This window comes from Juglans microcarpa x Juglans regia, chromosome 7D (genome assembly GCF_004785595.1).
Source record: "Juglans microcarpa x Juglans regia isolate MS1-56 chromosome 7D, Jm3101_v1.0, whole genome shotgun sequence".
NCBI lineage: Eukaryota > Viridiplantae > Streptophyta > Magnoliopsida > Fagales > Juglandaceae > Juglans > Juglans microcarpa x Juglans regia.
The window spans coordinates 7,536,317-7,608,405 of NC_054606.1; the positions used below are offsets into that span (position 1 = coordinate 7,536,317).

At 40.9% G+C, this 72,089-nt stretch overlaps 4 protein-coding genes and 1 pseudogene across 4 annotated transcripts in view; 2 read left to right on the plus strand and 3 right to left on the minus strand.

The window, feature by feature from the left end:
• The first annotated feature begins 688 nt into the window (after nt 1–688).
• On the plus strand, nt 689–1,699 carry LOC121239104 (18.5 kDa class I heat shock protein-like). The gene has a single exon (XM_041136240.1). It carries the CDS (start codon nt 931–933, stop codon nt 1,405–1,407), a length of 477 nt encoding a protein of 158 aa, XP_040992174.1. The 5' UTR covers nt 689–930; the 3' UTR covers nt 1,408–1,699.
• Nucleotides 1,700–21,726: 20,027 nt separating this feature from the next.
• On the plus strand, nt 21,727–22,379 carry LOC121239105 (18.2 kDa class I heat shock protein-like). Its single transcript, XM_041136241.1, has one exon. It carries the CDS (start codon nt 21,727–21,729, stop codon nt 22,186–22,188), a length of 462 nt encoding a protein of 153 aa, XP_040992175.1. The 3' UTR covers nt 22,189–22,379.
• An 87-nt stretch (nt 22,380–22,466) lies between these two features.
• On the minus strand, nt 22,467–29,433 carry LOC121238087 (UDP-glycosyltransferase 76E2-like). The gene is given in 4 exon segments (XM_041134945.1): nt 22,467–22,748; nt 27,800–28,388; nt 28,391–28,549; nt 28,944–29,433. Coding segments are annotated over 4 exon segments (1,386 nt in total). The 3' UTR covers nt 22,467–22,600.
• Nucleotides 29,434–37,234: 7,801 nt separating this feature from the next.
• On the minus strand, nt 37,235–40,268 carry LOC121238088 (annotated as a pseudogene).
• Nucleotides 40,269–69,404: 29,136 nt separating this feature from the next.
• LOC121238089 (cation/H(+) antiporter 4-like) overlaps nt 69,405–72,089 on the minus strand; it is a 3,913-nt gene continuing 1,228 nt past the window's right edge. The window contains exons 3-4 of the mRNA XM_041134946.1: nt 70,914–71,915; nt 69,405–70,529 (exon numbers count right to left, since the gene is read on the minus strand). Of these exons, the coding sequence (XP_040990880.1) occupies nt 69,405–70,529; nt 70,914–71,915 (2,127 nt within the window). The remainder of the gene's footprint in view (nt 70,530–70,913; nt 71,916–72,089) is intronic.

The window sequence follows — 72,089 nt, forward strand, 5'->3', positions numbered from 1 at the left end:
GAGGGGCTAGACGCTTTGAGCTGGTTAGACCCAAGCTGCGACGCAATGTGGCTCAAACTTGCGCTTTAGGGATGAGCCGAAGAGAATATTTGAAGCGAAGTTGTTGTAAGATAGGGAATAAAGCTGTACATATGAGAAACTCGAAATCCTATCAGTGCATCGGAGCGGTAGATTTGAAGCAAAATTCAGGAAAATGTGCTCAAAATGCAAACCCACGAGATTTTTCTAGGTTGGAGAGAGAGAGATGAGAATAAATTTGAAAAGAAGAGATGGAGATTGTAATGTTCTTTTGTTTTCCTTTTTTTTTTTCTCTTAATAATATAACTTCTGACGACAGAGGGCCAATAGAAGCATTGGAATTTTTTTTTTTTAATATAATCAATTTTGCATATTCTTTATGCATTTCACTTTTATGATTAATTAAAATAGTTATTTTATATTAAAAAAAAATACAATCAATTATATTAATAGAATATACAAAAAAATATGTAAAAGTAGCACATAAAATTTTTAATAAATTTATGCTAAACTTTGTGGACCCAAGTTGTCGTTATATACACTGACCAAATTGCGCCACTGATTCATGGAGTTGGGCCCTCCACAATTAGGTTTCCATACCTTTGGACCGGAAGTGGTATCCCATTTTTGGGCCATTATTAGGTCCACAGGTAATGTTGGGAAGAATGCTAGAAACTTCGTCCATCAAAGTGCCGAACCAATTGCAATATCAACAACGAGATAAGGTCCGAGAAAGTCCTAGAATGTCCCTTCCAAGTACTATAAGTATGGGAGTCTGTCCTACAGCTTTTCATAGTGGAGTTATCTGAAAAGCATCTTCTCTGTTAAAATACTCAGCAACCAATCTCTGTTTCGCCTCGATTTAATACCTCACATCCAAGTCCACTCAGCACCAAAGCAAGCAAAGTAACCATGTCGCTTATTCCAAGCTTTTTTGGTGGCCGACGAGACTCCGATCCCTTCGCTCTCGACCTTTGGGACCCATTCAGGGACTTTCCTTTCCCTTCTCCATTTTCCACCCCTTTCTCCGAGTTTTCTCGCCAAAATTCTGCGTTTGCCAACACCAGGATCGACTGGAAGGAGACCCCAGAAGCCCACGTGTTCAAGGCCGATCTCCCGGGACTTAAGAAGGAGGAAGTGAAGGTAGAGGTTGAAGACGATAGAGTTCTTCAGGTAAGCGGGGAGAGGAACGTGGAGAAGGAAGACAAGAACGACACCTGGCATAGGGTGGAACGTAGCAGCGGCAAGTTCCTGCGGAGGTTCAGGCTGCCGGAGAACGCAAAAATGGATCAGATTAAGGCTTCCATGGAGAATGGGGTTTTGACTGTGTCTGTCCCGAAAGAGGAAGTCACGAAACCAGAAGTCAAGGCCATAGAAATTTCTGGCTAAATCTAATTAGCCAAAGCAAGATAGTGTCATCTCTCCGATGCGACAGGTGGATCTACATAGAAGCTAGCAGTATATGTTGCGTTTTTGAAGTATCTGTGTCGAGTTTGTATGTGAAGGTTTGAATTTTTAAGAATGTTTTCGAGTCCATGATTTGTGTTTGGAAGGTTTGTTTCTGAGTGGTTCGCGTCATTGTACGTGGAGTTGTTTGGAGTGTACGCGTAGTACCTAATATTGTACTATTATTACAACTGCAAGCTAGTGCAAGTGGTCCTGTAAATCTTCTTTATTTAAATCGCTGTTCAGTATTAAAATTCGACACGATTACCGGTGCATCAGATCCTGCTAATCCCACAATCACGATCGAGTTAAACCAACAAAAATGAAAATGTAAAACTTCATTTGCATACTCGAGCTTTATTTGCTTACAATATAATTTTTATCATTATTTTAGTTGGAATCTGTTGGGAAGAATTTTGAAATGTTTTTTAAAAGAATATCTAAAATAGTAAGAATAAATAAGAAAGAAAATTTGGTGTTGAGGAATGTTGTGATAGATGTTTTATTTTTTAGAGTTGATTTTATTGTCTCTAATTTTGAACATGTATTAAGTTTTTTAACAGTAGACAATAATGTTGGTTTTGGTTAATCTCTTTATCCATGCACGTAAACGAAGATCTTCGAATTTCTTATAAATTTGTTAAAATCTAAAGAAAGAAAGATAAATAGAAAGAGGAAGGAAGTGTTTTTTTAATTTTTATAAAGAATTTAGAGTAAATGAATTTATGAGTGGAGTTTTTAATTTATAGAGAATGAAATAATATTTATGAAAAGTTATATGGAATAAAATGGTATTTGTGAAAAGTTATAATTTATTTAAATAAAATGGTATTGATGAAAAGTATATAAATGAAATGATATTTGTGAAAAATTATAATTTATATAAATGAAATGATATTTATAAAAAGTCATAATTAAAATGAAGAAGTATTTTTGAGAAGTTATAATTTTTTAAATATTAAAAAATATATTGAAAATGATTTTAATTTATTAAAGGATATAATCTTTTATTTGGTTAGTAAGCAGTTAAGATTTCTATTCTTAAGAGGTATATATTAGTTCGAATTATCATGACATTTTTTTATTTAAATATAGTTAATTGAATCGATAAATTGAATAATAGTAATAATTTATATTATTTTTTTATTTACATTAAATATTTTAATAATTTCTAAGTGAACCTACTTCTCGAGTCTTTCTCCTTCGGACTTGAAATTTTGAAATTGTGATTTTAGATCATGTACGTACAATTAGTATGTAAATACTTTAGAATCTGGGTACCTGGTTATTCAATTCTGGAAAGGGAACTTGCAGGTGCATAAATTGTTTTAGATGAGGCTAAAGTGGAAGAACTGATTGATGGCAATACAAAATGGTGGAATGTAAGGAAAATCAGAGCTCTATCTAAATCCAAATGTAGCAAATGTGATCTTCAAGACTAATCCGAGACTAAGTGATATTGAGGATAAATAGATTTGGGACTAGGAGAAGAGTGGTAAATTCAATGTTAAAAGTACTTACAGATTCTTAATTTAGAGCTACCAAAAGTGAGAACATGGGGGAATCCTCGAATGCTAGGATCCAACATTCATTGTGGTCTACTCTATCATGGAAGTTAAAGATTCCTAACAAAGTAAAAATATTTGCATGTAGGGATGACCTTCCAACTTCGAAAAATCTAAGAAGAAGACAAATTGATGTGGGTGATAAATGCTTTTTTTGCAAAGACAAGATGGAGGATTTACCACACGCCCTTCTGCACTGTCCCAGCATTCAAGACCATTGGTTCAGGTATGTCCCTCTTCTACAAGAGGTGGATCAGAACATGCCAGTGAAGGAAGTGTTCATGTGAGTTAAGGAATAAGGCACTATAGAGGAGCTGACTAGGTTTATCATACTTGCATGGGGATTTTGGTTTAGAAGAAATGAAAAGGCACATGAAAAAGTATGTATGAAACATATCAGGTGATTAATTTTGTTATCTCTATGCAAAAAGTCCCTAAGGTCATGAGGTCTGTCCAAGGTGTTCAGAAGTAGCCAAGCTATAGGTGGGTACCCCCACCAGCAGATTTTCTAAAATTAAACATAGATGGTGCAATGTTTTATGATCGAAGTAAGGCTGGCGTGGGGATCATTCTAAGAGATACAAAAAGGGAGGTGGTGCTGACAGCTAGTAAAGGGGGAAGAGGAGGTTTCAAATTAGATCCTTGCTATATATTCTGTGGTCTACAACTATGTGCAAATATGGGGATTGGAAAGCTTAAAATTGAAAGTGTTTGCTTGATGATGATTTCTGAACTTCAAGACAGCAGCAGTCTCTTATACCCCACAATGAGTCTTAGTGCAAGAAACAAAAAAACTTATGCAGCTGTCGAGTTTGCGGATTGGCTTAAGGAATGTTTGTCCATCGTGAGGTATCACATGGGCAAGGGGAAAGAGATCTAGGTGTGACGGCGAGAGGGAGAGAATTCGAGAGATCGAGCGGCAACTGGCAAAATAATGAGGTGAAACATATATATAGAAAGGAAAGAGAGACAAGGGAAATTCGTGTACGGCAAGAGAATGTTTATTTCAAAATTTAACCTAAAGTAAAATCACGTCTTTTTATTAAAAAAATTGGTTTTTTAATATATATCTATTCTATAATAATAAGTAAGAATATCTGTGAACAGTATTTTTGTCTTCGTCAGTGTATGTAGTTTGTGTGTCGTGTTGTGTCTTTTCTATCCTTCTGTTTTGTTCTTTTGTGTCTGTTTAAGTGAGGGCATTTTGATCTTTTGGTGCAGGTGCGTCAAAAGGTCGGCTGATGGTCAGTTTTATCTTTTTGTTTTCTCTTTCAGTCTCTTCTCTTTAGTGTGCATTTTCTCTTTCATGTGCATCTTCTCTTTCCGAAACCAAACTCCTTTCTCTCTTCGTCTTATCTCTTATCTGCATCTTCTCTTTTCTCTTTGTCTTCATCTCTGCGTCTTCTCTCTTCAGGTTTGTTTTGTACATTGTTGGTTTTCTTTTTCTTTTTTTCTTTTTTTTTTTCAAGCTGTTGAACCTGGTTTGAGGATTCTAGATGGATTTTTGGTCTCCAGATTTCTGAACAAAATAGGTGGGGTTTTTTTTTTCCTTTGCCTTTAGTGGTCTTTCTTTGTTTGCATGTTGTGGATTTTTTGTTTTTGTTTGTTGGCTTTCTTTCTTTCGATTTGCAAATTTGGGTAAGATTATTTTTTTTTTGTTTGCATGTTCTGGGCTTTCATGTTGTGGATTTTTTCTTTTCGTTTTCATGTTGTGGTAAATCCAAGCTCGGTTTTTTTCTTTCCTTCTTTGATGTCGATGTTCTAGTTTTCAAATTTGTCATCTTCGATTTTTATTGATCGACTGGGATAAAGCTTTTTTTTTTTGTGTGATTTGCGGATCTGTAAACAAATAGAATTTTTTCTTTTGTATGTTGTTTGTTTGTATGTTGTGGATTTGCATGTTGTGGGTTTTCTATTTTTTGTTTTCTTTATTTGCACATTTGTGAAAAAATATATTTTTTCTTTGTTTAATGTGTTTATTTTTCTTTTCATTTAGTCAATTTTTTTATCAACTAGGTTGTAACTTTTTCTGGTTGTGTGATTTACAGATTTGTGGAGAAATATATTGACTACTTTGAAATTTTTTTTTGGTTGTGTGGTTTTCAAATTTGTGACAAAATATAATTTTTTTCCATGCATTGTTGTTTTCTTCTTTCATTTTTTCATGGGTGATACAAAATTTGTGATTTCAAGATTTGTGTGTTCTCACTTCTTTTGGGCATTTTATTTTCTTTGGTTGTGTGATTTCAAAATTTGTGAAAAGCTAGGTTTTTTTTTTTTTTTTTTTTTTTTTTTTTTTTTTTTTTTTCATGTTGTGTTGTTTTTTTCTTTGATTTCGTTGAAGCTTTTATTTATTTTTTCTTTTGATCAACTTTGTTGTAGGTTTTTCTCTCTTTTTTTTTTTTTATTATTTTTCTCTTTTTATAGAAGCACATTTCTAGAAAATTTACAGGCTATAATTTTATATTTTCATCTTCGTTGGGTTAACTAATAGGAGATGTAACTTGTGTTAGTGTGTCTGTTTCAGCCTTGTGTGTGTTAGGAGATGTAATTGGTGTCAGTCCGTTTGTCTCAGTTGCGTGTGTCTTTTGATATCTTCGTATTTTTTTTTTTTGTTTTTTTCTTATTTCCTCTCTCATCTAAAATTTTGAATTTATGTTTCCGGGGATTTAGGGCTTTTTTCTTGGGTAGATGTCAAATTTTTTATCGTTTACGATTTATCTCTTCTTCTCAATTCTTCTCTTCATCTTCTCTCTTCTCTGCATCCTCTTTGCGGCTTCTCTCTTCTCTTCATTTTCTCTCCTCTGGTTTTTTTTTCGAAGTGTTTTTCTTTTTTCTTTTTTAATTTTTTTTCTGCTTTCATCTCGTTTAGGCTAATTTTTTTCAAGGGTTGTAGTTTGTTCTTGAAGAGAATAACAGAGTAACAGTGCACAACAAGTATTCGATGCAATGCCACTATGAGTACTCGGTTTCCAAAGAAACTTCTTTATATCATATATTTTCACACCAATGACCAAATGTCTGATACAGTTTATATAGGCATTTCCCAAGCCTACGGTTTACTCAAATGTTAAAATAGAAATTACATTTATGCACCCATTATGTTACAAAGGAATCATTTTAAAGGTTGCTTTTGTTATGTAGTGCGGCTGTGCCATTGTCAGAGGAATATTGCATTGAGGCAGCACCAGCGTTGCTTGCTCTATTATCCCCCCACGATTCAAGCGGCACAGGAAAAATAGTAAGGCTTGAATGTAAGAGTGCAAACCTATTTGATGAAAGTGGTTTGGTAAGAATATCCGCAAGTTGATCATGACTGGAAACAAAAGATACATTGAGTGTCTTTGCAGCTACACGGTCCCTCACAAAGTGATAGTCAAGATCGACATGTTTAGTACGTGAATGTAGAACTGGATTTACAGAGAGGTAAGTGGCCCCAAGGTTGTCACACATTAAGCTTGGTGGTTCAGTTATAAATATGCCCAATTCTTTTAAAACTGATTGTAACCATAAGAGCTCACATGCGGTATTGGCTACAGATTCATATTCAGCCTCAGTGGAAAAACGAGTAATGGTGGGCTGCTTTTTGGAGCCCCAAGAGATCAAGTGTGAACCAAAAAATATGAAAATCCACTTGTTGACTTCCTATCATCGGGGCAGCCAGTCCAGTCAGCATCAGAGAATGCAGTGAGTTTAGATGAAGAAAGAGAGGAAAATTGTAAGCCAAAGGAAGCTGTTGCACGAAGATACCGAAGTATTCGTTTGATAGCTTGCCAATGGGAAAGTTGAGGAGTATGCATAAACTGACACACTTTATTTACAGTAAAAGAGATGTTAGGTCTAGTGAATGATAAATACTGAAGACTGCCAACCACACTACGATAAAGTTGGGGGTCTTCAAAGAAGGACCCATCTAGAGCTGTAAGTTTAGTCGTAGTAGCCATAGGAGTAGACACAGGTTTTGAGTTATGCATATTGGTCCATAATAGCAGTTCTGAAATATAGCGGGACTGAGACATAAACAGACCAGAGGAAGACCGAGACACTTGAATGCCAAGAAAATAGTGTAACATACCAAGGTCTTTAACTGGAAAAGTAGTGCGAAGGGCAGAAATAAAATCTGTGATTAGTGTTGATTCAGAGGCAGTAACTATAATGTCATCTACATAAACTAACACATAAACACAAGCAGAACCATAAGTGTAGATAAATAATGAGGAATAAGAGATTGAAGCATGAAAACCAAGACAGATCAATTCGAGCTTAGTTTAGAAAACGAAGCCCGAGGGGTTTGTTTAAGCCCATAGATGGATTTTCTGAGTTTACAAACAAAGTGAGGAAAGTTAGGATTAACAAACCCAAGTGGTTGTTGCATAAAGACGTCCTCCTCTAGATCTCCGTGAAGAAACACGTTCTGAACATCAAGCTGATGCAGCGGCCATTAACGAGAAACTGCAAGAGAAATTAACAAACGAATGGTGATGAATTTTACGACGGGACTAAAGGTCTCATAGTAGTCAAGACCTGCTTGCTGATGGAACCCTTTAGCAACAAAACGAGCTTTTCGTCGCTCAAGGGTGCCATCAGTGAACCTCTTGGTCTTGAGTACCCATTTTGAGCCAAGAACATTCTGACTGGGATGAGGGGAAACAAGTATCCAAGTGTTGTTGTGAAGAAGGGCCTCAAATTCACTGGCCATGGCAGCACGCCATGCAGGAAATTTGGAGGCCTTTGTGTATGATGAGGGTTCTTGGGAATGCTGTGAGCTTCGGTGAGAAGAGACGTGGGTTTGGGTAAGGGCCATGGAACGGTTCCATCCGAGCGGATGAGGGGTCGAGTTGTCTAAGTTTTGGGCCGAGTGAGCATATGGTGGGTAGTTGAAGAGGGAGTAGAGGTTATGGCATCTGTGAGAGACAGCGGAGGAGAAATTATAGTGGACGGTGGAGAGTGTTGATCTGGTGTGAGAGGAGCTTGCAAGTGAAGGGGTGAGGACTCTGTAGGAGAAGAAGGAGTGTTGGGGTTCGGGTGAGAAGGAGATGGCGCTGAGTTAAGAGAGATATGCGTATCAGAGGAGTGGGAGTTAGGGTTGGGTGATGAGGGGTGTAGAGGTCATTGGGTATTGGGTTGAGTGTCATGGGCTAAGTTAGTTGTCATGGGCTGGGAAGAATGCGGTGTAGTGGACTGAGGAGAATTTAGTACAACAGGTAGCTGGGAAGCGTTTGATGTAATGGGTTGTGAGGATGAGGGGAGGCCCAGGTGAGAAGGAATGGAGGAGTTTCGTGAGAGAGGGAGAGGGAGTTACAGGTAAGGCTGTGGATCGAGAAGATGATGAGTTCTCACTAAAAGGAAAGCGTGTCTCATAAAAAAGGACATCACGAGAGATGTAAATTTTGTCGGATGGTACGTGGAGACAATTGTAACCTTTGTGATCTGGTGTATATCCTAGAAAAACACAAAGTTGAGACTGCATATCCATTTTGTGACGATTAAAAGGACGTAAATTGGGCCAACAAGCAGAGCCAAAATTACGTAGGAAAGAGTAATCAGGAGTTAATTTGAACAAGGTTTGAAAAGGAGAGGTGTTTTGTAAAATTGGAGTGGGCATTCTATTAATGAGAAAAACTGCTGTTTGAAAAGCATTAGTCCAATATTTTGTTGGAACAGAGGACTGAGCCATGAGGGATAGTCCTGTTTCAACAATATGACGATGACGTCGTTCAATACTGCCATTTTGAGTGTGAGAGTATGGGCAAGTAATGCGATAGAAAATTTCAAAATTTTGGGAAGGGGATGAAATTCACCCTCCCAATCTGTTTGAATGGCAAGAATTTTGGATGAGAAATTATTATGTACATATTTTAAAAAGGCTAAAAAAAATAGATGAGACATCAAATTTGGCATGTAATGGAAAAAACCAAATATACTTGCTAAAATCATTAACAATAGATAGATAAAATCTAAAACCAAGAGATGACAGCACAAGAGCTGGTCTCCATACATCTAAAAATAAAAGTTAAAAAGGAGAATGGGATCTAGATGGAGACGGGGGATGGGGAAGAGCATGAGATTTGGCTTGGAGGCATGATGGACAAGTTTGTATGTTGGTTTTAGTGGTGGTGGGAAGATTAAATTGCTTAATGGTAAATGAAGTAGTCCGTGGAGAATGGTGGCCTAAACAAGCATGTCATATTTGTGGAGTGGTTCGAACACCAATGAGTGCATGTGGGGAAGAAGAGGTGGAAGTCATGGCCACAACATCAGGTGCAAGAACATACAGACTATCCTTAACAGTTCTCCGAAGAAGTATCGCCTGAGTGCGCAAATCCTTCACAAGAAAACCAGATGAATTAAATTCAAAGAAAATAGAATTATCTATACAAAATTGATGAACAGAAAGTAAATTGCGAGAAATTAATGGAACATGAAATAAGTGACGAAGTAGAAATTTGCCGGAAGGAGTTTGAAGAATGCCAGTGCTAGAGTTCTGAATGGGAATAGAGGATCCGTATCTAATGCTAACATGATCCATGCCCTGAAAGGGAGAGGATTCCAGATTTAATTGAGAGAAATTAGGAGTAAAATGATTTGTAGCTGCTGTGTCAGGAAACCAACTATTGGGATTGACTGAACCATTAGGAAAAGCTGTGTATTTAGCAGAGAAAGAGGAAGGAGGAGGATTCTGGTAGGCATGATAAAAACGACGATAATAAGCCATGGCTGTGTGACCTATTTTAAGACATAGTTGACATGTAGGGTGATTTGAGGAATTAGAAGTGAAAACATTTGTGGGAACCGACTGATTTGGGTGTCCTCCACCCCGACCTCTCCGAAAGCCATGACCACGACCTCGGTTAGGTGGGAAGGGCTGAGCAGGGGGTCGAAGAGGCATTAGTGGAAAGGGAGGAGCCAGAAAGAATCGACTGGGTTTGATGGCTGAGACGAGATTCATGATTTGAGAGGAAGACATAGGGTTGGGCCGAGTGGTGATGGAGGTTACCAGTGACTCATAATCGGACCCAAAACCAGCGAGGAGATAGATATTGAACTCAGAGGGTGAAAGAGGGTGGCCAGCAGCAATAAGCGAAGCGGAGAGGGCTGTGGCTTTATAGAAGTATTCAGTTATGCTCTCCGAGCCTTTCTTGAGAGTAGTAGGGGATTATTGTGTTTGCATAATGTGAGCTTGTATTTGAGCAGAGAAGAGCCCTTCAAGAGTTGTCCAGACCTCATAAGAGGTGGAGCAACCCAGAACTTGGGCAAGAACCTTATCGGTGAGAGAGGAGTTGATTGCGGAGATGAGAAGCTGATCTTGGAAAACCCACTTATCATGCTCTGGGTTGGCTTTTTCGTTAATGGTGGGAGGAGGCTTAGGACAGGTCCCATCGACAAAACCGTAGAGTTGGTTGCCTTTGAGAAAAGGAAGGATTTGAGCATTCCAAAGAAGGTAGTTATCGGATGTAAGCTTGATGGTGATAAGATGAGCTGCGGAGGAGATGATAGTGGGACTCAGGGTGGGGATTTTATTCTGGGCCATGAGGATTGAGCAAAGAAGAGGATGTGAGTCCTAGATAGCTACTGATACCATGAAGAGAATAACAGAGTAACAATGCACAACAGGTATTCGATGCAATGCCACTATGAGTATTCGGTTTCCAGAGAAACTTCTTTATATCATATATATTCACACCAATGACCAAAGGTTTGATACAATTTATATAGGCATTTCCCAAGCCTACGTTTTACTCAAATGTTAAAATAGAAATTACATTTATGTACCCATTCTCTTACAAAGGAATCATTCTAAAGGTTGCTTCTATTATGTAGTGCGGCTGTGCCATTGTCAGAGGAATATTGCATTGAGGCAGCACCAGCGTTGCTTGCTCTATTAGTTCTCTTCCTCTTCTCTCTTCTATGCGTCTTCTTTGTTGATTTGGTTTTTTTGTGTTCATTTTCTCTCTTCAGCTTTGGAGATTTGTAGAAAAATAGATTTTTTTTCTTTGTTTGCATGTTGTGGATTTTTTGTATTTTGTTTTCGTTTGTTGGTTTGTTCTCTTTTGATTGGCAGATGTGTAAAAATAATTTTTTTCCTTTGTTTCCATGTTCTAGATTTGCATGTTGTGGATTTTTTCATTTTCATTTTCATGTTGTTGTAAATCCAAGCTCAGTTTGTTTTTCCTTCATTGATGTCAATGTTCCAATCTTCACATTTGTCATTTTCAATTTTAGTTCATCAACTAGATTAAAGGTTTTTTTGGTTGTGTGATTTTTGGATTTGTCCTAGAATAGAATTTTTTTTCATCCAGTGTTCTTTTTTTTTTTTGTTTTCATTTCGTCACATTTTTTCTTATTTTGTGTTGATCATCTGGGTAATAGCTATTTTTGGTTTCATGGCTTGCATTTTTGTGAATATATAGATCCATTGGTGCTTTTTTTTTTTTTTTTTTTGTTGTGGGTGATACAAAATCTATGATTTCAAGATTTGTGTGTTCTCTCTTCTTTTGGGATTTTTTTTTCTTTTTTGTTGTTATTGTTGTGTGATTTCAAGATTTGTGAAAAGCTAGACTTTTTTTTTTTCCATGTTTTGTTGTTTTTTTTATTTTCTTTGATGAGAGTTGTAACTTGTGTCAGTTGTGAGTCTCGTGTGTGATGGGAGATGTAAATTGTGTCAGTTGTGTGTGCCTTTACTTTTATGTTTATATTTAGAGTAATGATATATATAAAACACATTGCATAACAATACTATAAAATAAGAATATTTTTATAAAAGAAAGTTACTTTTATAAGATGTTTTACAAAAATACCCCTATTTTAAAACATATTTGTGTAAAATGTTATGAAAAATATTGTGCGTAAATCATTTTTCTTATATTTAAAGGTTGTTTAGTTTGTAAATGTATTTTTTTTTGTATTTCAATAATTTATATATTTACGTCAGATTAATGACATATTTGAATCGAATTTACAGTTTCAATTTGCTGGAAAAATATATGAATTTGATTAATTTGTTTTCCATATCATCACATTATTGTCTTATTTTCATGTTATGATGTTCTGGTGGTGTTTCTTGCAAGGAATTTTGTGTTATTTGTTTGTAGCTTTAATTATCTCAAATTGATAACATATTTGAGGCAAATTTAGGCCCAATTTGGTTTGCCAGATGAGATGAAACTATCTCATTTGGTCTATACGAATGAGATAGTTTTGTCTATTTAAACGGTTAATTTCACATCTCTATTTTATCTCTAAGATTTCAAACTCATTTCATTAATTTCTGACATAAATAGTAAAAAGAATGTCACACAATAAAAAAAAAAATAGCTTTTGTGATTAAAATAGAATAATCAATAAGTCATTATTAGAATAATATATTTTCACAAAGAAATTGATAATGTTGTGAGTATTGAATATAAGTGCATTTTGGGATTTTCTTAGAAAATTCAAAATTAACAAATTATTTAAAACAAATCTACAACATAATTCATATACTTATTTATTTCAATAATCAAAATTATCATAATTTATAATTAGAATAAAAGAATGACAAATTTCTTATATACAGAAAAATAAATAGATAAAGTATCTTTTAAAAAAGAGAAATTATAAATTTCGGCCAGCAACTTTCCAATATATTTTGTGATTTAAATTACTTTTTAGAATAATAATATGTTTTAAAAAAGAGAAATATTTTTTTGAAATTATAGAATAATTTCAACCAACAACTTCTGAATATATTTTGGGATTTAAATTTATATATGATAGATTTGTTAATTACTCGTAAATATTATTTTTTATTAATAAATTCATAACTATTACTCAATCATTGGTGGGACTCACCCCTTTATGAAAGAGTGTTTCTGCAACCACACATGGGGGATCCCAACTGGGATCCCGCCCAGTGTGTTTTCTTTTTATTTTTTTTAATTTTTTTTAATCATTTTTAAATATTTTTTTAAGAAAAAAAATCATAACATCAATAAAAAAATACTTACTTAATTATTAAGTAAGAAAAAAAAGCTTGTCGGGATACTAGTTGGGAATACTCAGTCATGGTTTTAAAATTTTTCTTTATTAAATTCTAAAAAGTCAAAATTATTGCATCTCATCTCATTATCTAAAAATATATTTTTTTTATAAACTATCTCATCTTGTCTTAACTTAAAAAATCTTACTGTTATTTAAAATATCTCATCTCATTTCATCTCATTTGAAATGTGTATCCAAATCGGGCTTATAGTTTGAGTTATATTGGTTGCATGATGTCCAGTTTTTTTCCTTTGTATGTTGTCATAAATGTTGTAAGATTGGGTCTTGACTTTTTTGGTTTTAAATCATCCGATTTTTATTTTATTTTTCATTTTTGGTTCTCACAAGAGGTTTGGGCTATTTGCTTTGTGGTTTGGAATTTTTGCTTTGAGGTCTGTATCAATGTGATGTACCTCAAATTGATGACATATTTTAAGTAAATTTATAGTTTGAACTGTACCATACATACATTTTTTAAGTTTCTATTTCTTAATTTTGCTTAAGTATGTTATGATGCAAGATTTTTTGGGTTTGGGCTTTTTGGTTCCTGGTTGTCATTTCTGAACTTTCTCAATCGGTACAAATATGTAGTTGGTTATATAATTTTATATTTGTGTTTTGTATTGATATTCCCATTTTTTACTTGTTTCTACTTATGATTTGGTAATGATTTTTGGTTATTCATCTAGTAAGATTTCCTAAGCGCTGCTACAGTTACTGCTGTATCTTCCCGTTTTCGGTTCCCACTTGACGTGGAATATGTTGTTTTTTTTTTCTTTCCTTTTAATGCGTCATTTACTTCTTCTTGCCTGGATGAAAAAATACCCCCCAAACCCCTCCCCGACAGATCTCGTCCAGCACAAGAGACCCATTTCCAGCGTTCTTTGTTGCATCTCTCCTCCGTCCGACCTTATATTTCTTTCCTTCTCTCCTTTATTATTTTTGGATTTTGCATGGTCTGTTTGGATGTGTAGAAAATGGAGAAAAAAAACTTTGAACCGAAGCAATCATAAATAGATACAGCAGAGTGCATTCCTTTCTCGTTATTTGCAACACTTCAGACTTCACTTATAGCAGCAAACAAGGCTGGCTCCATTCCACCCAACAAAAAGAAAAAGACCTAAAAAAGCAGGGAAGTGGTGGGTCTGACTCCATTATACCTCTGTTCTTTATCTTCACTCGATCATGTTTGTCTATTGAGTTTTTCATGCTTTGTTGATGATCAGCTTTGTTCAATGGGATTGGAGAATATTTATATTATCCTAGAATTAGAATCAAGCAGTACTTAATCATGTAAAACCGAAGGATTTCAAAGAGAATTATGAAGAAGATTGATGGCATCGAATTAAGTTCTTTTAACATTAGCAAAATTATTGATTAGATCATAATCTTAAATTAGCTTTTTAAGTCCTAATCACAACTTTGTTGATGATACTTACTCATGAACTAGTTGGTGGAAACTGTGTTTTCGAGATGCAGGGAGAGGGGAGGGAGAAGAAGGCAACATGAAGGTGGGTTTTATGAACTGTGTTTTCAAGATGCAGGGAGAGGGGAGGGAGAAGAAGGTAGAGATCAGTTTTCGGAAAAAAGGGATATGCAGTCATGGCATTTTTTATTCTATTAAGTCAGCCATCTGGATCAATGTTTTGAATACCGTACCGGACACCGTACCGGTCAAGGCACTGGAACGAAATATTTCGGTACCGGTACCGTTTCGGGGTAGCGTTTCGGGATAATATTTCGGGATAGTCGATCTATAAATAAATTATATATATAAATATATATATAAATTATATTCTAAAATAATAGTCTATATATAAATAAATTATATACAAATACATATATATATAAATTATAAATAGTCTAGTCTGAATTGAGGGTTAAAAAATAAGTTTGTAGTTTGAAAAAACGAAAAAAAAAAAAAAAAAAACAGGCCGAAATATCGGCCGGTACCGGCCGAAATATAGGCCGGTACAGGCCGAAATTTAGACCGGTATGACCGGTACCGGCCGGTACGGCCGATATTTTGGCCGGTACGGAACAGGTATAGTACCTGTACCGGCCGGATGGCCGAAACGAAAAATTTCGGCCGTACCGGCCGGTACGGTACGAAATTTAAAACTGTGATCTGGATGCCACATTAAGCAAGAAGTGCAAGCGGGAAGCTCTAGCGGTGGGGCTAGCATTTTTCTTTTTTTAGTTTAGTTTTTGCAGCAGGTATGAGCTGTTGGGTTTGAGGTTTGTATTTGATCTGGAATTTGTGAACATTGGTGTTGGTGCATCTGTTTTAGTCTTATGTATGTGTGATGAGAGATGTAACTTGTGTCAGTCAGTCAGTGTCAGTTGTGTGTATCTTTTAATATCTATTTTTTTTTATCTTTTATTTCCTCTCTTTTTGTATTTTTGAATTTATGTTTATGAGCATTTATTTTTTATTTTATTTTTTATTTTTTTACCGTTGCGTAGATGTCAAATTTTTATTATTATTTACATTTTATCTGTCCGAGTCGTTTATTCTTTACTTTTCATATATGATTACGGTTATCCTTGTTTGTTTATGTTTATAGGCTGTTTAGTTTGTAAATATAAAGTTTTTTTTTTGAATAATTTATATATTAACGTCAGATTAATGATATATTTGAATCAAGTTTAAAATTTCAATTTTATATTTGTATTTTTACTATAAAATTAATTTTCTTGGTATAAATAAATTTTTCTAAAGTCTATTATATAAAATGTACATTATATTAATGACATGTTTGTAGCAAATTTACAGTTTGAATTATACCATGTATAAATTTTTTAAGTTTTTTATTTTCAATTTTGCTTCATTTAACTTCGTTCCACATGCTCACAGTTCTTTTTTTTTTTTTGGATGTCATCACGTTGCTATGTTTTTTTTCTCTTTTAATTGAATGCATGTCGTTGGTTTGGTTCTTTTAAGGAATTTAGGCGATCCCATTCTTTCGGTTTGATTTCTCAAAATTGAAAGAACGGGATCAAAGTCCAATTTTGGTGATGTTTTGGTGGCTTTTATTAATATTATTATTATTATTATTTTAATTTAATTAAAATGATTTCCTCCTTTGTTTCTTCCAAGGAATTTGGGTTTTTCAGTTTCAGATTGGTATTTTTGAACTATCTCAATCTGTATAAATATGTAGTTGCTTAAATGATTTTATATTCGTGTTCTATATTGATATTCCCATTTTTTACTTGTTTGAGCTTATGATTTTGTAATGATTTTTGGTTATTCATCTAATAAGATCCTGATTTGTCTAAGTTTGGTTGTTGCAGCAGGTTTGGGCTGTTTGGTTTGAGGTTTGTATTTGTGGACTTTGTAAACTCTGTATCAACCTTCAGTAATTTTTGCTTATAATTTTATATTTCTATTCTGTAATGATCTCTAGTTATTATCTATCAAGATTTTTGCTTATTAATTTATTAACATATATAATTTTAAAAAGTAAAATCTTTGTTTCGTTTTGTTATAATTGAATAATTTATTTATTGAGCTGAAATTAATAACATATTTGAAGCAAATTTACAGTTTGAATTTTAGTATATATAAATTTTTATGTTTCTAATTTTTAATTTTACACAATGTTATATTACTAAAATTTCATTTTCTCTTGATAGAATTATTATTATTATTATTTTTTTTCAGTCCGTGTTCTAACTTTAATAAATTCAAATTAATATCATCAATGTTTTCTAATTTTAAGATGGGCTTTTAATTTTTTTTTTTTTTTGCTGTCTGTGTTATAGCTTTAATTTTTTAGAATATGTAGTTATCAATTTATTTATAATCCGGACTAATGAAAAGTTTGAATGGTACTAGGGTTTTTTTTTTTCCTTTTAGTTTAAAAAATCTGAGGTCTTTTTGATGTTGTGCAACATTTTATCTTTTTAAATTTTGAAATATGTGAATATTGAATTGAATTATTTCAGTTTAGTATGAATCTGCAGACTGCAGTTGTTTGTTTAAAATTTAAAGGATATTTAGAGTTTGAATTGTACTATAATTTTTTAATTTTTAATTTTTTTTTATTACTTTAAAGAACAGGATTTATTGGTTTTGTGATGCACATATTGCTATTTAATTTTATTCATAAGAATATTAATATTACATACTGATATTCATAAGAATCAAATATTTATGAACCAAATAAGGTAAATCTTGAAACAAAATTAATTTTCTTTCTAACTAATAGTATAATACAACGTAGTGAGGACAAAGTGCGTAGCATGAAAAGTTCACGCATAAATTAAATTACTGTGCAAAACGGTCATTTTCAAAGAAAGCATAAATTAACTATGCTGTGTCTTACTTATACTATTTCGATATTGGGGTAATTTATTTTAGGTATTATTTTCTTTTGAAATTCTCATTCTTTACCGAGTCTAAATATTTAATGTTTATCTGCTCAATTCTTTGATCTTGTATGTATTTCTTACACTGTTGTGTTTCATAATTGTATTTTTCATCTTTATCTTTTTTTTTTTTTTTATAATTATATTTCTTATATATAATTTTTTTTAATTCAATTTAATTTACTTCTCAATATAAACACTTACATATTATCTCTTAGTAACCATACAAGTTTATCAATATGTTTGTTAATTTAGATTTTTAATCAATATTGGTTCTCATTATAAACAATTACACATTATGCTTTGGCAAACATAAAATTGCTCTTATTTGCAAAAATATCATAAATCAAAAATATTTTTATAATAAGATGTTTCCATTTAAAATCTTTCGAACCTTCAATTTTGTACATTTAGATTCTTTATTTATTTAATAACGACATATAAGTACTAAATTCATATCATCCAAGAGCATCTCCCATTTTTTGAAAATATGGCCAAAAAAACTTCACAAAAAGAGTGGATAATTCAACTTGGCGCAGACATAGATCAACTCAAACGTACAACAGCACCACAAAAAATACAATATCCTCTCAATTGATTCTATAGAAAAATACAAAACATGCTGATTAACTTATTTAGTACCTGATTTATCCTCTCATATATATTGTCTAATATGACTTCATTTTGAAAACTTCTATCAAACTACAGTTAATAGCATGTATATTGCTTTGTTTTGTAAACTTGCATCAAATTTCTTTACGATGTATATTACTATGGTTGATGCATATATGATCTTATTTTCATTTGTATAGTTGAGATATACAGTCAGCTTATTTTATTTTTGTATGCATATTACTATATTGGATGCGTATAAAAATATGCTATGATTGATGTGTACATTATTTTATTTTGCCATATATATAGTTGATATATATTGTTAGGTTGTTTTGCAAACGTCATTTGGACGTTGCTCTAATATATATATATATATACACACATATACACACGAGCATGTGTGTAAAACTTGGGTGAGGGTAGTGCCCTTCCTGGCACTTGCCCCCTATCTTCCGCCAACCTGGTCGTATGCAGGCGGATTGCCCTGCCCATCTCAAGTGGGGTTCAAGTGGGCTGGTTGTAGGCACCCAATCCCCACCCTACTTTTAAGTGGCTCTCACCTTTTAGCTGTCTCTCTCCTATGCATGTATCTTGTAGAAAAATATTTTTAAAGAATAACTACATCACACACTATCAACATGATATAATTTGATTTATAAAATAAATTTTAAAATTGATCTTACAAATAAAATTATACCATGTAGATGATGTGTAGTGTAAAAGTTTTAGAATAATATTTCTATTTTTTAAATAATTATATTTGTTAGTATGACTACCTAAAAATTTTTATTTAATTTTACTTGTAAATAGGAGATGTGTCAAGAAAAATATCTTATGTAAGTTATAACTTATAATATAATTCAATGTATGTAAGGCCCAGCGATGTGAGGCCCGGACCCGTGCGCAAAGGCCCAGCCTTTTCTTGGAGAGTTTGAAACGGTGCCGTTTTGGGATAAGTTTTCCTTCTTCCTCAGCTTCCTCCCGATTCTTTCTCCCTCTCCTTCTCTTTCGGTTTTTCTTGCTTCCACACTTCCAGACGTCTCTCTCTCACCCGTTATCCACATTCCCTTCTCGATTTCATCTCTTCTTTTCGTTTGGTCTGTTTTGTGAGTTTGAATTTCATGCCCTAAATTTTCTCCATTTTCTTTTCCCTCACATTCGGTTTTTCTCTCAAATCCGATGCCCTCTCTCTTACTTTGTTTTTCTGCATTTTGCTTGGAGTTGCAGGTAGTGCAGATGTGTTTTAGTGGTTTTTCTTTTTCTTTCGTTCACTGTGTTCCTCTTTAGTCACTCACTCACGCTCGGTTCTCTCTTGCTCTCTCCTGTCTGTGAAGTGGATAATCTTAGTGAGTGACGCTGAGCCCTGTTGAACGAAGGTAAGATCCTCTTGGTTTCACAAACGCCACACACACATTCTGAGTTTGTTCTCTCTTTTCCCGTTCACACACTCACTCACCTGCGTTTTGTTCTAGCTAATCTCTGGTGCTACGTTGTTGGGTGGAAAACAAAAATTTGACTTGTTGCTGAGAGGCCCTCATGTCTGTAAGTTTTCCTCTTTTCCTTTTCCCTTTCTAAGAAGAATGAATTGTGAATTTGTGGTTCATGCTTCGGTTTATAATATAAAAAAAAATAGTGAATCTCGTGGGTGCCGATTAACATTTAGAAGTGTTGGATTTTCTTTTGTGGAGTTGTGAACGGAGAGAGACGTTTAATGTGTAATGTTGTTTTGGTTAAATTGTTGGTGGTTGCTTGGAGTTATGGGCTGCTGAAATGGGTGTGATTTATTGATTATTTGAGTTGACATTGGGTTTGGTGGATGTAATGGTCATTATTGAAATTGAAATACGGTATTTTGGACTGAAGTGTGAGCTATTCAGTTTAGTATTTGGTTGTTCGAGTTGGGTTATTTTGCTGAAATGAGAGTTGGAATCATGAGTTTTAATTATTTTGGATTGAGGTTGCGTCAATGGCATTTTAACACTTAGTGTATATTTTGTTTTTATCAATAGGTGACGAGATCATTAGAGGTCGAATTCAAGGCATAGATAATACACTGCAAGAGTCAGGTAAGCGAGGTTCCTATGCTAGGTTTTATATGAGTTCAGAAGACTGAGGTTGACTTTATGAAACCTTGTATATTTTGTGATGAAATAAGAACTTGGAAAAACAAAACCAACATCGGTCACTTATTTACATTACTTATGAAATCTGTGTGGAAAATGAAAAATATTTTCTGACATGTATTGTGTAGACATGAGCTAAATTCTGTCATGTGGTCTCTGAAATATGAAAAAGAGCGATATTGAGAATCTGAAAAATTGTGCATTTATTTATAAAGATGCTCTGACTTTTGTTTTCAGTATGTGTAAATGATCTGATTATGTTTTGGTACTCTGTTTTATTTTGATATAACATTTGAAAACCTTTAGCATGGTGTACTGATTTTTGTATCTGACTCTGTCTCTGCTTTGCTCTGCTCTGCTCTGTTATGCTCTGCTCTGTTTGGGTCGGTACCAACTTCTCTATCTCTGAGTGCACCCACTTTGGAAACAAAGTGGTTTTATTGTGGTCTTTCCTGTGTGCACACTCGGGGCTCCGAGAAGAATAAGGGAAATATTTCACCTCTGTTTCTGCCTGGTTTGGCCACCGGGGTTAGCACAACCCTATCACGGGGGTGAAACACGATCTCTGCTCTGTGTGATGCTCTGTTTTGATGTGATGATGATACTCAGTTTATGTTATGCCAAAGTACTACGAGTTTTACTTGTCTTAAAACTATCGCTCTGTTACTTTTAAAAACATGTTTTGTTCTGCATGATAACTCTGTAAAATATTTTGTTCTGCATATTGTACTTTGTAAATGCTAATATTTACATGCTAGCATATGTCTTCTGTTTACTGAGTTGTTGATAACTCACCCCCTATCTTCATAATATTTTCAGATGATGTGGAGAGTCCAACTGAGGACCTGGATTAGATTGGTGAGCATGATTAAGCTGAAGAGAAGATGTTAAAAGAAGGAATTTTAATGTCCTTTAGATTTAATGTCTCTTAGATTTAATTATATCTTGGGTTTAGTAAGACTTATGAAATTATCAATTTGATTTGTTATGACTACTGGGAGATTGTAGACTCCTTAGTTTATTTTTTTTGTTACGGTAATGAATTTGTGGAGTTTTCAAGGTATTTATTTAGAAGACATGAGATTGAGTTTACTAATAAAGTTTTTTTTGGAGATTTATTTTAGTTGTGTTGAGAAATATGTTTATAAGTAACAGGTAATAATTCTCCAAACCACTCAGATTTGGGACGTTACAATGTAAATTAAATAAAGATAAATATACTATTAAATTATATAATAATATCTATTCTCATAGTTATATCTATTTTTTCTTATCATATTAGACACTTTTAATTAAAAAAAGAAAAAAAAAAAGGAAACCGAGCCTGAAGCCCATTGTATCGTTGGGCGGGCTTTTGCTCATCTACAACTTCTAAGCCCCACCGACACTTCCCGATAGCTCTAGAATGCAGAGAAATTTAATGAAATCTCGCGAAAGTGCTCCTCACACTTTCACCTTCACTTTCTCCACTCATCTCTTCCGCTATCTCTTTCAACTAAACTCTAGAATCTCCTGGGAAAAAAAAAAAAATCCGAATTCTCGAATCTCTAGCTAGCTAAGCAGAAATGTCGATCGTTCCATTTACCGGGCGAGAGAGCAATGTCTCCGACTCCAACTCCTCCAGAGATCTGTGGGACCCATTCCGAAACTTCCATGAGAACGGCCTTTGGGACCCATTCAGCGATTTTCCCTTACCTTCCTCACTCTTAGGGTTCCGCCCTCTCTCCCCTTTCGGAACCTCCGTGAACACCAGTCTCGACTGGAGAGAAACTCAGACTGCCCACGTTTTGAATGCGTCTCTTCCGGGATTCATGGACGAGGACGTGCTAATTGAGCTCCAAGACGACCGAGTGCTCCAGGTGAGCGTGGAGAGCGGCAGGTTCATGAGCAGGTTCAAGATCCCGGACGATGCGAAGCTCGAGCAGCTCAAGGCCTCCATGCACAATGGGTGTCTTACCGTGACTGTTCCGAAAGTGGAGGCCAGGAGGCCTAACGTCAGGACCATCGATATCTTCGGGTCCGGCTAAATCTATCGTCTTCCTTTGTCCCGCACTATGTTAATAGGATGTGTGGTTTGTTGAAGGTCACTGTGTGCTCCGAGTTGCATTTGAAGGTGTTTGATATAATGCGTCTTTTAAGTGTGCGATGTTTCTGTTCTTGTAATGCTAAGCTGAGCTTGGTTTATCTAGAAATAAATAAGTTATGTTCTTAACGGTTATTGCTCTGTGGGATAACAAAGAAGCTGTAGTAATTCCCGAGTCCTAATCTATTTTCTCGAGCACATTACTTTTATGGACAGACTTAATTCAGAAGCAGGAGGACTGTTTGATTTCATATGTTTATTTTCATACAGAGTATCGCAGTAGTTTTCATCTGACATCCAATGCCATTAACTTAGCAGAGAGAGCTAGGAAATTAAGGTGCTTTCTGATTTAAGGACTAAGCAATTTTGAGCGACAGGATATACCCTACCAGCTCATATAATGAATTGTAAGAACCACCACCTTCCGACATGCAAATATCACTCTTCTCCTTCAAATGCATTGCCCTCTGCCTCATCTTCTTCCCTTCTTCATCCACCATCAGCTTTTTGTTGTGAAAAACGATGACAGTAAAGTAAATTCAAACACGAAAAAACAAGCAATCACACACGATACAGTATTTACGTGATTTGACAAATTGTTTATGTTCACGGGGGCTGCAGAAGATTTTTATTACTTGAGAAATCACAATACAATTTGTGTAGGACGGCTATTGTTCATTCTGTTACAGTACAAGTAAAATAAAATCATATATATATGTCATGCGGCGGAAACTCTAAATTCAGTAGAATTAGTGATGTTCGCTCGAGCGGCGTGTCGAGCCCGTATCGAGCGAACCTGTTTCCCATAATTGCTCGAGCCATATGTCGAGCGGCTCTACAAGCGAAGCTCTCTGACTTCCTTCCGCTCAAACTGTGTGTCGAGCGAAACTCTCTGACTTGCCTTTGCTCGAGCGATCTGTCGAGCTGTCTTTGAGCGAAGCTCTCTGACTTGTATTCGCTTGAGCGACTAGACGCTCCGCTTGAGCGGTGTGAACCAGACTCCAAATACTCAATAATTCTCCCACTTGGAGACTGGTACACCTATAGTATCGCCCTCTGCCTTAAACATGATATTTCCACCTCTGCAACTCATAGCTCCTGTCTTCATGCAAGAAGACCAACTGAAGTTGCGCACAACTTCAGTTTCTCAAGTATAACACCCTTTGTCAACATATCAGCAGGGTTCTTACTTCCACAAATTTTCTCAAGTAGCAACTGTCCATCATCTAACAATGATCGTATAAAGTGATACCTGATCTGAATGTGCTTAGTCTTGGAATGAAATGCTGGGTTCTTGGCAAGGAATATGACACTCTGACTGTCACTGTAGAGAGTGCCATTCTGATTCTTTTTACCCAATTCCTCCAAGAAGCCCTGTATCCAAACCATCTCCTTTGCAGCTTCTGAAACTGCAATATACTTAGCTTCTGTAGTAGACAAAGAAACTGTCTTTTGTAGATTGGAACCCCATGAAACTACAGTACCATCGAGAGTGTAAACAAACCTTGTGGTACTTTTTTTGCTATCAATATCTCCAGTTAAATCAGCATCAACATAGCCTTGCATCTCTAAGCCCTCTCCTGAGAAACACAAGCACGTTTCTGAAGAGCCTTTTAGGTACCTCAAAATCCACTTCACTGCTTCCCAATGTTGTTTTCCAGGGTTACTCATGTATCTACTCACAACTCCCACTGCATGGGTAATATCTGGTCTGGTGCAAACTGTAGCATATATAAGTGAACCAATAGCTGAGGCATAAGGAACTTTACTCATATAGTCTTGTTCCTCTTCTGACTTTGGTGCCTGATCCTTACTGAGTCTGAAGTGACTACCCAAGGGTGTGCCAACTGACTTGGCCTTGTCCATATTGAACCGGTTGAGTACTTTTTTCACATACTCAGCCTGTGAGAGTCTCAACGTGCCTCTGACTCTGTCTCTGACAATTCTCATGCCAAGGATTTGCTTTACAGCTCCTAAATCCGTCATTGCAAAATGCTCTGATATCTACTTCTTCAGATTATTGATCTCATCAATATTTGCCCTTGTAATAAGCATGTCATCCACATATAGCAACAAAATAATGTAAGAATTGTCAAATTGCCTGACATAGCAGCAGTGATTTGCCTGACATCTGATGTACCCTGCACTGCACATGAAACTGTCAAACTTCTTATACCACTGTCTAGGAGCTTGTTTAAGGCCATACAAGCTCTTCTTCAGTCTGCAAACTGAACCTTTCTTTCCCTGTACCACAAACCTCTCAGGTTGGTGCATGTAGATGTCTTCTTCAAGATCTCCATGAAGAAAAGATGTCTTCACATCTAGCTGCTCAAGAAATAGATCTTCAGTAGCAACCATAGCCAAAACTAACCTGATGGTTGTGATATTTACCACAGGTGAAAAGATCTCAGAGTAATCAATGCCCTGTTTCTGCTGAAAGCCTTTTACAACAAGTCTAGCCTTGTATCTCTTACTACCATCATGCTCAGTTTTTACCCGGTACACCCACTTGTTGTGTAATGCCTTCTTCCTTGATAGAAGTTCTGTCAACTCTCATGTCTGATTCCCTAATAAGGAATCCATCTCATCCTTCATGGCCAACTCCCACTTGCTAGAATTTTCATCTTACAAGGTTTCTTGGTAACTCTGCGGTTCTCCACCATCTGTCAATAGAATATAATTCAAAGCAAGTGAGAAACGCTGTGGAGGACGAATAGTCCTAACTGACCTGTGAACTGCAGCTGTAAGAGTGGATGGCGCTGGATCTGACTGCGGAATAATAGGAATGGGTGCACTGGGCCCACTCTCCCCGTCACTCATTTCTCTACACTGCACTGTGACCTCTGGTAGATCATCCAAACTCACAAAGTCAAACTCTTGAGGGACTGCTTCAGCAACTGTGCTAGACTTGTCCTTGTACACAATTTTCTCATTGAAGATCACATTCCTGATTCTTATAATCTTTCAACCTTGATCATCCCAGAAACGATAGCCAAATGCCTCATCTCCATAGCCAATGAAATAATATTTCCTTGACTTAGCCTCAAGCTTACTACGAGCATCAGAATCAATAAGAATATAAGAAAGATAGCCAAAGATTTTAAGATGAGAAAATTTGACCTCTTTCCCTCTCCAAGCCTCCTCAGGCAATCCACAATCCAACGGAACTGATGGCCCTCTGTTTATCAAGTATACTGCAGTGCTAACTGCATCTACCCAGAAAGTAGGTGGTAGCCCAGCATGCAGCCTCATGCTTCTAGCACGCTCATTTATGGTTCTGTTCATGCGCTCAGCAACTCTATTTTGCTGTGGTGTCCTAGGAATGATCTTCTCCATTCTGATACCCTGAGTTGCACAATACTCCTTGAACCCACCATCAATATACTCACCACCATTATCAGACCTCAAACATTTCAACTTCAAGTCTGTCTCTGTCTCAACCATGGCTTTCCAAATTTTGAACACATTAAATACATCAGATTTGTGTTTCAAAAAATAGACCCATACCTTCCTGCTGTGGTCATCAATGAATGTAACATAGTAACGAGAACCTCCAAGAGATGCTACTGGGGAAGGTCCCTACACATCAGTGTGCACAAGATCTAGTCTCTCTGACTTTAGTGTTCTGCCACTCTTCAAGAAACTGATCTTCTTTTGTTTCCCTATAATGCAACTCTCACACATACTGAGATCAACTGACTTCAATTCTGGTAGCTTGCCTCTAGATAAAAGTTCTTTCATGCCCTTCTGACTCATATGGCCAAGCCTGCAATGTCACAAATATGCTGTACTCTCTGCAATGGTAGTAGCAATAGTGTTATCCAAACCAGTAGTAATATAAAGTGTACCAGTTTTCTTACCTCGAGCCAGTACCAATGCCCCTTTGGTGACCTTCCAGGTGCTATTTGAAAACACCACTGAAAGTCCACAATCATCAAGCTGCCCAACAGAAATGAGATTCTTCTTCAACTCAGGAATGTGTCTAACCTTTTGTAAGGTCCATTTGTTCTTGTTAGGAAGAGCAATACCAATATCTCTCATCCCTACAACATTCAAAGCCTCTCCATCAGCCAAATACACCTTTCCAAAATTACCTGCAACATAATTCTGCATTATCTCCCGATGGAAAGATGTATGGAAGGAAGCCCCTGAATCAAGTATCCAATCATCAACTGGACTATGAACTGCAAGTAATAGTGCATCCTGTACTTCTTCAGTTACCACATTAGCACTATCATTCTCGATCTTCTTGAAATTTCTGCAATTCTTCTTTATATGGCCACAATTCCAACAAGTTGCCTGCTAGCCAGGCCTTGACTTGCCCTTGCCCCTGTTCTTTAATTTTGATCTGCCTCTGTTTGAGTTCCTGTCTTGTGCTCTCCTCTGGGAGTCAACATTCAATGCTGAACTCGAACCTGAGGTCTCGCCTGAATCTTTCCTGCGCACCACCTCAGCCAAAATCAAATCACGAATATCATCATATTTCAACTTTGACTTACCGGCAGAGTTACTAACAACCATTCTCATGGCTTCCCAACTATTTGGCAGTGATGCCAATAGTATCAGTGTACGTATCTCATCATCAAATTCAATTTCAACAGTCAACAATTGATTTGTGATAGTATTAAAATCATTCAGATGTTGTACAACAGACGTACCATCTACTATCTTCAAATTAAATAGCTTTTTTATCAGATGTACCTTGTTATTTGCTAACGGCTTTTCATACATACCTGACAAAGCGGCTATGAGATCTGCAGTCGTCTTCTCCTTGATGACGTTGTGTGCAACGGATCTCGACAGGGTTAGACGAATAACCCCCAGAACCTATCGATCCGACAGGGTCCAATCATCAACTAACATGCTGTCCGGCTTCTTCCCCAACAATAGAAGATGAAGTTTCTTCCCATAGAGGTAATCCTCTATTTGCATCCTCCAATACCCAAAATCAGTGCCATCAAACCTCTCGATCCCTGATACCTTCACTTCTTCTCCAGTCATCATTTTTTTCAGACCCGAACCTGGCTCTGATATCAATTGTTGTGAAAAACGATGACAATAAAGTAAATTCAAACATGGAAAAACAAGCAATCACACACGACACAGTATTTACGTGGCTCAGCAAATTGCCTACGTCCACCGGGGCTGCAGAGGATTTTTATTACTTGAGGAATCATAATACAATTTGTGTAGGACGGCTACTGTTCACTCTGTTACAGTAAAGTCAAATAAAATCATATATATATGTCATGCGGCGGAAACCCTAAATTCAGCAGAATTAGTGATGTTCGCTCAAGCGGCATGTTGAGCCTGCATTGAGCGAACTTGTTTCCCGCAATTGCTCGAGCCATGTGTCGAGCGGCTCCTCAAGCGAAGCTCTTTGACTTCCCTCCGCTCGAGCTATGTGTCGAGCGGTGTTGAGCGAAACTCTCTGACTTACCTTTGCTCTAGCGGTCTGTCGAGCTATCTTTGAGCAAAGCTCTCAGACTTGTATTCGCTTGAGTGGCTAGACGCTCCGCTCGAGCTGTGTGAACCAGACTCCAAATACTCAACACTTTCTTACAGCTCGCTCTATCTCCCCTCTTTCCATATTGTCTCCCCATTCCTGTCTGATTCTCCATACTTGGGTCAAGTACCTTGCATGCACCCTCTGATCTCCAAAGTATGGCTGGCATATCATTGGAACGCCTTCACAGAGACCTTTGAGTGTCGAATTCCAACCACAATGCCTCCAAAATCCTCCCACCGCACTGTGTGCCAACACTTCCTTCTGGGGTGCCCATTTCACAATGCAACCCCTTTCTCCAATGGCTTCTCTGAAACCTTCAGGAAGTGGATCTTTCCATTCTGAACAAGCAGTTGTTGGATCCGGTCGAACTACCCACAGGAAAGGCTGCTGGCTGTTAGCCAGCCCCCATGCCATTTCGGCTAGCTCTTTCTTGTCCATGGATGCTATACTCCCTAAACTTATATAGATCACAGAGTTACATGCTTGCTTATCTAGCCATTCAATGCAGTTTGTATCCTCCTCCAGTATACTGCAGGATTTGGCCAGAGCTATTTTGTGGAAAGGGCCGATCGCGAATAATGGAACTTGGCTTGTCTGCTGGAGCTGTGCCAGTGATTTCCCTTCGAGGTAGCCATGGTGTTCCAAATGATGGCCGCAGATGTTCTGGTCTCATGCGCTTTGGCTATTAGCTGCAGCAAGTCGTTTATATTTTTGAAATTGGAAATAGGGAGATCCTTGAATCTGAGAGGGTGAAGCCCCGGCACTAGTTCTAGCAATATAGGATCTGCATATGAAGATTACTCTTTAACCATCAAAATTTGTACTGTTTTCTGCTATCAACTTGAAAATAGAATAATTTCTCGACTGAATTGCATGGTCTAATTTTGGAGAGATATAAGCACATGTGGGTCGTATAGCATTTAATGTCGTATATGATTTCGGGTAGTGTATGAATATTTAATGCTAGTTGGGTCTTATCTCTCTGTAGAGACTATCAAATTCGGTTGGATAATTAGAAAAAATCTGAATTAATCAATGGGGCTATGTGAATCTTTTATTTTTATCATCAATAAACTATAACTCAGTACCTAATGGTTGGTGATGGGACCAATCTATAGTTAATTAGGACCAACAACACTTTGGATATAAACTTTGTCTTTTGTTTGCTATATAGGTAAAATAACACGTACCTTGTGTAGAAATGTAACCGTCCTCAAGAAGCCCAGGAATTGCGTTGTAAGTCAGATCATTTATAGCACTGCTAGTGTGCAAGATGATACTGGGAAGCTTCAGATGCTTTGCCACTGCTGCGGTGAAATACATGCATTCATCATATATGATGCAGGCAATCTCACCGTTAGGGCTTGTTTGGAAAGAATCTAGTGAGGGGAGCCCAGGGGCCATATAAGGCCCCGGCCTAGGCCCGGGCCCACGTATAAGGTTTGGGATTGGCTGAGACGGCCTAGGAGGAAGAACATAATGCAAAGGTCCTGACAAAAGGACTAGAGACTGTGCAACCTGGCACCACGTTTGACCAACTGACAGAGATGCCTTTGACCCTAACACAACAGGATAGCCTAACACCCAAACTGGCCTACCGTCAAGGAACATCCCCGTTCCTGACATAGCTGTACGGACAACGCAGGAATGGGGGCAAGCCTGTCCAGGGCCACGCCACATTTAATGGAGCAGGAGTGAGCACGCCATGAAAGGACCACGTTGCAGTCAATGCGTCCCGGGGGTCAGCATGCAACGACGTGCCCCTAGGTGTCAGCAGCAACCCTCGACAGATCTGGCAGGTTTGGCGGGAAGCAAGAGTTTGACAGAGACGCGATCCAAGTACGGAGCCGCACACTGGTCACCATCATCTCAGGGCCCATCCTGACCAGGTATAAATACCCTTCTCTCTCTACAGAGAAGGGGGTTACTACTTATGCACTTGAATACTTCTCTACTTATTTCCTCTAGCTCTTACTTTCTTGCTTCATCTTCAACCTTGATCTTACTTGAGCGTTGGAGGTATCACAGCCCCCGAGCTCCCCCATTTCTCCTCCTTGCAAGAAATAGGCCCAACTCCACGAGCGTGGAGTTGTCCAGGCTCGCGAAACACGACATCAACATTGGCACCATTTGTGAGATTTCTTTTTCTACAAGTAACGTGTCTTTCGTACGCCAGCAACAACGCCCTCTCAAGCCTTGTGACGTGAAGAAGAACAACCTGAGGTAATGGAAGGAGGAATCAACAAGCAAGCTGCAACGATGCAGAGTTGCTGTGCTGAGTGGCTTTATCGCAAGGTCAATTGACCGTTGTCTTTCCTTCTTCAAAGTCTTCAGGAAAGCACAGGAAAGACTAGCTTGGGGGAAGACTTGACAGTGTACCTGGCTATGACACCAAACGTCGTGTCCATTGTATTGGTCCGTACCGAGAGGGGAAGCAACGACCCATGTACTACATGAGCCGCACTTTTCGAGGAGTCGAGGCTAGGTATCCCAACGCAGAAATGCTGGCCTTTGCATTGGTCATTGCTGCAAGGTGGCTTAGACCCTACTTCCAGGCCCATCCGATGAAGGTACTTACCGATGTACCCCTTAGGAAGATACTGCAGAAGCCTGATGTGTCAGGCCGTATGACAAACTGGGAAATCTAGTTGAGCGAGTTCGACATCGAGTACCTTCCTCGAGCGGCGATCAAAGGAAAAGTCCTGGCCGACTTTGTGGCCGAGTTCTCAAATTTCCCAAAAGTGATAGCTGTGGCATCTTAAGGCAAGCCTTGACAGGTCTATGTCGACAGCTCATCCTGCCCAGCTGGGGGAGGGGGTATATGGGTGCACATAATCACCGAATCCAAGGAAGAACTCAACTACGTGATCAAACTCGATTTCAAAACCACCCACAATGAAGCCGAGTATGTGGCTCTACTGGCAGGAATGACAATAGCCAGGTCGTTGGGAGCAACAGAAGTCGAAGTAAGAGCCGACTCGCAGGTGGTGGTTAGTCAGGTCACGGGATAATTCACCACTAAAGGTAAAAACTGAAGAAGTACCTCCAGCAGGTAGGAGAGCAGCGCGACCTCCTCAGATATTTTCACATCTAACAAATCCCGAGTGGAGAAAACCACAAGGCAGACTGCCTGGCGAAGGCCGCCTCGGGTCGGGAAGAAGCACTCCTCCCGTATTGCACCATAGTCTGGACGGTAGACACAACGGCCATCTGTAGGTTCAGGATCCCTCGAAGTTTCATATCAGATAAAGACAGACAGTTTGAATGCTTCCATTATCGGGAATGGTGCGTAGAGCTCAACAAACGGACAAGTAGAAGCCACCAACAAAATGCTATTGAATATCCTGAAGAAAAGGCTAGGAGAGCAAAAGGGAATATGGGCCGAAAAGCTCTCCAACGTGCTATGGGCCTACTGAATGTTTGTCAGAACACCCATGGGAGAGACGCCCTTCGCCCTCGTGTCCAGGACGAAAGTTGTGATCTCGACGGAGGTGGGATTGCGCACGTATTTGATACAACACTTCAACCCGGACCAACGATGAAAGATTGAAAGAGAACTTGGACCTCATAGAGGAAAGATGAGAAGAAGCAACAAGTCAGACAACGAGCAACAAGCGAAAAGTTGAGCAGTATTCCAACAAGCGGGTTTGACCCTGGGATTCAAGGTAGGAGACACGGTCCTCACGGTCCTAAAGGAGACAAGCGCCACCACCTAGGAAGAAGGAAAGCTTGGGCCTTTGTGGGAAGGGTCCATTGTGGTAACGGCTAGCGGAAGACCCAGCTCATATAGATTGAAGGACCGCGAAGGTCACGAGTGAACGCTGAACACTTGAAGAAATATTTTGTGTAAGAATAATGGATTCGCTCGATTATGTAACTAGCAAAGACATGAATGAAAGTATGATTCCGCCTCCATTCGCCTTTGTTTAAAGATACCAATGCAACAAGCCAAATCCCTTGGCTGGCCGCAATGCATTGGTTAAGGCCAGAGCTTCCTAAGCTCTGTCCCTTCATAGCCAGTAGGGCACGAGTCACTTCACTCGCCGACCTTTGTGCAATGCATGGTCGCGATGCATTGGCTAAGGGCCAAAGCTTCCCGAGATTTCCCCTTCACAGCTAGTCGGACACAAGTCACTTGACTCACCGGCCTTCGTGCACCACAAGCCCAGTCCCTTGGCTGGCCGTGGTGCATTGGCTAAGGGCCAGGGCCTCCTGATCTCTGCCCCTTCACAACCAGTTGGACACGAGTCTATTCACTTGCCGACCTTCGGGCAATGCATGGTCGCAATGCCTTGGCTAAGGGTCTGGGCCTCCCAAGCTTTGCCCTTCATAGCCAGTCGGACAAGAGTCACTTCACTCGCCGACCTTCATGCAATGCATTGGTTACGAGCCAAAGCCTCCTAAGCTCTGCCCTTCACAACCAGTCGAACATGAGTCACTTGACTCGTTGGTCTTTGTGCATCACAAGCCTGGTCCCTTGGCTGGCCATGATGTAATGGCTAAGGGCCAGGGCCTCTCGAGCTCTATCCCTTCACAGCCAGTCGGACACGAGTCACTTCACTCACCGACCTTCGTGCACCATAAACACAATCCTTTGGTTGGTTGCAATGCATTGGCTAAGGGTCAGGGCCTTCCAAGCTCTGCCCCTTCACAACCAGTCGGACACGAGTCACTTCACTCTTTGACATTCATGTACCACAAGCCTAGTCACTTGGCTGGTTGCGATGCATTGGCTAAGGGCTAGGGCCTCCAGAGCTCTACCTTTCATAGCTTGTCGGACACAAGTTCCTTGACTCGCCGACCTTCGTGCACTACAAGTCCAGTCCCTTGGCTGGCCGCAATACATTGGCTAAAGGCCAGGGCCTCCTGAACTTTGTCCAAATAGGAGCTAGTTGGGACACAAGTTCCTTGATTTGCCGACCTTCGTGCTATAATCAGAGAGTACAAAAATGGAGCAAAAAATAGGGGGCAACAAAAACGAAGGGCAATTGCGCCTGAAAAAGCATGGAACACTCATATATATATAAACACGTGGTTCGATTACATCAATGAACCCGTTTGGGCGTGAAAGGTACAAAACAAGACAAATCAACAAAATCATGGCGGTGGAGGAGCGTCTCGGAAAGCCAATGACATCTGCTTTCTCCCTAGTGCCTTGACGATCTGGTAGGCTAAGAGATCGGGAGCAAGGGACGAAAGCTGGAGAGTATTGAGGTCGGTTGACGAGTTCCCTACCAGATAATCTCTGAAGCGCTCTAGGCCTTCCTTGTAACCATAGCCCTAGGCTCACCTCGGAGCGCCGATGCATGTCAAATTTGGGACTCCAAAGCCACCTCAGAAGCTTACAGTCTCGAGATAGTTGAATGGAGACTGTGTCCAATGCCCGAGCTAGATCATCTTCTAAGGAGTTGATTTGACTCTTGCATCACAGTGCGACAATCCTCAAGTGGCAGGAGGATCGCGACAGCACTGTGTAGCGCACGAAGCCCTCTTCCTCCTGGACCTCCAAAGCCTCCTCCGCATAGACCATAACTCTTCCTCCAATTGCTGAACCTCCACTCCGGCTTGCTCCCTCTCCACTCCCAGGCGTTCAAGCTCCCCTTTTAGTTATGAGATCTCCTGGTCCTTCACCTTTTTAAGCTCATTCTTCTCCTTGCGGAGCTCCTTGTTGTCCAACTGCTTGTTTGCCTTGCAAACTTCCAAACGAGTGAGACTTTCAAGGCACTAAGCGCCTAATTTTGCTCTTCGAAGGCCTCCCATTCACGGACAATCATTTCTGCCAGATGGTCAGCAGCTTGGAACGAAACAAGTCAGAAGACAGACAAAAAGGAGGAAGGAAAGGCAAGATAAGGGAATTGTTGCTACCTGGGCAAAGTAGGGTTTGAACCTCTCGCTCGACCGCTTTAGCTCGGGCCCTCTGGAAATTTGGACCGGTTGCTTAGGCGCTCCCGCCAGCAGGATGAGAGGAAGGCTCAACATAAGGCAGGAATGAGAAAGTGGAGAGTTCTCTGGGGACGACCTCGGGAGAATCCGAACCTTGGCTCGGATGGACCTCACTACCAGGGGCAAAACCCTTAGAGTCTGGAGCTTCACAAGAAGGAGGGATCCTAGATGGGGGAAGTTGATCTTCGGGGGGAGTCTCCCATCCCAACATCAGGCAAGGGGCATCACTGCCTGGCGACGGGGCATCCTTACGAATGGGGGAAGTCAAAGGAGAAGACAACTTGACCACCGCGGGCGCCTCATCCATTGTAGGAGTGTCCGTATCAACCTGGGAGGACGACTATAGAGGAGGCGCATCCGCATCAACATGGGGGGATGTCGCAGGAGGAGAAGCAGGGCGAGGCACCTGGTCTTCTGAAACCAAGAAAGAGGCGACGTTGACCTTAAGGAAGGTCCCTAGTGCAGAGAAAGGGCTCATAGCCCTGTCTTCAACAACACTTTGCAGTTGAAGGGAGCCCAGCTCAGGTCCCCCGTCATGAACAGGAGATGGAGCCATCTCCCTCATTGGGGGTGTGTCGCGAACTGCCTCTTCTGTGTCAACAGCTGCCTCGAAGGAAAATGGGGGCTCAACGGATGGGTTGTCCTTATGGGGCAGGGTTGAAGAAAGCGTTAAGAAAGATAACGCTAAGGGCGATCTCATCCGCCTCACCCTCATCGGTTCCAAAGTCGGCTATCGACGGTGAGACAACAGGCCGTAGGGGTGAAAAGCCAGCAGTGCGAGAGGTTGGGATCGGTTGGGAGGAGTTTGGTCGATCTTGCCTAAAGGAGCTCACAGGAGGCGGAGAAGAGGTATTGCCGAAGGTATTGCATACAGGCCTTGGCGGAGGTGTGCAAGAGGGGCCACGAGAAGCACTGCGAAGAGGACCCATAGGAGCTAGGTTGGATGTAGCACCAAACTCGCTGAGAGGAGACCCAGATGGAGGCTGTCATGACGAACTTGCAGAGGCCCTATGCGAAGAAGACGGTGGAACTTGATGGGAAGGGCTAGGATGGGAACGGGGACCCTGAGCCCTTGACTCGGGAACAACCCCAACGTCTCTTTCATCAGCAAGATGCAGCTTGGCACGATCATCCCACACGGAGGGAGAAGCCCGGCTCTTCCTGGATGGAGAAGAGGGGGGAACTGCCAAAAATTCCTGACCGAGCACAAAGGATTAGTCGGGAAGGAGCAAATGACGCTTGATGTTTGCATCAGTGATCAGCATGTCAGTCTCACTCAGTTTGGGATGGGCGGCACCCAGGACAGAACGGTCGCCACCCGAAATTCCTCCCTCTCGGACAGTTTGATCGAATGGGACTGACTCTTCGACACATTAGCCCATACAACCCGAACAGGAAACTCTTGATGAATTTCCTCACCTTCGAGATACTCCCATCCCGAACCAGAGATGAATAAGAAATGACTTTGCCATTCCTTGATGAGGATAAGCGTTTCCCCAACGTCACGAAGCACTTCTTGGAAGCTTGAGATTAGAAGCTACACAAGCTCCCATCAAGTCGAATGATCTGATAGACTGACAAGAATTCCTGGGCAGTCAGATCGGGGTAGTTCTCGGAACTATCAACTAGCACTTGGCGGAAGACTATGCAGCTCGCCACCATGATTCGCCAAGCATTGGGGTGGAGTTGCATTGGAACCCATACACTACAACGCAATAAATAAAAGGGAGTAAAGAGCAAGCTTGTGGTAAGCACGCACCAACCCGAAGGTCAGGAGGGCGTGAAGACGACAGGACATAGAAATCCACACACATTAATGATGGGATAAGGAAGGATCTTTTAAAATTCCCATCGCACATGTGTGCTAAGAATTTGTGGGGTATTATGAGGGGAGAAATCCCCAAGGGCCGGACAAGGCTCGAGCCCAGGCCCACGTATTCGGTTAAGGATGGGCCGAGAAGGCCCAGGAGGCCGAGGAGGAAGGGCAAAATGCAGAGGTCCTGACAAAAGGAAGGGAGACTATGCAACCTGGCACCACATTTGACCAATTGACAGAGACACCCTCGACCCTGACACAACAAGACAACCTGACACCCAAGCTGACCTACCATCAGGGAACATCCTCTTCCTTGACATAGCTGTTCGAACGGCATAGAGCAGGGGCAAGCTTGTCTAGGGCCACGCTGCATTTAATGGAGCAGGAGTGAGCATGCTATGATAGGATCACACCGCAATCAATGCATCCCGAGGGTTGGCACGCAACGACGTGCCTCTTGGGTGTCAACAGCAACCCTGGACAGGTCTGGTGGGAAGTAAGAGTTTGGAAAATAATACATGAGATCCCGGTAAGGAGCTGCACATCAGTCACCATCATCTCAGGTACTATCCCGACCAAGTATAAATACCTCTCTCTCTCTCTCTCTCTCTCTCTCTCTCTCTCTGCCGAGAAGGGGGTCTCTACTTACGAACTTGAATACTTCTCTACTTATTCCCTCTAGCTCTCACTTTCTCTCTTCACTTCAACCTTGATCTAACTTGAGCGTTGGAGGTATCACGGCCCCCGAGCTCCCCCATTTCTCCCCCTTGCAGAAAAAAGGCCCAGCCCCAAGAGTGTGGAGTTGCCTAGGCCCGTGAAACATGACATCAATAAATCTCATCCCAAAATTCTCAATCTCATCTCATCTCATTTCCTTCCTAAACATAATTTAAATACAAAATTTTCAAACTAATCGTTACAACTTTCTCAAACTAATTGTTACAACTTTTTCAAACTTTTTTTTAAAAAAGAAAATCAACTTTTTTCAAATCTCCAAACAAAAATAATAATATAAAACTATATTTTAACAATATTTTTAACGTTATAATATTTTTTATTCAACTTTTTCTTTTCATTTCCCAAAATTCAAAAAATACTCAACTCAAACTATCTCACTACTATTTATTAACTAGCTTACTACAATTCACAAAATTATTATCTCATCTCACCTTTCAAACTAGCCCGGATCCTACGCAATGCTTGAGTGGCGGCTTAGTTCTCCTTTAAGAAATTCAAAACTTGTAGAGATCATGAGGTATATACACACATCTAGTTTTGATCAAAGCATCTTTCCAGATAAAAAGACATGATCATCTACATGATTAGGTCGTTCAAAGAATTGTTGGACGACGCAGCTGCTCTAAGGCACATTCAAAACCACAAAGAAAATGGGATAAAATCAGTCACAATTAGTTTCTTCTTCCTAGTTTGGTTTCACATCTTTCTTTGGTTTGATATCATGATTGCAGAACATTTTAATTTAAGATAGAAAAATTTGAGGATGCAAAAAAAACTGTGATTAGTTAATTCACTAGGCTAAAATTTGTAAGAACTAGGCTTCATAATCAGGGGAAGCCCGTTTGATACTAAATAAACCTAAATTCCTCACGCATTATGATCTCTTGTAATTTACAGTAAAAAAAAAAAAAAAAAAAAAAAATCAAGAGAAGATGGATGCATTTTACATTGATCTCAATTTGACATGTACTTATCCTGCAGTGACTACTTATCATCTGTTTGTTGTTGCTGCACCGCCAAGATAGAAGTTTTGCTACCGACAACATCTGAGGAGGCAAGCAAGTCTCCGATGACCCCAAGCTCTGGGAATTCACTCCATTCCGCAAGCCCTGAGGTTTGAGGAGAATCTATGTTATGTCGTCTGCCAACTATTATAAGGTCAAACTTGTATGCCATAGAGCGAATTACCATTGCCGTCTGAGGCCCATCTTCCACTTTCTCCTCTGAATATATCACATATGCATTACCCACTTTGTTACGCTTGACATCCTTCAAGACCTCGAAATCAAGCAAGTTGTCTATGTGGATATCTCCATCGGTTTCAGAGGCAACAAGGTGAACCACAGTCAAGGTGACGTTCGAGTTTTCGGCCAAGCGTTTGGCAAAAATTATTGCCTCTTGATCATCATTACCTCCTAAGAAGAACATGGCAACAGAATAGGATGACTCTGTTGAAGCCATCGAGTGGCCTAAATGGCCACGATCGACTAAGATCCCGATGGAGCAGGGAGCTATTTGGAGGACATTGTAGTTTAAGGTCCTTATGTTATTGTCCTCTGATTCAAAGGACCCATCAATGGACCATTTTCGATGGAATGGGAGCACTATGAGGGATGTGAGCCTGTCCAATGCAAGGGTGCAAATGTCTTCATGCATGAACTTCGGTGGAGTGATTGCTATGGAAAGGTTTAGGGATAATCCAACCACTTTCTTTTCTTGTTTGAAACGTTCGAAAGGGATAATGATGTTATCTGAAAAGGAAGAACTGGAACCAACAGTTTTCTGTTTGCAGTGGGAAATGAAAACTGGGGAGGATCGGCCGATTAGTCGGAGAAGGTGAAGCACATAAATTCAAAGGGGTCTTTCTCTAGACAAGCATGCAGCTTCAAGTAGTTTGATTGTTGCAGCAACATTAGCAGACCTGTGGATGCACACCAGGACTCGGAGCTCTGCATTGCCTCTGCAATGCATGATATCCCTTTTCTGATAACCTGCATATTTCCTTGAAGGATCGTACAGGTACTTCAGCAAAACTGGAATGATTAGTGCATCTACTAGGATCGCAATAGTTAACAAAGAGAACACTGGTTCTCCTTTTCTGGGATCCCCGAGTTTGAATAGAACCATAAAAAGTAAGAACAAAAAGCATCAGTAATTTAACCTTGTTCAAGAAAACATCTCAGGTTACCACACCGGAATAGCATGTGCTAAAAGATGTACTCTACAATAAACTAACAGTTAAGGATCGATCAATATATTCTTTCACTCTGCCAGTCGGGGCTTTCTTTTTAAAACTGTCCGAACCATGGCAAAAAGATAATTTTTACAAGCAGAATTAGTAGGAAATGTTAACTCCAGTAGGTAATTAAATTTCCTAGGAGAAAATGGGGTGGAAAATAAGTATAGTTTCCTGAAACATTAAAGTGCACAAATATATGGTCAGATGGGTGACACCTTTGGAACTCAAAATCAGAGCAACTGCTAAAGCATCATTCAAGGGCATTTTGGAGTACAAAGGAGGAACCAAAGACCCCACCATTTTTGCCACAAATGTAGAACAAATCAGGATAACGTTGAACGTTTTGGATCTGTCACTGAATGTGACAGATTGCATATCTACTTTCATGGCAACTACAGTTACAACCCGTACAGAAACATTATTGCCATGATGATGTGAATGTACATGCCTTTGACAGGCTTGCCTTCAGGTGTCTTCCTCACTGCCCAAAACATTGCCGGTCGAAATGCATATGCAATGAGAAAAAAATAGATGAGAATTGATCCAACCGTCATCATAGCGCGCACAGCACTTATCTCGGACAAATTTCTAAACACTTCGAGAGGGACCATGATCATCAAGCCACTAAGGTGGCTTACAAATGATGCAGATAAGGCTAATTGACCCAGCTTGGAATTCAGAATCCTAAGGTGCTCGAGAAGATAAACGACAACCGGCAATGAAGTTAGCGAATGTGCTGCTGTTAGAAATGAGTTTTTATAGTACATTTCTTCGGTTTGCCAAGATTTTCCGAGTGTGAACTGCAGTAAATGGCCAAATAGCAAAGGTGACGCATGGCAGGCAATTCCAGTACACAAGGCTTTTCTTCCCATTCTCTTCATCGTTCCCATATCAGTCTTCACAGCACTCAAAAACACAAACAGTGTTTGACCGAAGAAACCCAGCACATGTATCAATTCTTGACTTTTGGAGGAAAATATAACCCTGAATACTTTCAAGTGCCCAAGGATTGGTGGACTGAGAATTAAGCCAGTCTAGTAGGTCTTTAAGTACATTAATTCAACATGGGTAGTACTCTGATACAAATTATATTATCTTTTTGGGGTACGGGGGGGGGGGGGGGGGGGGGGGGGGGGGGGGGGGTGGGGAAGGGGAATTATATTACAAATAATTTTGTTTTTCTATATTAATGTTTATCATAATTCATATATACCATACAAATTAAAAAAAACACATAAAATATACATGACTTTGATTAACTCTCAAATTATGCTTTCATACTCAAACTTATACCAAAAACTGATAGTACTTTGAATTCTTTTTTATGATGTCAGCATCAAGCTGATTGTCTTATATTATCTATTTTCCATTCATCTAATCAACGATCATGATTAATTTTTGGGAGTGCAATATTGCATTGGTTTTAGTGGTAGTTTGGATTGCAAAGTTATATATTTGACCCTAAAACAATTATCAATATGATCATTAACTTAAACATGCTTAAACCATATAATGCAAAAGCTACTCTCTCGTCTCATTTAGAAATCCTTTGAGGAAGGTAAAATTGCTCAATTTACTCAAGCTAGAGTGTAACGTCCCAAACCCGAGTGGTTTGGAGAATTACTATCTGTCACTTATAAACATATTTCCCAACACAACTAAAAGAAATCTAAAAAAAAAACTTTATTAGTAAAACTCAATCTCATGTCTTCTAAATAAATACCTTGAAAACTCCACAAAGTCGTTACCGCAACAAAAATAAACTAAGGAGTCCACCATCTCCCGGTATTTATAACAAACCAAACTGATAATTTCATAAGTCTTACTAAATCCAAGATATAATTAAATCTAAAAGACATTAAATCTAAAGGACATCAGAATTCCTTCTTTTAACATCCTCTCCTCAGCTTAATCATGCTCACCATTCTAATCCAGGTCCTCAGTTGGACTCTCCACATCATCTGAAAATATTATGAAGATAAGGGGGTGAGTTATCAACAACTCAGTAAGCAAATGACATATGCTAGCGTGCAAACATGAGCATTTACAAAGTACAGCATGCAGAACAAAATATTTTCCAGAGTTTTCATGCAGAACAAAATATGTTTTCAAAAGTAACAGAGCGATAATTTTAAGACAAGTAAAACCCATAGTACTTTGGTATAACATAAACTGAATATTATCATCACATCAAAACAGAGCATCTCATAAAGCAGAGACCATGTTTCACCCTCGTGGTAGGATTGTGCTAACCCCGGTGGCCAAACCAGGCAGAGATAGAGGTGAAATCTTTCCCTTATTCTTCTCGGAGCCTCGAGTGTGCACACAGAAAGACCACAATAAAACCAATTTGTTTCCAAAATGGGTGCACTCAGATACAGAGAAGTTGGTACCAACTCAAACAGAGCAGAGCATAACAGAGCAGAGCAGAGCAGAGACAGAGTCAAATACAAAATCAGTACACCATGTCAAAGGTTTTTAGATGCCATATCAAAACAGAACATAGTACCAAAACATAACCAGGTCATTCTTACATGCTAAAATCAAAAGTCGGAGCATCTTTCTAAATAAATGCACAATTTTTCAGAATTATCAAATGTCGCTCTTTTTCAGATTTCAGAGACATCATAACAAAATTTAGCTCATGTCTATACAATGCATGTTAGAAAAATATTTTCCTTTTTTCATACAGATTTCATGAGTATTGCAAATAAGCGACCAATGTTGGTTTTTTTTTTCCAAGTTTTCATTTCATCACAAAATATACAAAGTTTTCAGAAAGTCAACCTCAGTCTTAATAACTCGTATAAAGTCTAGCATAAGAACCCTACTTACTTGACTCTTGCAGCGTATTATCTATGCCTTGAAAACGATCTCTATCAATCTTGTCAGCTATGCATAAAAATAATATAAATAAACTAAGTATTAGAAACCAACAACACAATTTCGATCTAAAAATTTAAAACCCAATTTCTAAACCATATTTCAGCAAATTTAATCCAACTCAACAGCCAAATAACAATCTGGACAGCCCACACTTCAACCCAAAATACCATATACCAACTTCAAAATTATCCTATACACCCACCAACCAAAGTCAACTCAAATAATCAATAAATCACACCCATTTCAGCAGCCCATAACTCCAAGCAACCACCAACAATTTAACCAAAACAACATTACACATTAAACATCTCTCTCCGTTCACAACTCCATAAAAGAAAATCCAACACTTCTAAATGTTAATCGGCACCCATGAGATTCACTATTTTTTTTATATTATAAAATGAAGCATGAACCACAAATTCACAATTCATTCTTCTTAGAGAGGGAAAGGGAAAAGAGGAAAACTTACAGACGTGATGGCCTCTCGGCAACAAATCAAATTTTTGTTTTCCACCCAACAACGTAGCACCAGAGATTAGCTAGAACAAAGCGCATGTGAGTGAGTGTGTGAACGGGAAAAGAGAGAACAAACTCAAAATGTGTGTGTGGCGTTTGTGAAACCAAGAGGATCTTACCTTTGTTCAATAGGGCTCGGTGTCACTCACTGAGATTATCCATTTCACAGACGGGAGAGAGCAAGAGAGAACCGAGCGTGAGTGAGTGACTAAAGAGGAACACAGTGAAAGAAAGAAAAAGAAAAACCACTAAAACGCATCTGCACTACCTGCAACTCCAAGCAAAATGTAGAAAAACAAAGTAGGAGAGAGAGGGCGTTGGATTTGAGAGACAAATCGATTGTGAGGGAAAAGAAAATGGAGAAAATTTAGGGCATGAAATTCGGACTCACGAAACAGACCAAACGAAAAGAAGAGATGAAATCGGGAAGGGAAGGTGGGTAACGGGTGAGAGAGAGACGTCTGGAAGTGGGGAAGCAAGAAACACCGAAAGAGAAAGAGAGGGAGAAAGAATCGGGAGGAAGCTGACGAAGAAGGAAAACTTACCCCAAAACGGCGCCGTTTCAAGCTCTCCAAGAAAAGGCTGGGCCTTCCGCACGGTCCGGGCCTCACATCGCTGGGCCTTACATAGAGTGACCCTTCTTATTTCCCATCTCATGTATGCCGATGATATAGTTATAATTGCTAATGGTGGGAAGAGATCTAAGAGAGGTTTGATGGAGGTTTTGAACAAATATGAGGCTTGGACAGGTCATGTTCTTAATAAAGAATAGAGTGCTATATTTTTTTCTAATAGAATTCTCGTTTCCAGGAAAAACTGTCTCATTTGCCTTACTGGGTTTTCTGAGGTATTTTCCTTTTAAGTACTTGGGGATGCCTATAGTGGATAGTAGGTTGAAGGCTTGTGCTGGGTAAAGTGAATAAGAAGATTGCAAGCTGGAAGATGAATATGCTCTCAGCGGTTGGTAGAACTATTCTTTTGCGTCATGTTTTATCTAGTATGGCCACCCATCTTCTTGCTATTCTGTTTTAGATGTTCCCAAAGTGGTACTTCTTAGATTGAATAAGCTTCTGAGCTCCTTCTTTTTGGGTGAATCTGGAGTTGAGGGTCATGGGAAATAGATTTCCTAGAAGCATATTTGTACTCCCACTGATGAGGGAGGTTTATGTATTAGGGATTTTGGGGATGTTCAGAGAGCTTTACACATGAAACTTGCCTAGAGTCTTATTAAGGACAACTCTCTTTGGGCGGATTTTTTTAGAGGCAAATATGTTAAGGGAAATCATTTATCCCTTCTGGAGCTACTAAAGGGACCCTTTTTGGAGATCAATTGTCTGTAGTATCTTGGAGGTGTTAAATTGTTCCAAATGAGTTGTGAAAGAGGGCAATATCTCTTTTTGGTATGATAATTGGGATTAGGGAGTCCTCTCAATGGTCAATTTCTTGTGATTGATCTCCCTTCGATTAAGATAAAAGAATGTCGTATTGAGAATGAGTGAGATATTTCTCTATTGAATAGCTTAGTGGGCCATCAGAAAGCAAATGATCTGTATGATTTTCTGGCTAGATGGAAGGAGGGTCAAGATGTGCTTGTTTGGTTGAAAGATGAGGAGGGCAAGTTTACTACCAAGAGTGCTTGGGATTGTATTAGTGTTCGGGCGCCTCCTTTACCTTGGGCTCAGTGGATCTGGCATATTAATCTCCCTAAGAAGATTTTCATTATGATGTGGAATGTTGTTAATAATTGCCTAAGTGTTGATGAGAAGATTAAAATGGTGGGTGTTCCGATGGCTTCTAAATGTAATTGTTGTCAAGTGGGTCATATTGAGGATTTGAAACATGTGCTCTGCACGGGGGATTTTGCTAGACACATTTGGCAGTTAGCGGCTTGTCAATTAGGGGCTCATATGGTCTCTTTCTACACTTGTAAGGAGTAAACAAATTTTTGGTTTTGTTGTTTGAGTAAGTCTTCCCAGGTGAGAATTATTTTTGGTCTTTTTCCTTCTATTCTATCTTGGAAAATTTGGGAGAGGCGTTGTATAGCCCGGTATGAGGATAAGGTTTATACTACATAGTCGGTTTGACAAGCTATTAAATTATGGCTTCGTTGTATTATGCATCAAACTATGAAAGTTTCTTCTGTTTCTACAGAGGATGTTGATATTTTGAATAGATTGGATATCCCGGTTTTGTTTCCTAATCCTAAGAGGGTTCGGGTGGTAAGATGGACTTAACCTCACTAGGGTTGGGTTAAACTTAATACTGATGGTAGTAGTCTTGGGAATCTAGGCCCTTCTGGTGCTGGGAGAGTTATGCGGGATGATAATGGCATGCTGCTTGTGGCTTACTCTGTTTTCCTGGGTTTGGGTACTAATAATTTTGATGGAATTAGAAGCTTACTGGAAAGTGTCCGAAGGTGTTACACTCTTGGGTTTTATCGTGTTCAAATGAAGATTGTGAATTAACAGAACGCTTACAAATAGCTTTTTTTTTTCAACTAAATAATTTCAATTAAATTAATTAATAAGAGGAACATTCATGCAGGGAGAGGAAGTGGCGGGAAGAGGGCAGTACTTTTACGTCCAATGAGTTGAGAGGTAAAATGAGGCATTCCTTGTCGCTTGATCATATAATGGAAGGCCTGCATCATTTGGAAAACAACAATCATCTGGATCTCAAACTGTGGCAATGAAAACGAGAATCTCCCAGAATGAAAGTAGTTCCACATGCCCGGCGAATGGATCCTGTCTGGAAGGTGAACACATTCTGTTACTGTGATAATGTCTGTGGGAATAAAGTTTGAAATTCTGGCCGGAGTTGCTTCTGATCCTGCCATGCCTGCGATGATCCGATCAAACTTTCTGCCATAATTCTTGGTCTTTTTCAGACGATAAAAATGGGGTAGAAATCACCAGAGAGAACCGAATATATAATATATATGTAAGGTAGGAATGAGACAATAAAGGGGAAGTTACAGGCTGGTTCTTTAAACTTGTTCTCAAAATTAGTTTGAGTCTTTTCAATTCATAAATGCATTGAAAGCACACCAATTATTACCAACGTCCATATCTAATTAATGTCTATTTTTGGGGCAATTACTTGTTGCGAAACTATTGATGGATATGCTAAGGATCGTCCATCCATCATGATCTATATGATTGTGAGCCTTTCTTCACTGGCTTCTCTGAAACCTCCACGAAGTGAATCTTTCTATTCTGAACAAACAGTTGTTGGATCCGGTCGAACCACCCACAGGAAAGGTTGCTGGCTATTAGCCAGCCCCGGCCATGCCATTTTGGCAAGCTTTTTCTTGTCCATGGTTGCTATTGTTGGAATATACAAAGCCTTATAGAGGTATTGGTGTTAAAATCCCTCGAAGCCAAACATAGGGGTTGACAGTTAAGTTAGTTGAAAACGAGATGTAAATTATTGGTCCAGTGGCAGATGATGTATAGGCTTTATGTGTATAAATACAATGCTTGTATAGCCATTAAATCATACTTTCAGATCATAATGAGAATTACTCAGTTTTCTTTCATATCATAGTTTCAGTTTTCCACAATTTTACATAGTATCATCATGTATACAAGATTCTGCTGCTCTCTTCCATTCATGTATAGTCTCAATTCTTTCTTGATTCTTGCTTCTATGGCAACCTTTGCTTCTATGGCAAATCCTACTGATGATTCTTCGAGTAGTTGATATCTACATCTATCTGATAATCCTGGAGCTCTTTTGGTTTTTGAGATCTTCACTGGTGAAAATTATGCTGCATGGAGTCGATCAATCCCCATTGCTCTCACTGTGAAGAACAAGATTGCTTTCATTGATGGAAGCTTGATTCAACCTAGTTCTAATGATTCTAGGCTTCGAGTTGCCTGGCTGCGAGCAAATAATCTTGTTCTATCTTTGTCAGTGAACTCCATTGCCATAGAAATCCATGGCAGTCTGCTTTATTTCACAAGTGCATTTGATATTTGGGAAGAACTCAAAACCAGGTATCTTCGAAGTGATGGTCTACGAGTCTTTATCCTAGACAAATCCCTTAGCTCTATTTCTCAAGGATCAAAGTCTATTATTGAATATTTTAGTGATTTCAAGACCCTGTGGGATGAGTATATCAGCTATAGACCCATTCCAAGTCGGGGTGGTTTGCTGTGTTGCGGAAGTTGAATTGGGTGTGAGAGATTGTGATGGAAAAGCCCTTGGAATGTAGAATACATCCAAATGAAGCATCGGGTTTATGTGACCTTGGAATGGACAGGGAACCAGCACCAGTCTGTGAGGTCTTTTCCCTTGCTTGTCCATCTCTTTCCATCTCTCTGAAGTAGGTTGTGTTGCTAATCATATTATTGGAATAGGTGGCCTCTGTCCAAGTCTTCTGGAGGTAAAGTTTGCACTTATCTATATCATTGTCAATCCAAGTGATTTTATATACATAATTGTTATATTTTGACAAAAATGGGAAATATTCATTTTAAAATTGCCACTAGCTATCTCCTCCATTTGCCTTTTTAATCTTGGCCAGGCAAGAAAATTGTTTGGTTTATATGTTTTTTTTTGGTAAAGGTTGGTTGGCTACTCAGTTTCGAACATTCTCATTTGTTTTTGCAGATGAGATGAGACGAGAAGAGATGCGGAAGGGCTCCAATACTCCCAGAGGCCCGCAGGGTGTTTCTTGGGTCTGGACCTCCATGGCCTAGCAAGAGACACCTGAGGCCTAAATACCAACCTGACCCGATAGGATTCAAGCTGAACCGATAAAGAGAGTGCCCGCCAACTTTGCCAGCGTTGTTAAAGGTGTTTATCCACTCAAACAGATAGATAACTCGAAGGATTAAGAATTCAAGTTTCAAATAACAGCTAAGTCAGTTAAACCCAAAGGATCAGAAGAAGGCATAATCTCTATTTAGAGGGGCCAAGTACATTAACATGGCTAGAACATTGATTGGCTTTAAGATTACTCCTATTGTTACCAACTTAGGCATCAGAGGGTCCCCTTTACCACCCCCAAACTCTTTTACTCTTTGGTTGCAGTAGATCAATAGTGCCAAGCGGTGAAACATGTCCTTAACAGTTGGCGCCATCTGTGGGATCTCTAATATCTCACAATTAACGTGCTTTTCACATGCCCACCATCACTTGATCTCAGGCAACTAGAAATGAGGAGGAGACTTCGCAAAACATGGAGGGAAGACTTGCAGAAATAGAAGAGATAGTAAAGAAACTCACCACAGAGGTTGACTCGCTGTGAAGGGAGAACGAGGCCCTCAAGGCGAAAAACGGGCCATCGGGAGAAGACACGGCACCCAGTTAGGTTGACAAGGTGGAGATGGAGGCACATAGTGAGGGCGTCGGTAAGGCCCACTAGGAGTACGAGGATACAAAGAAGCTGCACCACGATTTGCGCAGCTTGATGGATAAGTATGAAGAAATTAAAGATAGGGACATCGTCTTCGATTGACCAGCAGTTAACCAACACTAACCTGGCCTACACTTTAGAGATCATGGCAGTAACACTTCCACCAAAGTTCAAGGTCCCATCGTTAGACATGTACAACGGCTCCAAGGATCCAGTGGAACACTTGGAAACCTTTAAGGCCAACATAACTCTTCATGGATTCTCGGGAGAGATTGCATGCAAAGCCTTTCCTCTGACATTGAAAGCAGCAGCTCGGGGATGGTTCTGAGCACTGCGACCGGGCTCTATTGAAAATTTTGAAGAACTTGGCAGGCAATACATCACCCAGTTTATGGCCAGTCAGTGAAGGAGACGGCCAGAGGTGTACCTGTTGACGGTGAAACAGAGGGCAGACGAGAGTTTGAAGGCGTACTTGGCGTGGTTCTATAGGGAAAGAATGACAGTTGACGACCAAGATGAAAAACTCATGTTGGTTGCATTGCTCGGGGAATCTGGCCGACGAGTCCTTTCATGGCTGAGCTAGCGAGAAAAACCCCATCCACTCTACAAGTGTTTATGGATCGGGCAGGTGATTGTGAACGCTGAAGACCCAAGAAAATAGCTAAAGGCCAAGGAAGAACCAGTATGAGAAAGAGCAGGAGACACTTATGGGCGGTATAGTAGTGGTCACGTACACTATTCCAGTGTACAAGACTAGGCTGAAATAAAGGAGAGTAGGCGTGATAAGAACTGAGGCCGACGACCACAAAGGTATTGTACTTACCATAGAGTGAATGGTCATTGAACCGAGGATTGCCATACGCTCAAACAAAAAATTGAAGAACTAAAGGGAAGTGGAGGGCTGGAGCACATTGCGGCCAAGAACACATCTCCATCGTGGTGTTTAAAATGACAATAGGCAAGAGAACAAGACCAGATGGAGTGAGAGCCCGAGGAGGAGATCGCTAAAAGGGCGAGGAGATCACAAGAACCAAGAAACTAACGGCCAAGGCAAGAGGCAGATAGGCAGAATTCGCCTTTGGGAGAAGTTCGTACCATAGCTGAGGGATATGCGGGAGGTGGTCCAACCTCGTCGGGGAGAAAGGCCTATGTAAGATGGGCAAGATATGAAGAAGTTTACAATGTAGAGAGGGTTGTTAAACAAGCATGGATGCAGAACTCGCCCCAATTTCCTTTGGCGAGGAGGATTCCAGGGGGTGGTATACCCCCTTGATGATGCCATAGTGATGACAATGCTGATTGTGAGCCACACAACGAGAAGGATATTGATAGATAACGGGAGCTCGGCAGATATCTTGTTCTAGGATGCTTTCACTAAGATGGAATTAAATGCGTGCCAACTTCGCCCAGCACCAACCACATTGAAGGGATTCACGGGAAACGCAATCCAACTCGTTGGATCCATCACACTGCCTGTGTCGGTAGGGACTGACCCCTGCATCGCAACCAACATGACTAAGTTCTTGGTGGTCAAAACTCAGTCATCATATAATGCCATCATAGGTCGACCAACATTGAATGCTTTGAAAGCAATTACTTCAACTTATCATCTGAAAGTGAAGTTTCCGACGCCATCAAGAATTGGCGAGGTACGCGGAGAACAGGTGCTTCCTCAGGAGTGTTATTTGTAGGAAATAAAAAGAGGAGAGTGGGATGTAAAAATAGTAGAGTCATGAGAACATGGTGATGGAGTCTGCCCTCCATCTCCACCCATAGTTTTCATGACAAAAGTAGAAACGAGGGACGAGGAAGCATTGAGACAAGGAGAAGCCGACGAACTGTTAGAACTCGTGTCTTTCGATCCAACCCAGCCGAGCAACCATGTAAGGATCGGGACTAAAATGGTGAAGAAGGAAAAAGATCACCTAATATAGCTCCTATTTGAGCACAAAGACATCTTCGCATGGAATTACCGAGATATGCCAAGAATCAATAAGGAAGTGATGGAACATAGGCTGAACCTTAATTTGGACATAAGGCCTGTGAAGCAAAAAAAGAGGAATTTCAGCACAGATAAGTATAAAGCTATGGCAGAGGAAGTGGATCATCTGTTGGTAGTAGGATTTATCATGGAAACTCAATATCCATAATGACTGTCAAATGTTGTCCTGGTGAAAAAATCCAATGGAAAGTGGCGAATGTGCGTCAATTTCATGGACCTAAACAAAGCATGCCCAAAAGATAGTTTCCCTCTCCCCAGGATAGATCTGATAATTGATGCCATGGCTGGTGACAAGATGTTAAGTTTCATGGATGCCTACTCCAGGTGCAACCAAATCAAAATGAGCCACGCTGACCAGGATAAAACGTCCTTCATAACTGACCAGGGTCTATACTGTTACGCGGTTATGTCGTTTGGGTTGAAGAACGTGGAAGCAACTTACCAAAGTCTAGTTCATAAAATGTTTAAGGATCAGATAGGCCGGAACATGGAGGTGTATGTGGACGATCTCCTAGTAAAGAGCATGGAGTTTGGGTAGCATGTGGAAGATTTGAGGAAGCTTTCGGTGTGTTGCGCCAATACAAGATGAAGCTCAACCCGACTAAATGTGCATTCGTGGTCCAGTCGGGCAAGTTCTTGGGCTTTATGGTGTCTGAAAGGAGCATCGAGGCAAATCCTGAGACGCTCAAGGCGATCATCGAGATGAAGTGGCCCACGACTCTTAATAAGGTCAAGAAACTAGTGAGAAGAATAGCGGCTCTCAACAGGTTCGTATCCCGTTCAATGGACAAGTGCATGAAGCATTTGCACAGCTGAACGAGTACATTGCCCACCCACCACTACTTAGTCAGACTAAGCAAGGGGAGCCCTTGTCACTCTACCTGGCCGCCACTCCAGAAGCGGTGTCGTGGCTTTAGTCAGGGATGAGGGAAGAATCAGAGGCCCGTATATTATGTCAGCAGAGCTTTGAGAGGAGCAGAGAAGTGATACCCAAGGATTGAATTGATCGCCTTCACCCTAGTAATGTCGGCACAGCGGTTGTGCCCTTATTTCCTAGCTCACCCCATAAGGGTCATCACTTCCACGCCCTTGAAAAAGGTGCTACAAAGGCTCGACACTTCAAGCCAACTAGTTAAATGGTCTGTGGTGTTAAGCAAATATGACATCGGTTATATTCCCAGAACGATTGTAAAAGGGTAGGTCATGGCCGATTTTGTCGCGGAGTTAACAAACTTTCCCGAGGAGACACCGAAGGCGCCCAAGAAGGAACCATGGCTCGTGCTTGTCGACGGCTCATCTTGCCGAGCAGGAGGGGGTGTGGAGTTCACATGGTAGCAAAAGACGACATGGAGTCATTTCATGCCATCCGACTAAACTTCAAGGTGACAAATAATGAAGTGAAGTATGAGACAATGTTCATGGGTTAGCCATAGCTGAAGCATCAGGAGGGAATTCGATAGTAATTAAGGCGGACTTCCAAGTGGTGGTCGACCAAATCAAGGGGGAGTATTCAACGAAGGGACCGAAGCTAATGAGGTACCTCCATCAGGTTCAAGAGAAGTCCTTTCGATTCCGGTATTTTTGAATCTTGCGGATTCCTAGAGGAGACAATTGGAAGGTGGATCGACTAGCAAGGGTAGCATCGGCAGGGCAAGAGTAGATGTTGCCATGGGAGGTAGCCCTCAGGGATGTAGATACGGCGGCCATAGGAGATGAAGTTTGTGGAATCATTGGAAGTTTGCTAGGATGGGCAGATGACATCACCCTGTATTTGAAAGAGGGCGAGCTACTCGCTTCTCGGGACGAGGCAAGAAATATAAGAAACAGGGCAGCCCGTTTCACCTAGATAGATGGAACGTCATACAGGTGGGGCTTTTCTAGCCCACTGCTAAGATGCATCTTGAAGAAAAAGGCCGAGTATGTGATGAAGGAGGTACATGAAGGTGTTTGTGAGAATCCTTCAGGAGGAAGGTCATTGGCGGCTAAAATCATGAGGGCGGGCTACTACTGGCCCAACGCCTTACGGGATGCAAAATAGATCGTGAAAAGGTGTGCCCAGTGCCAACTACACACACCAGTCTCGAACATGCCACCAAAAGAGTTGAGATCAATGATGGCTCCATGGTCATTTGCCCAATGGGGGATATACTTGCTTGGACTTACGCCCCCAGGTAAAGGAGGAACAAAGTTCATCATCGTCGCCATCGGTTATTTCACAAAATGCGTAGAGGTTGAGGTAATGGTGACAGTCAGTGCTCAAAATGTGACCAAGTCATCTGGAAGGCAATCATATGCAGATTCAGGATTCCACAAAGCATTGTCTCTGACAATGGCAAGCAATTCGATTCAGAGCATTATCGCTAGTGGTATGCGGAACTTGGGATCAAAGTAAAATATTCATCTCCCAGCCACCCACAGGCGAACAGGCAGGTCGAGGCAACCAATAAAACTATAGTCGATATATTAAAGAAGAAAGTAGGCGAAAAGAAAGGGATGTGGGTAGATGAACTCCCCGAGATTCTATGGGCATACAGGACAACTTCTAAGACATCAACAAGTGAAATCTCTTTCACCTTAGCATATGGAATCAAAGCCATGATACCTATAGAAGTGGGGGTACCAAGCCATAATAGGCTCCACTTCGACGCCAATGAGAACGAAAAGAAGCCGGAAGAGCATCTAGATCTGCTAGAAGAAAGAAGGGGAAATGTTGAGACAAGAGTGGCTGCCTACAAGAAGAACACGGAGCAATATTTCAATAGAAGAGTGAGACTGAGGTTCTTCAAGGTAGGCGATTTGGTGTTAAAAGAGACCGAAGTAACCACAACAGAAGAAGGAAAGCTAGGCCTGAGATGGGAAGGACCGTACTTAGTTATAGGGACTAGTCATTAGGGAACCTATCACCTACAAGATGCATCAGGGCATGAATTGCCACATCCATGGAATGCTGAGCACCTAAGGAAGTTTTATGTTTAAAATTTTATTATTAAGAATTTTTGTTTAACCGTTATTCTTGCCAAAGGTTTTCATTTTCTATAAATTCAATCATTCACATTGTGTTATGGCTTTTATTATCTCCTATATTTCACCAATGTTAAGCAGTCGAGCAACTCTCCCGCCTTACACCAATGGCCAAGGTTGCGTGGTCAATCAGCTCTCCCATTGCACCTTCTCTCCAATATAAAGCGGTGGAGCAACTCTCCCACTACACCTTCTCGTCAATACGAAGCAATCGAGCAACTCTCATTCCTTATTCCAATCATCAAGGTTACGTGGTCGAGCAACTCTCCCACTGCACCTTCTCGCCAATACGAAGTGGTCGAGCAACTCTCTCACCTTACTCCAATCGCCAAAGTTACGCAGTCGATCAACTCTCCCGCTACACCTTCTTGCCAAGGCTACATGGTTGAGGAACTCTCCCGTTACGCTAATCACCAATATGAAGTGATCGAGCAACTCTCCTGCCTTACTCCAATCGCTAAGGTTATGCAGTCGAGAACTCTCTCGCTACACCTTTTCGCCAAGGCTACACGGTCGAGGAACCCCCCTATTATGCCAATCGCCATAATGAAGCGGTCGAGCAACCCTCCCGTCTTACTCCAATGCCAAGGTTACCCAGTCGAGAACTCTCTTTACACCTTCTCGCCAAGTCGACACGGTCGAGGAACTCTCCCGTTACACCAATCACCAATATGAAGTGGTCGAGCAACTCTCCCACCTTACTCCAATTGCCAAGGTTACGTGGTCGAACAACTCTCCCGCTACACCTTCTCGCCAAGGCTACACAGTCTAGGAACCCTCCTGTTGCGCCAATCGCTAAAAATCAAACAACCAGGTAACTCTCCCACCTACCTCCACTCACCAAGATCATGCAGTCCAAGCGACACGAACAAGCAGATAGCCACCCAACTGGCTAAGTCACAGTTGGATTCTAAATAAGTTAAATCCCATTCTTATTCGTTCCCTCCTTTATCTAAGGCCTTGTTTGTTTTCAGAAAACATCTCATCTCATCTCACCTCATCATTATAACTTTTTCAAATCCTCATACAAAATAAAATAAACAATTCAACTTTTTCAAATCTCAAAATAAAAATAATATTAAAAAATACATTCTAACAATATTTTATTCAACTTTTTAACTTTAATCTCATCTCATCTCATCGCATCTCATCTCTGAAAACAAACCAGCCCATTGATCCAATTTGTCATGAGTTATGTTGAAGTCGAGGTAAACTATATGTACAATCCACTTAGACATAGCTCCATGGATACACAACTAATTAAAGTGAAAGGATAAGGTTTTCAACCATAAAAGATTCATATAACTTGATAATAACAAAATGAGTTCCCAAAACCAGAATATACAATCACTAAAGGGCGTTTTGCCCGAAATACAAACATAGTCAAAATGCAAGAAATAAAATTTCAAGGAGTAGGCGGGGGAGGAGGAAAGGCGTCTGGCATTACATCTCGCCCAATGGAGTCAAAGTAATGGTAGGTTGCAGAGCTGGTGCATATGTCTCTCTAATTCAATGTGCGGAGCTTTGTCTTGGGATGTGCGAGTAGAAGTGACAACAACTATTTGATGCCAAGTTTGAAACCAATCCCAAAATCGCGATCCCGAATTGCACGGGCATAGTTGATCTAAGGGATAAAGTGATTAATTTGCTCCTGCAAATGGCCCAGTTCCTGATTCAGCTCGGAGATTTTCAGCTCAGAAGCAACCAAAGCCTTTTTATTGCCCTCCCAACTCTTACTCATCATCAAAAAATTGTGATCATGTTCTTTGAGGGAATTCTTGGCTACAGCCAAGTCCTGCTCTACTTTAAATTCCTTGCCCTGAGCAACACTTAGTCAGAGGAGGGTTTCCCGCCTTTCTTCCTTACAAGCAGCTAGGCAAGTGAGGCAATCAGTTTTTGCCTTAAGTCCTCCACTTCTTTCTCCATCCCATTCAGATGCGAAGTAAAGTTGTTTTGCTCAGGCTTCGTCTCGACAACCCTAGCCTTATACAGCGCGTTCTTGTCCAATGCACTTGCCAATTGGGACTAAAGAGAAGCTACTTGTTCTCGGTAGAAAGTTTCAACCTAAGCAAGCTCCGCCGCCAGCTTTTTGTTTTCCTCCCGAGCAGAAGTGACAGCCCCGTGAGCTCTACCAATGAAGCATGGAGTCGTTTTCCTGTTTGAGCTCCATTCGATCTTCAACAATCATCTCAGCCAACCTATCAACTTCCTGGAAATCAATCAGAACAAAGGAAATCATGGTCCAAAAAAATAACAATGATCCAAGTGGAGTTAAAACAATAAAAGTAAAGAATGTCGTGTAAGTGGAGAACAATGGAACAAAATGCTTCATTATGGCATGATCTGAAGGCTTGAGAGGAGGAGGCACCATCCCGAGCAGTAGGGATCTGGAAGGAAACCCTAGTCACACCTTTCGGAATCAACGATTGCCGAGCAGGGGGAGGCGAGGGGCTGGCATTTGCTTGAGTTGAGGTCCCGGCTATTTGGTGAATTGGAGGAATGGTGGCACTCTTCTGGAATGGAGCCTTGTCAGAATATCCAGTTCGCCCATCACCGACAGAAAATGTTGGGTAAGTTTCTCCACCCCTTCCCAATGAAGTGTTGTAGGCAGGGGGAACGACATCCTCTCACAATAAAGTAGGAGAAGGTTCGTCGCCCCCCTCGGGAAGATGAGGGGCAGCTTATGAGTCTTCCCACCCGAAATCATCGATGCAGCAGATGAGTACTCGTCAGCAGCCACTAAGTGAAATGAGTCCTCATCTTCAGCCAAGAAGGGAGGAAGGTCACCAACAAGAGGTGCGTTAAGGCGACTTGGGTCCATATCAGAGATAAAGTCCTCCACTTCTTGGGGAGGGGCATTCTCTGGAGTAACTACTTGCCCAACAGAATTTCTCGACATCAAGACATCCGCCTCTTCACCTTCAATAATAAAATCAAGTTCAATATCCGTTTGAGCCATGATAGCATCCAGCGAATCAGATCAAGTTAATGGGGGTTTCCTCCCCTCTCTTTTGTTTGACAGGGGGAGGGGGAAGTGGAGCACTCCTAAAGGAAACTAGATGCGTCTGTCAGTTCCGCCACAAGACGAGCCTTCTTTTTCTTTCCCTCTGCCTCTATAGGTGGTCCCCTTTTTAGATTTCCCGTCGGATAAGGGGCACCCAAGATCTCGCGACCAAGTATATTGGCACGACTAGGGACCATAAAAAATCTATCAATGTTTATGGGCGTTAAAAGAGCATCAGACTAGGTAGAGTTAAGATTGGCCACTGCCCAAGATTGAACCAAACGGATGTGAGCTTATTCTCGTGGGGACAGTAAGACCTTAAAGTCACGCTCGTTAGGAACGAGCGATCAATCTGCTCGAATGGGAAACTCCCAATGTAAATCCTCATTCGCCTAAAATTCTCACCCCTTTCCCAAAACAAAGAAGAAATTCTTGGACCAATCTTTAGTGTGGGAGTATTTACACTCAAGTTGAACAAGTTTACTATGGGATCTAAAACTACATAGATTCCCATCCATACGCCTAAACCCGTGAAGGAAAGGAATTCTCAAGAAGTGAGATTAGGATAGTTGTCACCGGTGGGTTCCAAAACTCACCGCCATAAAATGCAGCAAGCCATCAAGATGCACCATGTATTCAGCACCAGTTGGGCCGGAGCAAGACCTAAGACGTCTAAGATGTCACAAATGGTCCACATGAAGGGCAGACGAAGCCCCATTGTAAACATAGCCAAATAAAGAGTGACGAAAATGGCCATACCTCTGATGCCCACCGCTCCCTTCCGTTGGCCAGGCAGAGACAACCCCACTAAGTCGGGGATAGTGAAATGGTCCTTCGCACTATCCAATTTGCGGTGGGAGAGAGAGGAAACCCAATGGAGTGAGAAATGCTTCCATCGACGTTAGGGCTAGTAGCGGTGCCACCTGCACCACCTGGGATAGAGGGCTTGCGGGGTCGTGAAGGACCACCACCTCAAGAAGAGCCTACGACAGGGTTCTTGCCAGAAGCCATGAAAATGCAGATGTAGAAAGTGCGAAGGAAGGAAAGAAAGAAGAGAACCAGGAAAGAAAGGAAAAGAACCAAGAAGCACGAAGAGATGGGAATAAGAAGAGCGAAGGAGTAAATCAAGAGACTTGCGCAAGAAGACTGGACGAAAAGAAAGGTGAACAATGCCTTGCAATAAATACTGACGGCAGTTGATAAGAGAGAATGTATATCATTTTCTGACAGAGATCGTGGGCAAGGCGTATCGATTTTTTAACAAAAATCGTGGGGAATTACGATGTAGAGTTCCAAATGTCGCCACAGAAGCCCTTGGAGCCTGGCAAGGACTCGTGGGGTAGCTGAAAGGAGCACAAGCCATTGGGCTCAAATTGTAAGGCCTAGAGCCTAACCTTACAGACATCAATAATTACAAAGCCCAACACTTCTTTAAGTGATTTAAAAAGTCCACCATATGACAAAGTAATTTAAAGGGAATAAAGTAAATCAACCGAAAACCTTAGAACATCTAATGTAAAAGACCCATTGCACAATATGCCATAAGACCTCGTGGGGTAACAGGAAAGGCTTCAACACTCCCAGAGGCCCGCATGGTGTTTTCTGGGCCTGGACCTCCACGACCCAGCAAGACACGTGAGACCTAAATACCCACCTGAGGCCTGAATCACAACTCAGAGTTCCAAACATCAACATAGAAGCCCTTGGCACGTGGCAAGAACTCGCGAAGCTAAAAGGAGCACAAGGCATTGGGCTCAAATCGTAAGGCCCAGAGCCAAACCTCACAGACAACAATAATTACAAAACCCAACACCTCTTTAAGTCATTTAAAGAGTCCACCATATGACATAGTGATTTAAAGGGAATAAAGTAAATCAACCGAAAACCTTAGAACGTCTAATGTAAAAGACCCATTGCACAATATGCCATGAGACCTCGCGGGGTAACTAGAAGGGCTCCAATACTCCAAGAGACCCTCAGGGTGTTTCCTGGGCCTGGACCTCCCCGAACCAGCAAGACATCTGAGGCCTAAATACCCACCTGACTTGGTAGGGTTCAGGCTGAACCGATAAAGAGAGTGCTCGCTAACTATCCCAGCGTTGTTAAAGGTGTCTATCCACTCAAATAGATAGATAACTTTGAGGAACGGGAATTCAAGTTTCAAATAACAGATAAGTTATCTAAACTGAAAGGATCAGAAAAAGGCAAAGTCTCTATTTAAAGGGGCTAGGTACGTTAACAAGGCTAGAATATTGATTGGCTCTAAGATTACTCCTATCATTACTGACTAAGCCATCAGAGGGTCTCCTTTACCACCCCAAGCCCTTTTACTCTTTGGTTGTAGGAGATCGAGAGTGCCAAGCATTGAAACATGTCCTCAACAAAATGAATTGAGATTAAAGTTAAAGTTGAATAAAATATTGTTAGTGTTAACGTCGTGTTTCGCACACTTTCGGGCCAAGCTCTGACAACTCAGCTCTTTGAAAATGAACCCTGCACAAGGTAGAAAATACTGCTTCTTTGATAGGGTGGCCTGGGGTCAGGGAACCTCTGATGCCAAAGTAAATATTCTTGAAGTGTAGTAAATAAATAAGAGAAACTTGGGATCAGAAAGAGTTTTTCGGTACCTAGGGTTTGCTATTTATATCGTGTCTGGGGAGGGTGCAGATAGTCTTTTCCCACAAAGTTTAGGCTTCTCTTTTGGTGCATACTGTCAGACATTCTTTAATGTGGCGTGACTTCATGTCGGCTTCATAATTATGGCATGTGATTTAATTAGTAATGCCATTAATGTGGAATGGTTCCCTGAGCCATGGTCTGATTTATATGAGTCGTAGATGACGTGATGCCTATAAAACGAGGGTCCTCCATGTTCTCCTTGTGTCACACATTCTGTTCTCGAGGACAGCCACAGTGAGTCAGGTCGTTCTGTCTTGTCGATCAGTCCGAGCCCTTCCCTAGTTGTCATTCCGTTCCTTGTTTGAATGAGAGACCCCATTGGTCTGGGTTCCTGGGCAGAGGCCTGGTGGGCCTTTCTTAGGCGAAAATTTTCCTTATAGTTACCCCACCAATTCTTCCAAGACAAGTATAGGAGGAATTTCTTTTATTCCCTTCGCTCTTATGCCTGATTAAGCTCCCGGCCTGCCTGGTAGCATGCTAAGTGATCTTCTGTATTCCACCTACATGGCAGTACGACATTTGCCACGTCTTCGTATTGAATGGCGCCTCTCTGACTTCCACGTCACATCTTTATGTTTTGCAGTCATTAATTCACACGTCATTCTAGTGGATATGCTTCGCAACAGTTGCATTAATTGAGGTATCCTGGTACTTGAGTGGGACATGTGTGAGGTATGTGGAGTTATGAAGCCTCGATAAAGAGACCATCGCTCCCTTCTATATAAGGACTCCCCTCCTGATAAGGCGACCGTGCACCTTATGGCCCTGAAGAAATCTTCGCTTTTGGAAGCTCGTGCAGTGCTCTTTGGCTCCGTCTAGGCATTGCTGTCCGTGACGATTCCCTTCCCCCCGATTCTCATGGTAGTCGACGGTTACTTCTGTCGAATTAGAGGAACTGAAGGCAACTTACGGGATTTCTTCAAAATTGGAGCTTGTAGTGCCTTCTCCTATCGATGGAGCAATGGACGATGAGGGCTATGGTACTAAAGTTGCTGTGTATCCCACATCAGCACTCAGCGTTCTGATGTCGATAATTGGTCCCCCCCACCCTTAGTGTTCTGATGCTGATATTGGTAAAGACTATCACTCCGAGTGTTGCTGTGTATCCCACATCAGAATCCAATTGTTGTGCATGTTCCCAGTCGTTCTCCAAGCCCGCCAGTTGTGGGGAAGGAGAAGAGACCCCACAGTATCTCTCCTACTCTCATTGACTCTGATAGTGTTGCCACTCCTTTTGGGGGGTCGTCCGTGTTGGTGCTCTGTCTCCTTATGCCTTCAAGAGTATCCGAAGAGTTGGTGCCGTCTATTGTTCCGCTTTGTGTTGTGTCACTGACCTAGAGACTTTCAGTTGATTCAACTTCTGCAGCTGAAGTTGCCTTCCCTAGTGGCGCTGTGGGGATGGCGGGCGATGTCCCCGATGAGGGAGTCACGAATCCTAGTGTTCTGATGACGACAAGGAAGTCACTGAGGAAGTTCCCATGGCCGTTTTGATGATTGTGTTGGGCCACCATGCCGATTGTCTCTATAGAGCAGAGGGGAAGGTCCGGAGGCTACTTACTGGGGTAAACTTTATCGGGCTACTTACCGGGTTGGAGTGTCTAGCTGCCTTTCTTTTGGACAACCTAGCAGAGCTAAGGGGAGAGAACTGAGACCTTCACTCTTTGGTCCAGCGGAGAAAAGATTCGAAGACCGCCCTAACAATGAATCAGTTGGTGCTTAAGGGTCAGGATGCAACCATTTGCAGTTTGCACAACAAGTTATCCACGTCCTGGGGTTCACAACGATGCATGGAAGTTTGGTTACAATGAAGGCTTGGAGCTGATGAAAACCTTCCTTCTTCAGAACCCCCAGTGTGACCTTTGGGCTATGAGCGTGGGTGACTTTCCTCCGTATGATGTGTCTTTGCAGTGGCGCGACATTCTTGGGGAGGGTCTAATTCCAAGTGGCCTTGGCGGCAGTTCTGCGAGGAATGAACCCGCTTTATGAGGGCAAAATTTTCGGGTGGGTCTCCTAACCTATCCTTTGCTGTCGGGGTTCCTGACCTTCTGTTCTCGTTCTCGCCCTTTTACTTATTATGCCTTGACTTGGTTGCCATCTTCCACGGTCGGTAAGTTATCTTGGGGGCTTGGTGGTGGTTCTGCGGGGACCAAGCTTGATTTATGAGGGCAAAATTTCCGCTCAGATTTCCTTGCCAATCCTCTGTTGTTGGGATTCTGGAAGTGTGTTCACCATACGACTCAATTAATAGCCTTATTACATCCCTGTTGATGTTTTGAGGCAAACTCTAGGATTTGCGGTCTAGGACTAAGGCTTGATACTAAAACCTATGTTGATGAATACATGTGCTTCACAGTGTAACTTGCTCTTTGTAATTTATTCTTTGTGGCTCTACGACTTTATGCGGCCTTATGATGTAACTTGTTCCTTGTAATTCTGCATAATTAATAAAATAATTTTGTGTATCAGCTGTACTGCTTATTATTATTTTATTGGGCCAGCTTGAGTAGGGCTCGATTGTGAGGAATCACCTTCTCCCATCCTTCGCGACCTACCCCGCCAGTGTCTGGCCTCAGTCGTCGACTTCGCCTGTCGATGGCCTACACTTCGTCGTAGCGGGGGCCAGGCTAAGTTATTTAGGTAGCTGTGAGATTGATCCCGCTCTCCACTGTGGGAGGGATAAGGCAACCTTAAGGCTTACCTTTCACTATGGTATCCTGCAAGGAGGTAAGTCGTTCGGGCAGTTTTCTATTGAACTTGCTCCCGCCTTTTGATGCTGAGGAGGAAGGTAAACATTTTCATTCGGGAAGCTGAGGACTAACCTGCACTCCGTTGCGGGAGGGATAAGACAACCTTTAAGGCCTACATTTCCCTTTATTGCCTCGTGGGGAGGTAATTCAGATAGTGTTGTGGCTGATTCGCTCCTTCACCGTGACGAGGGTCGGGGTAAGTTATTCGGGTCGTCTCTAGGTTGGTCCCGCTCTCCTGGACGAGAAGGCTGAGCCACCTACTCGCCTATCATCCTTCATGGGGAGGTAAGTTGTTCGAGCAGTTTGGTTTTAACCCATTCTCGCCCGTTCACATCACAGGAAATGGTACATTTGAGTCAGGCTGGTGCTAAACCCACACTTCGTCGCAGTGAAGGTCAGGGTAAGTCATTCGGGTGGTCTTGAAGCCAATCCCACTCTCCACCGAGGGAGGGACATGGCAACTATTTAGACCTACCTTTCCCTATGATATCCCGTAGGGAGTTAAGTCGTTCAGGCAGTCTGTTATTGGACTCGCTCCCGCCTGTTGACACCTACGAGGAAGTTAAAATTTATCTTCAGGTGGCCAAGGGCCAACCTACACTCCTCCGCGAGCGAGATAAGGCAATTTTTTGGGTCTACCTTTCCCTCTTTGCCTCGCTGGGAGGTAAGTCATAGAAGTTTTTATTTAGCGAAATTGACTTTACTGATGTGTAGATTGATTTACTATTTATACCATACTCCTAAAATCAATCACCGAGAGAAGACAAAATATATATTTTGATTGTGGTCGGAAACTTTCATGTGAAAATATAAAAATTATGACGAGTGAGTCGGTTTAGCAGTTATATTTCCGCAGGTCCACAACATTCCATGGGTGTGGTAGCTCGTTTCCTTGGAAATCTTTGAGGCGATAAAAGCCTGGTTGACTTGTGGCGATGACCACGTAGGGGGCCAAATTTTCCTTCGTCCCTCGTTGTTGTTCTCGTTTCTTTGAGTACCAGTTTCCCTATTTTGAATGTTCTCAGCCACACGTGCTTGTTGAAGCACCTCTCGGCTCTTCTCTTGTTGGATGTGACATTTATCTCTGCTTCTAGTCAGGCTTCTTCCAGCAAGTCCAGTTGTTCCTCTAGTTGTCTGCTATTGGACTCTTGTTTGAAGTGTTGAACTTTGTATGTGGGAAGCCAATTTCTAGCCGTGGCATTGCCTCATGTCCATAGGTGAGGGTGAAGGGAGTTTCCCCAGTCAGTGTCTTCACCGTGACCCGGTAGGCCCATAGCACGATAGGGAGTTCCTCGGCCCAGGCACCTTTTCCGTCGTCAAGTTGTTTTTTGAGTATTCTCATCAGCATCTTGTTAGTCACCTCGACTTGCCCTTTGGACTCAAGGTGCCTCGGGGAGGAGTATCGAAACTCAATCCCCAACTCTCAGCACCAATTTCGATAATGGTCGAAATCGAACTGCCTTTCGTTGTCCGAGATGATAGTGTGCGAGACATTGAATTTGCAAACTACCGATCTCCACAGGAATCGCTTGATATTGCTCACAATGATGGTAGCTAAGGCTTAAGCCTCAACCCATTTGGTGAAGTAGTCAACATCAACCACTATGAACTTGACTCCCCCTTTGCTTGGGGGAAGTGGGCCGACTAAATCAACTCCCCACTGGGCGAACAACCAAGGTGACATGGATCAACGTCAGTTTCTCTGGTGAGTAATGGGGAACTTGGGCATATTCATGGCATTTCCGACACTTCCATGCGTAGTAGCCCCCCCTCGTTACTTTCCGGCCAGTGCTCATCCTCCCGAGTGGTTCTCGCAAATTCCCTCGTGTATTTCTGCTAAGACATACTGCACCTCTTCTGAGGAGATACATTTTAAGAGAAGAGCTGAGTGACCTCGCCAGTATAGGACTCCCTTGATTATAGTGTAATGTGCCGCTCTATTTTTTACTTTTCTTGCCTCCTGCCTATCTTTAAGTACCTTGCCAGTTTCCAAATATCTGACTATGTTCACTGCTCAGTCTGGGGCGCCAGGTCGTATTTTCATTACCTTGATTCCGACAGTGGGTACTTCCACCGTTCTAATCACCGTATTTTTCGGCAAGGTAGAATCTTCTTGCCCGGAAGCTACGCATGCCAGTTTGTCTACTTTTTGATCTTCCATCCTCGGTACTTTCTGAATTTGGAAATATTTGAAGTGGGGGTGCTCAGCTTCTAACAATGCCAAATATCTCCTTAATTTCTCACTCTTAATAGCAAACTCCGCCTGTGCATGGTTTACTACCACTTGAGAATCGACCCACACTTCGATCTTGGCAGCTCTTAAAGCTTTGGCCACTGGCAATCCTGAGAGCAACACTTCATATTCCACTTCTTTATTTGTTGTTTTAAATGCCAATTTAACAGCATAATTGCATTCTTCTCCTTCGGGTGTCACGATGTGAACCCCCACTCCCCTCCAGCCTGACAAGTCAAGTCATCCACGAATACTTGCCAGGGCTTTATAGGGTGTGCACCGTCGTCCATCGCTGGGAACCCGGTGAACTCAGCGAAAAAATTCGCTAACACTTGTCCCTTTATGGCGTTCCAGGGTGCGTACTTAATATCGAACTCGCTCAACTCCACTGCCCAATTCATGAGACGTCCCGAAGCATCCGTTGTTGTAATACCTTCTTTAGTGGAGTCTCTGTTAAGCCTCGTACTGGGTGAGCCTAGAAATACGGGTGCAACTTTCGCGTGCTCACTACCAACGCAAAAGCTAGCTGCTCTAAGCGGGGATTCCAGGTTTCGACCCCTCGATATGCTCGACTGACATAGTAGACTGGCTTTTGTATCCTATTTTCCTCGCACACTAGAGCTGAAGAAGCTTCATGAGGGGATATGGCCAGATACAAGGTCAAGGTCTCCCTGCTCCGTGGTTGGCTAAGGAACGGAGGGTTCACGAGGCACATCTTAAGGGCTTCAAATGCCTGGTTGCACTCTTCATCCCATGTCTTCACCTTTCGCAAGACTTTGAAAAACGGTAGACACTTGTTGGTTGATCTTGAGACGAACGTGTTAAGGTCGGCGATTTGCCCAACCAGCCTCTGTACTTCATTTATGTTGTGTGGTGGGGCCATGCATATGACGGTGTCCAATTTCTCGGGATTAACCTCAATGTCCCGCTCGGACACCATAAATCCCAAAAAGGTTCCTAACCGGATACCAAAAGCACACTTTGTCGAGTTCAGCTTCATTTGGTACTGTCACAGTATCACAAAAGCCTCTCTCAAGTCCTCCAGATGATGCTCTAAGGTCCCGCTTTTGACCAACAGGTCGTCCACGTAGACATCCATATTTCTTTCTATTTGATCTTTGAACATTTGGTTAACCAGCCATTAATAGGTGGCCCCCACATTCTTTAGATCGAAAGGCATCACCTTATGGCAGTACAGACCTCGGTCTGTGATGAACGAGGTCTTCTCCTCATCTTCAAGTTTTATACGGATTTGGTTATACCCTAAGTAGGCGTCCACGAAGCTGAGCATGCGATGACCTGCCGTCGAGTTGACGATGAGTTCGATGCGGAGAAGCAGGAAGCTGTCTTTTAGGAAAGTTTTGTTGAGGTCAGTGAAGTCAACGCACATTCTCTATTTCTCGTTCAACTTCTTCACTAATACCACATTCGACAACCACTCTAGGTAGTGAGCTTCTCGGATGAACCCTGCCTTCAGCAGTTTGTCCACCTCTTCAGCTATGGTGGCGTTCTTCTCTGCACTGACGCTTCGAAGCTTCTGCCGCACCCCTCTAGCTTTTGAGTCCACGCTTAAACTGTGATGTTTGATTTCAGGTACTATTCCGGGCATGTCCCCGTGATTCCATGCAAACACATTCGGGTGTTTAGCAAGGATAAAGAGTTCCAGTGGTCCAATTGGCTCTACCTTTCAAAGCTCCCATTCGTCTCGAACTTCGCTCGCCACTTCCACGAGAGGGGGCCAGAGGCTGAACGCTGGTCTCTTCCGTCCCACGTGACGCTTCATTTATGCATGTCGGGCCTTTTTTGGTTGCGGTTTTTTAGTTCCTGCAAGCCTGGTTTTCCATTTGATCTACTTCCATGTCTCGAGTCGTTTCAGTGGTCCTCTGAGTTACCTGGAACGGGTTGTCTCGGATGTACGAAGGACACGCAAGATCTATTACGATCCCACAGAAGACGCCACTATTAACGTCGTGTTTCGCACACTTTTGGGCCAAGTTCCGACAACTCAGGTCTTCGGAAACGAGCCCTACATAAGGTAGAAAATAATATGGCTTTGAGAGGGCAGCCTTGGATGTACAAAGGACACGAAAGAGCTATTACAATCCCACAGACGATGCCACTCTTAACGTCGTGTTTCGCACACCTTTGAGCCAAGGTCTAACAAATCAGGTTTTCGAAAATGAGTTTTGCACAAGGTAGAAAATACTATGGCTTTGGAAGAACGGCCTTGGGGCCGGAGAACCGCCCTTGCCAAAGTTAGTAAATATTCTTGGAGTCTAGTAAATAAGTAAGAGAGACTTGGGATGAGAGAGTTTTTCGATACCTGGGGTTTGTTATTTATACCGTGTCTGGAGAGGCTGCAGATAATCTTTTCCCACGAAGTTCAGGCTTCTCTTTTGGTATCTACTGTCAAACTTTCTTCAATGTAGCGTGGCTTCATGTCGACTTCATAATTGTGGCGTGTGATTTACTTAGCAGCGCCATTAATGTGGAGTGGTTGCCAGAGCTCCGGTCTGATTTATATGAGCCGTAGATGACCTGATGCAGATAAATCAAGGGCCTCCGTGTGTTCCGTGTATATTCTGTTCTCGAGGGCGGCCATTGTGTGTCAGGTTGTTTTGTCTTGTCGATCAGTCGATGCCTTTCCTTGGTTGTCGTTCCATTCCTTGTTTGGATGAGTGACCCCATTGGGCTGGGTTCCTGGGCCGAGGCCCCGTGGGCCTTTCCAAGGGAAAAATTCCCCTTACAGTTAGAATATATTTTTTTAATATTATATTCTTTTGTAATTTAAAAATGTTGAATTGTTTCTTTTATTTTGTATGGAAATTTGAAAAAATTGTAATGATTAGATGAGATGGGATGAGTTATGAAAACAAACGAGGCTGGAACCTACACAATGCTTAGAGAGTGGCCTAGTTCTCATTTAAGAAATTCAAAACTTATAGAGATCATGAGGTATATACACACATCTAGTTCTGATCAAAGCGTCTTTCCAGATAAAAAGACATGATCATCTACATGATTACGTCGTTCAAGGAATTGTTGGAAGACGCAGCTGCTCTAAGGCACATTCAAAACCTCAAAGAAAATGTGTAACGCCCCGGTCCCTGATGGGTCGGAGAGTTACTACTAGTCACTCAAAATCATGTCTCAATCATATAGTCATAGACTCCAAAGTTTTCAATGACACATACAACTCATTGTTTCAAATCAACTACTCCAATATGAATAATCTAAAACACCACAAAATCTCAAAATAAACCCCAACCTTCCAAAATACCCAATTGACAAAGCAAAATTAGAACCATTGAATAAAATGCTCAGATAACAAAAGTACTATTTTGTACTTATTCCACTATACTCATGTAGCCTTATACAAGATTTCTAGTCTTGATCCCCAGCTGTACCATCAAAATATCTGAAAAATGTTATGGAGATAAGGGGTGAGTTATCAACAACTCAGTAAGCAAAGAACATATACTAGTATGTAAACATGAGTCTTTTCAGAAAGTTCAGTATGCAGAAACAAAACATTTCATTTTCATATGCAGATCTCATAAACATGTTTTTAGAAAATCAGAGTGACTTTTCAATCTTTTCATACTCAAAAACTAACTGTTCATATTTAAAGAACTTTTCATATTCAAATACGATTTTCATATTCAAAAACTAACTGTTCATATTCAAAGATTCGTTTCATAATCAAAGACCCTTTTTATATTCGAAAACCATTTTCATATTCAAAAATGCTTTGGCATAACATAACTGAACATTTTCATCTTATCATGTCATGTCGTATCATATCATATTAAATCATATACCATGTTTAACCCCTGTGGTAAGGTTGTGCTATCTCCGGTGGCCAAACCAGGCAGTATCATACTGTGAAACTTTTCATTTTTCAATTTCAGAGTCCTGAGTGTACACATAGGAAAGAACACATAAAAGACCACTTTGTTTCCAAAGTGGACGCACTCATATCATATCATATCATGTTGGCACTAACCATATCACGTGAACTAGTATCATCATATCAGAACCATATTCAGAATCAGAATCAAAATAGATAAGTATGCCAAAGGTTTTTCATTTCCATATCATATCAAACCACGTGCTGTACATATTCATATCACTTCCATTTGTTCAAAAATAGATTCAAAACATTTTCATATCACATGTACAAAAATTCACAAATATCGTATTCGCTCTTTTGCACATTTCAAAAACATGTCAAATATTGCTCATGCCTACACTATTCATGTCAAAAACATTTCTTTTATCTTTCATACGTATCTCATGAGTAAATGCAAAACATATACTGAGGTTGTTTTCATATTTTCTTTTTAAAATAACATGCATAGGAGCCCCGCTTACCTGAATTTCTTAACTTTTCAAAATTTCTCCACTGCAGTACTGAACGAAAATCAATCGTCACCTATAAAATAGTCACGTACTCCCATAAATATCCAAAATTAACACAATTTTCAATACTAACAACTGAAACGCTAAGTAACCTATTTTCCTAAAATCTAAATTCCGCGAAACCCTAAAGTATCATAAATTTAATCTCTGACTAAAGTATTAAATTATAACTAACTTACTATTGAAAAATCAAACTATCAAATTTAATACTAAATAACATAATTATACCAAAATTCCTTTTTAAGTTATACAACAATAATTATTAAATAAACTAGATCATAATAAAATTACAATATTATCACTTACTTTTGAAAGAAAACCTTACTTAAAATCAATTTAACTTATCAAAATAATTTCTGTAAATATAGGTAACTTAGAGTTTACTAACACATATTAAAAAGTTTAAAACACAATAATGCAACTTGTATCTCAAAGGTAATAATGTAATTTTATTTATTTAGTAAACCAACTATACAATAGCTTCTGTAATACTTTATCATTTGAAAACATGATAAAGGGCATAACAGTAATAATTCCTATTCTATTAGGTTACAAAATTACCCATATATATATATACACACACACACACACAAAACTCTTTAAGTCAACAAACATGAAAAACAAATGAATTGAAGTGCAGCGGCATGGACTTAAAATTGAAAACGGGCAAGGTGCGACGGCTGGAGGGCAGAGGAGGGCTTGCGGAGGCGAGGCTGCCATTCTGGGTGGTGAGAGCGAGAGAGGCAGAGAGAGAGATGAGCGGGAGGAAGGGAGTTCATCGTGTGGTAGGGAAAGGTAGCTCACTGTGGGGGAACAAAGTAGGCGGACAGGGGTGACCTTAAGTTTTTCACCGGCAGTTTCTATGTAACCTTGTCGTGGCTGGTGGCACTGAGAAGGATTTTAGGAGTGGTTGCAAAGGGGTGGCTCTGTTTTGGGTGTGGCAAAACAGGGGAATAAACGGCTGGGTTTTTCATGAGAAGGGTGGCTAGTTGTGGTGTTAACCGTGGTGGTTTTCGTGAGGTGGGGTGGTGGTGCACGGCTAGGTAGACTTGGGAGATGGCTGATTAGAGTGAGGAAGAATGAAGGAGGCTCACAGTGTGCTTGATCTACCATTGGGAACGGACTGTAGCAGTGGGGTCCTCTCATGTTGCAGTGGCTAGCGGTTGTTCCCTGCGACAGGGGCGGAGGGAAGTCCGTGAGGGTGGGACATCGTGAGACGTGGGGGCTTCCTTGGCCGTGATGGGAAACTTCTTGGTGGGTGGATTACTTTTCACTCGGACTATCTAGGTGCCGCGATGAAGGAGCATGGTTTAACGGATGTGGGGCTGGCAGCTTGTTGCAGTGTGTTTGGGTGGTTGCAGTTTCAGGGAGTGACGGTGGTGCTGCTTCACAAGGTGACTTCGGTGGATGGCAGTGGCGTACGTGGGGCTATGAGAACTTATGCAAAAATAGAGGAGCAAAGAAAGAGTTTGTGGGGGTAGTGTGGCACGGCAAATTCAGAGGAAGTTGAGGAAAATAGAAAGAAAACTACAATGAAGTGGTGTGACTGTAGATGAGTTGGTAAGAATAAAAACTGACGGGAAGCAGATAAACACAAGGGGAGGTAAAACTGAGAAAACATCAGAGGTAAATGGATGGGAAAAAGAAAAGAAAAATTTACACATCAAAACCATGCCGTTTTATAGGTGATTTGGCTCCTCCACGAGCTAGGTGTTACAAAATGGGATAAAAATAGTCACAATTAGTTTGTTCTTCCTAGTTTGGTTAAACATCTTTCTTTGGCTTGATATCATGATTGCAGAACATTTTAATTTATGATAGAAAAATTAATTGAGGATGCAAAAAGAACTATGATCAGTTAATTCACTACGCTAAAATTGGTAAGAACTATGATCAGTTAACCTAAATTCCTCACGCATTATGATCTCATGTAATTTACAGTATTACCCACAAAAAAAAAAAAAAAAAAAAAAAAAGACACAAACCAAGAGAAGATGAATGCATTTTAGATTGATCTCAATTTGATATGTACTCCTACCGTGACTACCTATCATCTGTTTGTTGTTGCTGCACCACCAAGATAGAAGCTTTGCTACCAACGACATCTGAGGAGGCGAGCAAGTCTCCGATGACCCCAAGCTCTGGGAATTCACTCCATTCCGCAAGCCCTGAGGTCTGAGGGGAATCTATGTTATGTCGCCTGCCAACAATTATTAGGTCAAACTTGTACGCCATAGAGCGAATTACCATTGCCGTCTGAGGCCCATCTTCCACTTTCTCCTCTGAATATATCACATATGCATTACCCACATTGTTACGCTTGACATCCTTCAAGACCTCGAAATCAAGCAAGTTGTCTATTTGGATATCTCCATCGGTTTCAGAAGCAACAAGGTGAACCACAGTCAGGGTGATGTTCGTGTTTCCCGCCAAGCGTTTGGCAAAAATTATTGCCTCTTGATCATCATTACCTCCTAAGAAGAACATGGCAACAGAGTAGGATGACTCCGTTGAAGCCATCGAGCGGCCTAAATGGCCACGATCAACTAAGATCCCGACGGAGCAGGGAGCTAATTGGAGGACATTGTAGTTTAAGGTCCTTATGTTATTGTCATCTGATTCAAAGGACCCATCAATGGACCATTTTCGATGGAATGGGAGCACTATGAGGGATGTGAGCCTGTCCAATGCAAGGGTGCAAATATCTTCATGCATGCACTTGGGTGGAGTGATTGCTGTGAAAAGGTTTAGGGATAATCCAACCACTTTCCTTTCTTGTTTGAAACGTTCGAAAGGGACAATGATATTCTCTGAAAAGGAAGAACTGGAACTAACAGTTTTCTGTTTGTTGTGGGAAATGAAAATTGGGGAGGCTCGACCGATTAGTGGGATAAGGTGAAGCACATAAATTTCAAGGGGCCTTTCTCTAGACAAGCATGCAGCTTCAAGTAGTTTGATTGTAGTAGCAACATTAGCAGACCCGTGGATGCACACCAGGACTCGGAGCTCCGCATTGCCTCTGCAATGCATGATATCCCTTTTCTGATAACCTGCATATTTCCTTGAAGGATCATACAGGTACTTCACCAAAACTGGAATGATAAGTGCATTTACTAGGATCGCAATAGTTAACAAAGAGAACACTGCTTCACCTTCTTTGGGATCCTCCTGAGTTTGATTAGAACCATAAAAAGTCAGAACAAAAAGCATCAGTAATTTAACCTTGTTCAAGAAAACATTTCAGGTTACTACACCAGAATATCATGTGGTAAAAGATGTACTCTACAATAAACTAACAGTTAAGGATCGATTAATATGTTCTTTCACTCTTCCAGTCGTGGCTTTCTTTTTAAAACAGTCATAACCATTGAAAAATGTAGCTCATCCAATTGGCAAAAAGATAACTTTTACACAAAGAATTAGTAGGATATGTTAACTCCATATATATAGTAAGAAGTAATAGGAGCCTTGGGGCTGTGATAAAATAGGTTTGCCCACAAGGTAATTAAATTTCCTAGGAGAAAAAATGGAGTAGAAAATAACTATAGTTACCTTAAACATTAAAGTGCAGAAATATATGGTCAAATGGTTGACACCTTTGAAACTCAAAATCAGAGCAACTGCTAAAGCATCATTCAAGGGCATTTTGGAGTACAAAGGTGGAACCAAAGACCCCACCATTTTTGCCACAAATGTAGAACAAATCAGGATAATGTTGAACGTTATGGATCTGTCACTGAATGTGACTGAATGCATATCTGCTTTCATGGCAGCGGCAGTCACATAGAGTGGGTGAAATACTTGTTCAGTAAAGCAGTTCAGCTTGCTGACAATGGTGGATCCTAAAGGAGGTCCAGCTGGTACAGCCATACCAAGAACAAAAGGTCCGAGGAAGAAAGGCAAAACATTATAATTAGCATACAACCCGGACAGAAACATTAACGCCATGATGATGTGAATGTACATGCCTTTGACAGGCTTGCCTTCAGGTGTCTTCCTCACTACCCAAAACATTGCCGGTCGAAATGCATATGCAATGAGAAAAAGATAGATGAGAATTGATCCGACCGTCATCATAGCGCGCGTAACACTTATCTCGGTCGAAATTCTAAACACTTCGAAAAGGACCATGATCATCAAGCCACTAAGGTCGCTGACCAATGATGCAGATAAGGCTAATTGACCCAGCTCGGAATTCAGAATCCTAAGGTGCTCAAGTAGATAAACGACAACTGGAAATGAAGTTAGCGAATGTGCTGCTGTTAGAATTGAGTTTTTATGATACATTTCTTCGGGTAGCCAACATTTTTTGAGTGTGAACTGCAGTAAATTGCCAAATAGCAAAGGTGATACTTGGCAGGCAATTCCAGTACAAAAGGCTTTTCTTCCCATTCTCTTCATCATTCCCATATCAGTCTTCACAGCACTCAAAAACACAAACAGTGTTTGACCGATGAAACCTAGCACATATATCAATTCTTGACTTCTGGAGGAAAATATAACCCTGAATACCTTCAAGTGCCCAAGGATTGGTGGACTAAGAACCAAGCCAGTCTGGTACGTTCACATAATTAAAGAGCATACATTAATTCAACATACCGTACAAATTAAAAAAACACATAAAATATACATGACTTTGATTAACTCTCAAATTATGCTTTCATACTCAAACTTATACCAAAAACTGATAGTACTTTGAATTCTTTTTTATGATCTCAGCATCGAGCT

Coding starts and splice junctions, on each gene's coding strand:
- LOC121239104 (XM_041136240.1), top strand. CDS start 931: ATGTCGCTTATTCCAAGCTTTTTTGGTGGCCGACGAGACTCCGATCCC.
- LOC121239105 (XM_041136241.1), top strand. CDS start 21,727: ATGTCGATCGTTCCATTTACCGGGCGAGAGAGCAATGTCTCCGACTCC.